This window comes from Rattus rattus, chromosome 2 (assembly GCF_011064425.1).
Source record: "Rattus rattus isolate New Zealand chromosome 2, Rrattus_CSIRO_v1, whole genome shotgun sequence".
Taxonomy (NCBI): Eukaryota; Metazoa; Chordata; class Mammalia; order Rodentia; family Muridae; genus Rattus; species Rattus rattus.
In genome coordinates this window covers 96405216-96474960 of record NC_046155.1, presented here as the reverse complement: position 1 = coordinate 96474960, position 69745 = coordinate 96405216, and the positions used below count along the sequence as shown (strand labels likewise).

General features: G+C 51.7%; 2 protein-coding genes across 3 annotated transcripts; both read left to right on the top strand.

Annotated features, from left to right (window-relative positions):
• Positions 1 to 13366: 13366 nt before the first annotated feature.
• Positions 13367 to 68274, top strand: Capn5 (calpain 5). Of its 2 annotated transcripts, none has more exons than XM_032892980.1 (13): positions 13367 to 13543; positions 28395 to 28589; positions 39304 to 39435; positions 54943 to 55151; positions 58446 to 58638; positions 59558 to 59751; positions 60183 to 60260; positions 62025 to 62220; positions 62900 to 63022; positions 65022 to 65218; positions 65916 to 66031; positions 66468 to 66604; positions 67640 to 68274. In XM_032892980.1, the coding sequence occupies exons 2-13, from the start codon at positions 28425 to 28427 to the stop codon at positions 67820 to 67822; spliced, it is 1923 nt and encodes a 640-aa protein (XP_032748871.1). In that variant the 5' UTR covers positions 13367 to 13543; positions 28395 to 28424; the 3' UTR covers positions 67823 to 68274. The 2 variants fall into 2 exon arrangements, with proteins under 2 accessions (XP_032748871.1, XP_032748869.1); XM_032892978.1 differs by lacking the exon at positions 13367 to 13543 and adding an exon at positions 28120 to 28229.
• Omp (olfactory marker protein) lies at positions 44755 to 47646 on the top strand. Its single transcript, XM_032892981.1, has one exon. It carries the CDS (start codon positions 45536 to 45538, stop codon positions 46025 to 46027), a length of 492 nt encoding a protein of 163 aa, XP_032748872.1. The 5' UTR covers positions 44755 to 45535; the 3' UTR covers positions 46028 to 47646.
• Positions 68275 to 69745: the final 1471 nt, after the last annotated feature.

Genomic DNA, 69745 nt, shown 5'->3' with positions numbered 1-69745 from the left:
CATGTTGTAAAGCCAGATCACTAGGTCTATTATAGCTCATCACGTCGTTCACATGTAACCTAATTTAGTCATGAGTTTAGATGGGGGCATGGACATCCTTGGAGGACCATTAGTGCTGTCTCCCATGGTGCCACACACACATATGTGTGGGATAAACAACAATAAATGGAGGAAATGAACACGTGGCACATGACAGACATGCTGTTTCCTCAACAGACGGTCCTGATACCAGCTCTGATCTCAAACAATTGAGCATTATTAATCCTGGATTTCCTGCTTTGGTGCCTTGTTCTCAGTTCCCTGGCAGAAGGTTGTCTCCATTTGGGGGTTGGTGGGGGCGGGGGAAGGTATTACAATTCTGGCATTCCGTGTTTAGGAATGTGAGAAAGGCAGCAGATCTAGGTCTGCCATGTGACTCTAGGGCCTGGCTGCTCATGTCAAGAACAGGAAAGGCCACTGGGTCTAGGGGAATCCGTTCCCCCTCCAGCCTCACCTGAAGTCACCTGGAAGATCAAGCACGTTGGATGCCGCCTCCTGGCTTATGTGCCGCCAGGGGGCGCCCCTGACCCATGGTTCGTCTCTCCTTGTTGGCGCTAGGCTGGCCGACTGAGCTAAGGTTTCAGGGTGTCCAATTCCAACTGGCATCCTGAAAGGCATGGAGCACCGGGCATCGTTAGACTAGCGGCTGGGGAGCTGGATCATACCTCGTGTCACCCGCCCTCATTCTGCACTCAGAACTCTCAGGGAGTGGCCACCCTTGGGTGCCCTGACTTTCTTTGAAAAGCCTAGCATACTCGGATATCCTAAGGACCTAAGGAGTTGGAAAAAGATGTTCCTGACTCACGGCGATAGATCCAAATATCCTATGTGAAATTGATAACCCCTAGAAGGGTGTGATACCTGCCAAATCCCACAGCCCTCTGGAAGCACAAGGTACCAAGTTCTGAGCCTGGGCTGAAACCACTGCAAGACCCGGTCGCAAAAGGAGAAAGCCTAGGTAGGCTTGCCTGGAACTCGTACTGAGTTGAGAAAGGCTTTGAAATACTAATTTTTTTTTCTGCCACCAGCTCCCAATTCCTAGGATTATAAACTGGCTCCACCATAACCAGCCCCCAAAATTATTTTTTAAAGTCTCAGAAGTTAGGACTGGGAAGATGGCTTAGCAGTAAAAGACACTTGCTGCCAAGCCTAATGACACGAGTTCATTTATCCAGACAGCAGATACACAGAAATAAAGGTGTGAGGGGGTTTTGGGTTTTGTTTTTGTCTCGTTTTGTCTTAGAAGGGACAGGAGTGGTGGCTCCATGCTTAAGAGGTCTTACTGCTCCTGCAGAAGACCAGGGTTCAGTTCCCAGAAACCACATGGTGTCTCAAAATCAATTCCTGTCCCTGGGATTCAATGCTGTCTTCTGGCTTTGGGGAATCACTAGGTACCCCTGTAGTCACGTGATCTCATGAACTCACCCGGGTACATAAACAGTTTTATTTATTTTTTTAATCCTCAGAAGTTTACAGCTAAATCAAATTAAGTTCCTCTTTTTAAAATATGTATTTATTCATTTTTTATTTAAGACATGATCTCACGAAGCCCAGGCTTGCCCACAATTGGCTGCATAGTTGAGAATGGCCCTGAATTCCTGTTCTCCTGCCCTGGAATTCCAAGTGCTGCTTTTCTAGGTCTTTCTATAAGGATGTCACCCTGGCCCCAGTCCTGGAATAAAGTTCTTACACGATCTAATCATACTTTTTTAAAAAAAATCAGTACATTACTTAATTTCATATAAAATTTAAACAAAAATTTAAACATGTTAAAATAAGTATAGCTTGTGCATATCAAAAATTTTCTCCACATATTCCGAAACATTCCTCCAGGGGGCAGAATACCTTCTCGAGAACTATTAGGCTGCACAGAGACCCCTCACAGATAGAAAACGGATTAAATTAGTTAAGAAAACACATCCGTTTCTAGATGCAAAATCAATGTAGTTTCTGTATCAAGACATCAAGGAAAGCTTGCTATTGCTTTGTGGATGTCGCTTTGTTTGGGTTTCATTTGTTTATTTCAGTGTTTTGAGACAGGATCTTGCCCTATTGCCTGTTGTTCCATGGAAGGGACATGGACATCCCTGACACCCACATGCCCAGGCTGGTCCCAAACTCATGCTTTGTAATCTCAGTACTTGAGCTGAGGCAGGAGGATTACCTAAGGTCTAGGCCAGCCTGAGTTACAGAGCAAGTCTCCAAAAACAAAACAAAACATTGTAAAACGTCAGTATAATAGAAACCAAATGTACTTCGGACTGAGTATGAGAAGACAGAAGCAGTAATACGTTTTAAGATGTCTTTAAATATGTAAATTAATGTCTAGAGACAGCATGTCGTCAAGTCACAGCTAACCCTCTGCTTCATTGGATTCTTGTCCCCAGAAACAGTAATTACCAACTGTTATGGTCTCCATGTGGCTAGGGTGAGGGCTGATGTCCAGGAAGAGAGGAGACTTTTTCAAGATCAAAGGGGTCTACAGAGCATCAGGGACTAAGTCCCCTGCCTCCTGCCTCCCCCTGAGCTCTGCCCAGTCCCTACCCCTGCTGGTAACTCACCCTCTGAGCAGAGAGCAGCAGAGGCCAGTGGCCAGCCTGCAGCTTCCAAGAGGAGACAGAGAGCAATTTGGTTGTCTGTTATCTTTAGAGTGTCTGAACTGCTACTGGACTGACCCTCCCTTTGCCCTATAGCACTTGAGGAACTGCAATCTCTCAGCATTAAATCAACATCCTAACAATGTCTTTCTAGAGTAAGGCCCTCTTCTCCCTGGGACAGTCATTTCAGACTAATGCTGGCTGCTATAGGCTGCCCCTCCCCCCCAAGCTTGTACCCCACCCACCTGTGAATAACCAACAGCTTCCCTCAGTGCAAGAGGGGTCTTTCCAGACTGACCTCAGTGCTCCCACGAACACAATGACATCAGACCTCAGTGCTCCCACGAACACAATGACATCAGACCTCAGTGCTCCCACGAACACAATGACATCAGACCTCAGTGCTCCCACGAACACAGATGACATCAGACCTCAGTGCTCCCACGAACACAGATGACATCAGACCTCAGTGCTCCCAGAACACAATGACATCAGACCTCAGTGCTCCCACGAACACAATGACATCAGACCTCAGTGCTCCCACGAACACAGATGATATCAGATCTCAGTGCTCCCACGAACACAACGACATCAGTTTTCAAAATGCCATCCTTGTTCTTCATTCTCGCCCTCCAGACTTGTAAGCAGAGGGAAGACTGAGTAGAGATTTACCCATTTACCTATGGTCCTTAATGCTGATGTAGGGGGCTAAGCTGAGCAGAAGGAAGGACAGGGGAGAGGGGGAACATGGTAAGCAGGGAGCCCCACCTATAGGAGGAAGAAGAGGAAGGTTCTAAGACAACAGAATTGGGAGGAACTTGGGACCTTGTTGGGATAGGTGGGAGGAAGTGCCCTTGGGTTTCCGGTAAGGTGAAATTAATTCCTCAAAGGTGGTTATGATGGTGGGGGGGGGAGACTCTGGAAGCTCCTGAGAGACATGGAAGTCCCTGACACACACATCTACCTCAAACACTCAGAGATGAGGACAGCTGTTGGGGTACTGGGGCTCCAATGAGCAGGACTCCTGATAACAGTTCACTTTTGTGTCCCAGGGACCCAGTGTTGTGAACTAGTAGTTTATCCAATGCCGTTGGCTTTCCAGGTGAAAAAAAGCATGGGACCTTCGGGTGACTCAAAAGCTTCCTCTCTGAGTAAGCCTTAGAATCCCTAACCTTAAGGAACACCAGGTCCACCTCTCCCTGGCAGCCATTAAGGCCCACGTGGACAGCCTCTGACCCCATAAGCCACTTACAAGTACTGAGCCGCTCACACAGAGAAGTGTCAGAGTCCAGGCTAGAGAGGCACTGTGACTCTTTTACCTGCCAAAGACAGGGACACGGATAGGGGTCCCCACTCCAGTGTGGACTATCTCAGTGCTTTGAAAAGCAGTGTGGGAGTTCTACAAAAGTTAAGCATCATTGCCAGGGTGTGGTGGCTCACACCTGCCATGCTAGCACTTGAGAGGCTGAGTCAGGAGACAGAGTTCAAGGTCAGATAGTGCTACCCAGGGAGAGTCTTTAAAAATAACAAAGGGGGCTGATGAGATGGCTCAGAGATTTCCAACACTGACTGTTCTTCCTGAGGTCCTGAGTTCAATTCTCAGCAACCACATGGTAGCTAGGGACTGTCTATAAAGAGATCCAATGCCCCTCTGGTGTGTAGTTGTACATCCAGACAGAGCATTCACATTTCAAAAACAAAACAAAAAAAAACAAACAAAAAAAACCAAACAACAACAAAAAAACTAAATAAAATCCAAGCAGATGTGGCAGTGCATAGCTGTAATGGCAACGCTGGAAGTGAAGCAGAAGGGTCAGAGTTCAATGCCTCCCTCAGCTACACAGAAAATTTAAAGTTGCAGTAGACGATATACATGAAACCCTGACTCAGCATATAAAGGGACTTGCTTCCAAACCTGATGACATGAGTTCAGTCCCCTGGCCCCGCATGGCGGAAGGAGAAAACCTACTCTTGCAAGTTGGCCTTTGACCTCAGGACTTGTCCCCCGCCATAAATAATTTTTAAAAATATTTTATTTATTTTTAAGTTTTATATGCACAAGTGTTTCATCTGCATATATGTTCGAGGACTACAAGCCTAAACGATTGTCTTTAAGTTAAATGTGTCAGAGGTTGGAGAGACAGCTCAGCAGTTAAAAGCACTGACTGCTCTTTGCAGAGGACCTGGGTTGAAGCTCCAGCACCTGCCTCAGAACCATCTATAACTCCGGTTTCAGGGATCCAACACTGTCTTCTGGCCTTAAAGGCACAAGGCATGTATGAGTTTCGCAGACATACATGTAGGCAAAACACCCATATGCATAAGATAATAAAAACAGATAAATAAAAATCATCATGAGAATCAGGCACGTGTAACACTGGGGCTGAGGTCCATTGTCACGTGAGAACATGTGCTTGTCACGCTTGAGATCCCAGTCCTGTTCTCAGCACCAAAACCACAAACGAAACCACACGGATTACCCTGGAATCATGATTCTACCCCCAGGCATTCCTGTGAGAGCAGAAAACTCGAGTCCTCCCCAAAACTCTTATGCAGATGTGCGTGTAACAGGGCCCCAGGCTTAGCACAGCTGACTCCGTGAGGGAAGAACCATTCAGGCTGCAAAACTCGGCACATAGCATCACCTGCCAAAACTAAATTCATCAAAGCCCCATAGTTCTGGGGAAAGTCTCTAAATGTCTTAACCTTGCTTTTTGGTTTCTGCAGTTCTGCTTCTGGCTAATTGTTCTTGTTGACTGAAGTATGTCAGTCCATGGTCTTTGTGCTTAAAAGCTCACCCTGAGAAAGGCCTGGTACTGTGTTGAGATCCCAAAGATCAGTGCAGTCTCTGGCTGGCCAATAAAGATGCTGTGTTGGCTTAAACCCATGTCCAAACAGTCTTCTCTGGTGAATTCCCCGCAACAGTGCACAGTGCCATTATTCACAGTAGCTAAAAAGTGTGGAGGGCCCAGGCACCCACCAAAAATGAACGGATAAGCAAAATCTGCATATCTGCACAATGGGCTATTATCCAACCATGAATGGAGATAAAGTCCTGATTCATGCTCTAACATGACAAAGAAGTCTAAGTGAAAGTCTGCAGAAAGAAAAGGCCTCATGTTGCATGATTCCATTGTGTGAAACGTCCATGGCAGGCGAGTCCAAGGAGACAGTGGAATGGCTGTAGCCGGGGCAACGCGGGGATGCTGGGGCATGACTAAGGGTGAGCACTAATGTTCTTTTGGAGTGAAGAATATGTTCTCAAGTTGACTTTCAGTGATGGCTGTCTAATTTAGATATTAAACCACTGGATTTTATACTTTAAAGAATTATCATTTAGGGTTGGCCCTTGTGCACACTAAGCTAATGTTCTCTAACACTGGTTTATACAGCCCCGCCCCAGTCTCTAAAGGGAGAATTTTATGATAGGTAAATTGTATCTCAGCGATACATTTTTTAAAAAAGGATTTAGCTAGAGGAATGTCACCCCCTCCTCTTCCCTGTTCCCCCACTCCATTCTCCCCTTCTTCCCACACCTCACCACATGCCTGGGAGGGAAACAAGCAACCTCTTTGTTCCTCAGCTATCTGTCAGACTTCCTCAGACAGGTGGGCCTCTTTATTCTAGGACTGCTTCCTGGCCTCCATGAAGAGCAGTGCTCTTAACACCTATTGATCTATCTACTATCTATCTATCTATCTGTCTGTCTGTCTACTGTCTATCTATCTATCTATCTATCTATCTATCTATCTATCTATCTATCATCTATCTATCATCTATCTGTCTGTCTTCTTCCTCTCTCTCTCTCTCTCTCTCTCTCTCTCTCTCTCTCTCTCTCTCTCTCTCTCTCTCTCGCCAGAGTGTCACTGTATAGCTCAGCTGGCCTTAAACTTGAGGTGGTTCTCCTACCTCATCTGGGAGGATAGGAAAGGCTCCAGCATACCTACTGTGATGGTTTGAATGAGACTAGACCTCATAGACAGACAGATTTGAAAAACTGGTCCTCATTGGTGGAGCTGTTTGGAAGGGTTAAAAGATGGAGGAGGAGGTTTGGTGCAGGAGTGTGTCACTGAGTTAGTGTTCTCTCTCTCTCTCGGATAATTAGGTAATTATGTAAGTTCCAGTACTGTGCTACCCACCATGATGGTCATAGAGTCTGTCTGGAACTATAAACTTCCAATAAACTCTGTAAGTTGGTTTTGGTCTTGGCTATGGTGCCTCCTCACAGCAGTAGAAAAGTAACTAAGACACCATGTTAGAAGGGCTAGAAGCCAAGGCCTGAGCATGCTAAGTAAGTGCTGTACCACTGAGCCTCATCTCCAGCCTCTGTTGCTTCCAATATGGCAAAATAGGATCAGTATTTCAGACAAGGATAGAACAAGGACAACCCAAAGGCCATTCTGTCCCCCATTCTGGTTGTGCATGCCATCTGCTTCTGGGAAGTACAACCTGACTTCTCATGTTCTGTGGAGTGCGCTAGCAGCTACTCCAAACCAGAATCTGGTTGTTTATTTTTGAGACAGCCTTACTGTGTAATCCAGTGTGACTGACTGTAAACTATGTGTGTGCCTGAGTATGTGTGTGTACACGTGTGCCTGTGTGTGTACATGTGTGCCTGTGTGTATGTGTACACGTGTGCCTCTGTCTGTGTGTGTGCCTGTGTGTGTACACATGTGCCTGTGTGTGTGTACACATGTGCCTGTGTGTACACATGTGCCTCTGTCTCTGTGTGTGTACACGTGTGCCTGTGTGTGTACACGTGTGCCTCTGTGTGTGTGTGTGTGTGTATGTATACGTGTACCTGTGTGTGTGTGTACACATGTGCCTCTGTGTGTGTGTGTGCATGTATGCGTGTGCGTGTGCATGTGGAAGGGAGAGGTCAAAGTTGCTGTATTCCTCAGTTGCTCTCTGCTCTGTTTTCTGAGGTGAGGTCCTTCACTGAGCCTGACGCTCCCCTCTTCAGCTCTGTTGGCCACTGAACTCTAGGGACTTGCTAGTCTCCGCTTCCCCGGTGGGGACTATAAGCAAAGGCCCTCACATGTGGCTTGTTTCCTTTCCTGGTGGGAATCAGATCAGATGTTCTCATTCTCATACAGCCAATGCTTTGCTGACAAAGCCGTCTCTCCATCCCGACTGATCTTTCAATCTTCCTGCCTCAGCCCAAGCAATGACGTCACAGGCATGCACCCTCTCACCCAGCCTAACTGTAAGGCCTGGATTCCTAACCGGACTCCTTGCATTTTTTTAATTTAATTTTTTTAATTGGTTTGTTTTTGTGGGTGGTGTTTCTAACATTTTAGTCTTTTCTATGCAATTTATTTTTGTTTCATGTGCATTGGTGTTTTTGCCTGCATGTATGTCTGTGGAAGGGTGTCAGAAACTGGAGTTGTAGACAGTGGTGAGCTGCCATGTGTGTGCTGGGAATTGAACCGGGGGCCTTTGGAAGAGCAGACAGTGCTCCTAGCTGTTAAACCAGCTCCTCCCCCCCCCCAGGCCCCTCTTCTGCATTCTGAATCCCTGGCCTGAAATAGCTTCATGGGATTGGTTAATGTGGCTCCCATTTTGTTTCACCTAAAGAGACCGGGCACTAAGAGTTGCTATGCTGGAACACTCCACGTGTAGAGGGCCTCTCTGCATGTTTTATTTTAGCGTATATAAACATATGTTGTATGATAAAAGCATGTCCATGCTGTGGCATGTGCATGGAGATCACAGTATAACCTTGGATGTCTGTCCTCATCTCCTACCCTGTTTGAGACAGTCTGTCTGTCACTTCTGCGGCAGGTTGATGGACTTGCTTCCGGGGTCCAAAATATTTGTGTAGGCTGCCTCTCTAGTTCTGCTACTGCAGCACACATAGCCTCTCTCTTGGGTTGGCTTCATTTCATGCCTGCAGCATTCCTTGGTGGATGCCCCATGTCCTGGTATCTCCAGTGTCCTGTGCTCTCCACTGCAATTTAGACTCATCATTTCCCGCTTAATGCTGAGCCCCTACTTGCAGAAAAACTGCCGTGCATTGCCCGAGCCCAGGGTGTGTGTGTTGGGGTTGCTTCTAGAACCTTGTGCAAACCTCCATGACTTCACTCTTTCTCCCATGCCTGAAAAACTAGTACCAATGAACAACATTGCCAAGTTCTGCTTTCAGCTCAGGATGTAGCTTTATCCCCCAGGACCAAAGCTGTAGTGGCTTCTGTATGTCTTGGAAAAAGTCTTTCTTAGACTGTTGCTTGTCTGTCTGTTTGGTCTTAGCAGAGAGCCCCTTCGTGATGGCTAATCATGGCTGTCCCCTTGACACACCTGGGAAGAGGGAGCATCCATTGAGGAAGCAATGCCATTAGATTTGCCTGTGGGTATCACTGTGGGGCGTTTCTTGACTGCTAAATTGATGGAGGAGAGCCTACCCTACTGTGGGTGGTAGTTCCGCTGGGCTGGTGGGCCTCTGTTATACAAGAAAGTCAGCTGAGCAGAAGCAGGGAGCACGCCAGCGAGCCATAGTCATCCATGGTCTCTGCTTCAGTCCCTACCACTAGGTTCCTGCCCTGGCTTCCGTCAGTGATGAATTACATCCTAGAAGTGTAAGATGAATTAAACCCTTTCCACTCCAAGCCGCCTTTGCTTATGACAGTTTTTATCAGAGCAACAAGGAGGCAAACTAAAACTCCCTTCCTTCTTCAGGGTTCTCAGTGCAGGTTCTCTCCTTGGAAGGGAGTTTGCATTTCCATATGATGGCTCTTCTGGTGGGCAAGGTCTTGCCTTTAGAGACTCTTCTTCTGTTTTATTTTTATTTATATGAGTACACTGTAGCTGTCCTCAGACACACCAGAAGAGGGTATCAGATCCCATTACAGATGGTTGTGAGCCACCACGTGCTGGGAATTGAACTCAGGACCTTTGGAGGAGCAGTCAGTGCTCTTAACCTCTGAGCCATCTCTCCAGCTCGAGACTCTTCTTTTCCAATCATCCCAAGGCACAGAGTTAGGTTCTCTCTTTGATGGGGACAATCTTCTCAACAGCTGCCCTTGCATCGGCCTTGCCTGAAACCTTAAGCTCGCTCCTGTCCACCACCAAACCACACTATGTTCCTATCTCTCTGCTCCACTGTTCCTCTTCTCACTGCAGACCTAGACAAGGGCAGTGAGCAGCATCTGTGACAGAGCCTGGTTATTATTATTTCCTGTCTTGGAAGTTGCCCTATTGAACAAATTAGTTCACTGGATATTTTTGTTTGTTTTGTTTTGTTTTAGTTTGGCTTACCTTGATGTCTGAAACGTGAGCAGGATATACCGAGATTTTAACTGGAATGTAATACAAATGGATTCTAGCCCAATTCCTGTTAAGAGTCTTAATCCCCTTCTGAAACCTTATGAACTGGGCGTCCATATTACCCTTGGCGTCTCATCCTCTAAACTCCGATCACAATGTCCCTTCGAGCTCTGCCTACACCTTTCTAGTATGTTCTCTACTCTCCCACATTGCTCTTGCAAAACAATTCCAAATGACTTGCTCAGGTTTATTACAACAAAGCACCACTGACAGCTGCTATTTAGAAAAGGGATTTTTTTTTTTTGACTGACAGTTTGAGAAAGGACATACAAGGTGGCTAGCCACACTGAGTCCACAGTTAAGAAGCACAGAGTGGACAGGGGCGGGGTTGTAAAATCTCAAAGCCTTAGAAGGTTCAAAGTCTGACCTACTTCCCCCTTTGAGGCATCACCTCCTGAAAGTTCTACAGCCTTTCCAAACAGCGCCATCTGCTGGAGACCAAGTGTTTAAACACATGAGCCTATGTGGGGATATTTCCACAATACCACCAATAGTCCCCAGCATTTAGTAGGCTGAGGTGGAGGAAACATGTAAACCTGGGAGTCCTCAGCTAGCCAAAATGATTAAAAACAAAGGAGGAGGAGGAGGAAGAGGAGGAGGAGGAGGAAGAGGAAGAGGAAGAGGAAGAGGAGGAAAGAGAGAGAGAGGGAGGGAGGAAGGAAGGAAGGAAGGAAGGAAGGAAGGAAGGAAGGAAGGAAGGAAGAAAGAGGAAACGATCATTATGAGTTTACCCGGGAAACAATGTAACACTATTATTACTCAGGAACAGTAATGACAGTGTTACTGACCTGTGCAGAGACAATTCCATTCCTGGGCACAGGGGCGTACAGCTCTGCAGAGCTAGGTTAGAATGGGTTGGGATATAAGAGATTCTGACAAGTAGGAGGGATAGGGCTATCCCTGGAAGGAATGAGTTCCCAGTTACAAGGGAATTTAAGTAGAGGTTGGACAGAAAGTCAAGGAGCCCACAGTGATGTCCTTTCTCTGAAAGCCAGGAGAGGAGAAGGAGAAGGAGAAGGAGAAGGAGAAGGAGAAGGAGAAGGAGAAGGAGAAGGAGAAGGAGAGGGGGAAGGGGAAGGGGAAGGAGAAGGAGGAGAAGGAAGAGAGGAAGAAGGAAAAGAAGAAGAAGAAAGAAAAAGAGAAAAAAAAAGAAAAGGAGAAGGAGAAAGAGAAGAAGGAGGAGAAGGAGGAGAAGAAGGAGAAGGAGAAGGAGAAGGAGAAGGAGAAGGAGAAGGAGAAGGAGAAGGAGAAGGAGAGATCCAACACAAGACTAGACAGAACCAGCATAGTTCGGTAGGTCTGGATCCTGGTTCTGCTATTTACTAATTTTGTGACCCGGGGCATCTCCCTGAGTTCAGGTCTGTCATTGGCTAAGTGGGGCTAATAACTGTGAGAATTTAATGGGAAAAGACCTACCATCAGGCTCTTTAATGGCACCATTAGATGACTAAGCTCATAAAAACCAATTGGCAGGGTCCTAAGGCCAACACATTGGCAAAGATGCATCACCCGCCCCTCAGAAAGCCTTGTTAGGCAGCCGGGCTCTTCCTGGCACGTCTTGATCTTCTGCTCCCCAAGGATCAGAAAACTGCTCCCTTCATCAAGTCCAGATGCCCTCGGCAGGTCGCCATCTCTCTAGGTTTCTTGCCACATCCGTCAGGAAGGTGGAAACTGCCAGAGATGGGCTCTGAGACAGGCCTCCCAGGCTAAGCCGGGCTCTAAGGCACCTGGGACTAATCGCCAGGTTACAGTGTGTCTCTGCTGCTGGAGACACTAATCTTTACAAAATGAGCAGGCCAGGCTGGATGACAGTGGCAGCTAGAGGCCCCCAGAAGGACTCCCAGGAGTCAAGCCAATCAGCCACCACAACTGCAGCTTGGGTGCTGCTATGGGGGTTCCGCAGTGCGGGTCTCACGTCTAAGGCCCACAGCTAAGGAGTCAAGGCAGAGCCCGTGAATGAAACCAACACATGATACCCCTCCCCTGGCTTCATACTCTGAGCTATAGAAGAGAGTCAGGGAATTCTCTGAATACTATGGTTTTGAAGAACACACTTTTCCAGACATGACCCCTGTTCTGTCTCTGAAGATATGAGAGGTGCTCTGCCAGAGGCAATGCTGCCTACTTCCTTGCTTGAGGATTTTGACTGAACCTTTTGACTTTTCTGCCCCCACAGTCACCATGTGCTTCTCCTGGAAAGCCCATTTTACAGACATGGAAACTGAGACCATGAAAGGATATAGAACTTGCCCAGTAACTGGTGGAGTGAACCTTGGATCCAGATCTGCTTTGTGGGTCAAGGGCCCTGGGCAGAGACATGTTGAGGCTGTGTGTGGTCACTGGAAGTGCTTTTCTGTGGGGATGGAACGAATATAAAAAACCCTGGGCTAGCCACAGACCAGGACTAAGGGAGATAGAGTGCGAAACCTAGTACAGTCTTGGAACATTGTGCTTGGAGGACAGCATCACGTTGAAAACTCTGCTCAGATGGAGCTACACTTGGGTGGCCAGAGACAGAGGTGAGGTAGAACGCAGGGTGACTGAAGTAATCATTAACAGAGACCAGGAAGCTCGAGAGATGAGTGGGCCTGAGTTTCTGACCTCTGAGGTGGGCCAGCAGCCAGCACGATGAGCAATCAGACAAGTGTTGTCTCTGTGGCCTTGGAGGGACCCAGCCTACTGTTGGCCAGCCTTGGTCATCCATAAATCCCTACAGTATTCCTCCAAACAGCCTGGCCTGCAGGATCCCAGTTCCCACTTTATAGAGTAAGAAACCAAGGCTAGTGTGTTCCAGAGCATTCTGAAGGCAGTCAAAAGAGAGTCAAAAATCTGGACCCTGCCGCTTCTTCAGTCTGCACTGGGAGCAGATAAATGCCCAGGACAGGACAGGACAGGACAGGACAGGACAGGATAGGACAGGACAGGGCAGGGCCAACTTTCCTTAACTGACTGGGACCCTCTGGGCACCTCACCAGGGCCTACATTACTCTTCTCCAGCTAAAATCTTGGGAATGGGTGTGAATATACAAACGGAAAGGGAGGGGTTCTCATCTCCTTGGGTCCTCCCATTCTCAGCTGCCCTGCCTTGGCCCTGTCTGATCCCGCCTGAGATGCATACCCCAAATCAGCCAACATTCTCTGCCAGGACTTGGTGGGGCACGCGGGTCCGCTAAGGCCAATGGCGAGCTAGGCAGCCAACATCCCGAGATGCTCTCCTATTGCGGACAACACTAGAATGGGGAGGAAGGAGCGCTGGGTCAGGGCCACCCTCCCAGTTCGGAGCCAGCACTATCCGGGCGGCCTCGGGGAGAACGGCCTCTCCAATTCGCATGCGCAACAACCCCCCCTTTCCCGCCCCGCCCCGCGAGACCACGCCTCTGGCCTCCAATGGGAGGAGGCTGCGAGGCGGGGCGGGACAGACCGAAGCCCCGGGGTCCAAGTTCCCGCCCCTGCCTGCGGGCTGCCGGGGCAGCGTTTCCCCGCAGAGTCCCAGGCTGTGGCGCGGGCAGATCCAACCTCCGCTCCAGTGCCCGCACCGTGCCCTGCATCTCAGGAGTCCGGCTCCAGCTGCGGCGACGCGGCAGGTAGGAGGCGCTGCGCGGAGGGAGGCGTGTGCGAGCGCACATTAGTGTGCGTTTGGGTGTGTGTGCAGGTGCAGCGCGGGCCAGTGCGTGCCTCGGAAGCACGAATCCGAGCAGGGGTTGTATGTCCCGCGGATTCAGGGCTGGGAGTTGGGCCCTGGCCTGCAGGCCTAGGAGGCTGAGCCCCACCCCCATCCCCCAAAGATCTGCCCTGGTCCCTGAGCTCATTCCCACTTCCACCTGCAACCCTGAGTGAAGGACCAACCTCACCTCTCTCTGGGTGTTCTGAGGCCGTGTTCCCAGTACAGATTCGCTGGGGTGTGCTTGACTTTCTAATCTTCCTTACAGGTCCCTTTTCCTGTCCTCACCTCTGTGCCCCTCAACCCATTAAACCTTCTAACCTTTCTAGATGTCCTCATCCCATGGCTTGGAGTAGGCATGAGGCCAAAGATCCAGATATATGACCCTTCCCCTCTTCTTGACCACAATCTCCTAGTTGAATGCAGGCCTCTCTCCTTGCCTTCAGGACTGGATGTGTGGTGCTGGGAGCAAGGCGGGTCTGGCAGAACCTGGCTTTTCCCAGAGAGTATTCAGGGTCCTAGCTCCAGCCCTCAGGATTGAGGGGGTGTAGGAAAGGTTTTCCTAGAGGGGCCCATGGGTGGAGTAGGACTGAAAGGCATTAACAGGTGCTCAATTTTCCCCTGGCAGTCTTCCCTGGTAAGAGTCAGCCCCAGACTTCACACAGATGAGCCCCAGCAGCAGAAAGGAAGGCAGCCTCCCTCTACGATGATCCAGCCAGAATTGGCACCCAGGACCCTAAGACACAAGCCCTGATCTCCTGCGTGCAGGAGCGTGGGACACTCAGCCAATGCCCAGGGTAGCTAAGTGTCCAGGGACATCTTCCTGGGATGCTCTGCCTTGTAAGGGGGGGGGGCGGGGGGGCAGAGGGGGCAGAGGCCTCCCAGGATCCTGGCTGTTCCTGGCTGTAGGCTTAGTGTTCTGGGTGGAGATGAAGAGGGGCAGAGGGAGGGGTCTGGTATGGTGGGCCCAACTGCTGCAGTTGCCCCAGGCTGGGTCAGAGCCGAAACCTGGGTGGAGCCTACCCTAAGAGGCTTCTCTTCCCACTGAGAGGATGGTGGGTCAACAGATGAGCTCCTGACTTGTGTGATGAGAATAAGGCAGAGCCAAGAACCAGGCAGGGGCCATGCTTGCCTGGGAGCTGACAGGGCACCTTAGCAAGGATTAGAAAAGTCCAACACAGTGAAGCAAGGACCAGAGAGTCCAAACTACGGAACAGTCAGACCAGGAAAGAGCATGGACAAAGACAGAGGTGTGAAGTTGAATGCCAGTCTGGAAGGTGGGTGCGTCTGACAAGGGCCATCTTTGGCTACCCTGGGGGAGCGGTGTTATAGAGGTTACAGCAGGGAAAGCCCCACCCCCCAGACCCCGTCTCTTCTCAGCACCCAGTGCAGGTGTGGCAAGACAGGAGAGGATCTGTTGGTGCTCCCAGAACAGGAGTGGGAGGTCTGGGGGAAGCTTCACAGGACTATTGCTGGGTAAGAGCAGCTGGCTGCCTCAGAAACGGTACCAGATAGGTGGCAGTTGAGCACTGGTGGCTTTCGGTGGGACATCTGTGGGCTTCTTAGAAGCCTGTGCTGTCTCTGTCTTATTCTACTCTAATTACCCTGAAAGCTCTTAGGATGGCTCTGAGATCTGGTTCCCCCAAAAGGAGCCCTTCCTTGTCCCCTCAGAGGGTACTAGGAGGCCACTCTTTACCACCCTCTTGCCTGAAGGGCCCATCTTCTTTGTCCTTAAGACTGGCTCCTTGTTTTCCTGCTTGCCTTGAAACAGAGAACTTTGCCTGTGACTCAGTTTCTCCTGGTGTGTGGAGTGAGGCTAAGTAATACCTTGTCACAGAGACTTAGGGAAGATGGTGGTGACATTAGATCTGGTCACTTAGGCCGTTTACTACAAGGTGTTTGGTAGCTAGTTGACAGCCATTACCACTGGTCCCTTCATTGAGTAAAGAGAGCTCCCTTCATTTTCAGACAAAAGGACTGGACAGCGGTGTTGTTGTTGTTGTTGTTGTTTTGTTTTGTGGTGTTTGCTTTTTGTTTTTGTTTTTCCTATTGAAGTGGGAGGCCTTCTTGGCTTTAATGAACAAGAAGACCTGCAAATTATTTCTAAGTTCCTGCTCGGTGTTCTCTGTCAGATTGGCCAAGTCTTTTAGCCACCAACATCATCCCCCTGTGCCCTGAGAGAAGCAGGGTAGGTCAGCTGAGGGATACCTTAGGTGTGTCTTGCAAAGGGCTCATGGGTATGAGTCCTGGCTGTCCCCAGTTACAGACAGCAGCCTGTTAGACCTTCTCCAAGTATCTCTGTAGGCTGGGCAGCTGCTGCCAGGCTCTGTAGCTGGTCTTGCTGATTGAGCCCTCCTCTCCCCTATCTCTCAGTGCCTGAGGGGCCCCTCCCAGCTCCCCAAGTCCTCCAGACATCTCCCTACCCTTTCAATTCTCGTTTTCCTCTAGTTCCCTGAGGTCCCCAGACTTGGCCTCCAACTCCCCCTTGGTAGCCTCTTCTGTCAGTAGTGAGGCCACCTTGCCTCAGACCAGGTGGAACTACCAGCCTCCTTTAGTTCCAAGGCTCTGTCTTTCTTTGTTCACTAAAGGCAAAAATGGGCCACATGCTTTTGGGGTACCAATCTGGACCTCCTGAAGCCCGTTCCTGAGCTTGGATATAAGGTTGTACAATGTGTTTTTGCTGCCCAGTGAGGGCTGAGCTGCCACACCCTGTTGTCATTGTTGGGACCGTGGTCGTTGGGACTCCAGGTTTCCCAGAGTTGTCTGTGAGAGCATCCTGTGACCTTATGTCTCAGTGGGGCACCTGGTCAGGTATAGAAGGTGTCAGTGGCCAGAACAGACCAGGGCCCATTCATGGACATCAAGGTGTCCATCACTGTCAGGTGTGCACAGGCGTGGGACAAAGGCTGGGGATCTGCTCATATGTCCGCTCCGGCCTAGTCAGCCATCCCTGTGCTATGGTACCCTCTCTCCCTCCCTGGATGACTTCTGCCAGTTAGGCTGAGGTAGGACTCCATGACTTCTCACTAGCAACTATAATGGGACTTCATGTTTCACTGGGGGGCAGTTCCTCCAAGAAGTAGGGAGCAGTCGGGCCCCGTCACTCACCCCTGTTCCTCAGAGATGTTTTTCCGTTATAATCGCAGAACCCAAGAGGCCAGAAAGTCAGGCTTAAGACAGTGTGGCTTCATTCTTCCCTGGTCCGGAATGTCAGAAGTCTGAGATGAGCCTTGTGGGACTGAAATGCAGGCTGGACCCTGTTCCTCGTCTCCTCCGGCTGGTGCGGGCTGCTGACATTCCTTGCACCTGAGTCACCCCAGTTTCTGGTCCATGGGCTCATTCCTTTTCCTCTTCTGCACTCTCTGCCTCCCTCTGGCTCTGTTTTTATTTATGTTACGTTTTATGTGTGCACAGGGGGCTTGTGCCTGGCTGGGCACGTGCTGTGGGTGGTGAGTGGAGGTCAGGGGCCATGGTTCTGACATTGTGCTTACTCCTTCTACCTGTGAGTGGTGGGCATGGAACTCGGGTCCTTAGATTTGGGTAACAAGCGCCATTACTGTTAGGACCCATCCCTATCCATCTTCAAGCTTCAAGTGCATGAGAGGCCCACAGGGGCTACGGATTCCTATGTGGATGCTTTCGCCAGTCATTATCAGGGAAGAAATAACTGTAGTGTTTTGGCAGAATCTCCCCCATCTCCCCAACCCCAACCCCACTCCTACACCACCAACTCCCTGGGGCTTACATTGGCTGGTTTTCCTAATCTAGGTCCTGGATATCTCTTAAGGTTATTCTCAGTGACTGAATGTGTCCTGTGCCTGCTTCCTTTCAGACAGGCCTGGGACTGTTTTGTTTCTGGCCCTGGTGCCCAGCCTGAGTCCATGGGAGCCAGAACCTAGTGATATCAGAAGAGGGGACTCTCACTGTGTCCCTGAGGTCACCCCAGGGACTAGATCTCATCCTGCTAGGACTGTGCTACGGCTTGAGGGTAGAGTGTAGCCCGTGCGAGTCGTGCATTCAGTACAGCTAGTGCAGGGCTGGTCCTGGGACCTTCACCAACACCTTTTAAGAGGCAGGTAAGCCAAGCCGGGTGTGGTGGCCTGTGACTTTAACTCTAGCACTTGGAGTGGGGACTGGGGCACAGAGGCAGGCAGTTTTTGAGGTCTATCTATCCGGTTCCATCCTAGGCCAGCTAAGGCTAAAAGATGAGACTGTTAAAGAAACAGTACAAAACAAAACAAAACAAAAAACAAACAATAACAGCAAAACAAGTGCCTGAGAGAATACTTAGGCCTGCTGGGTGGGAATGGGTGTGAGGTGAGGAGGCAGGCTGCCTTAGTTTGTAGAGCTGACCTGCCTGGCCCCTCCTGGTCCTTACTCCTTGTTTTAGCAGCGTGGCATTTTAGGCCAACTCCGGCTTGGTATTGCGAGCTTCAGTTTGTCTTCCTGGGCATGGGGCAGGGACTCTGCGTCCAAGTGCTACGGCACTCAGCTCCCAGCAGCGCACAGGGCCTGGAAGGGTCACCCACACACCACTCACCTTAACACCCGGTCTGTCAACCTAGGAGCCTGCAGTCTCCAAGGAGGGAGCCCAGTTGACCCCAGGGCGCCCTGGCTTGCAGGCCATGACTTACTTTTCATTCCCACAACCAACACTGTCACGTCAGGTACTTCTCTGAGTGCAGCCTGGTCCGAGTCTCCCTTCAGCTTCTCTACATCCTGGGCCTGGACTTCTGGGCTTGCTTGCTCCTACTTCTGTCTTCCCTTTCCTCCACACCCTGGCCTTCAGCCTGGCCTAACTGGTTTCTTCCTCCTAGCATGCTCCTTCTTGCCCCCACACCTTTCTGAGGTCCACACATTAGGCTCCTCACACACACCAGAGCAGGCCTAGGCCCTCCTGGGGTCTCTGTCTCTCCAGCTGACCTCTGGGGCACGGTTTTGTCTGACTCCTGTTGTCCAAGCACTGAGCAGGTACAGGGGCAGGACCCTGGGAACGAGGTGGTTTGCCAGGCAGAACTGGGCCCTGACATAGGACAGGTTCCTGCCTCTACCCTGAATGTTCTCTCCCCTTCCCTCTGGGCAGTGGAAGCAGCCCAGTCTGTTTCTACAGATGTACAGGAACTTGAGTTGAGAAAGGGCACCTCAGTTTCTCCATCTGAGGATTGGGTACCACTTCTCATTGGGTTTCGAACCCTCACCTCTGGAAGGAGGTGGAGTTAGGGCCACAGCCTGCCCATGCACATGGGGGAAACCTGGGGGTGACTGTCCTGATGACAAGCCCACCAGATTAGAAACCATGTGTCAAAGCATTCTCTACCCCGCCATCCATCCATCCATGGTAAGAACCTACAAGCCAGAGAGGGCGGAGGAGCTGGAGTCACATGACCAGATCAAGCCTTTTCATCAGATTGTCTGTCTTGGAGGGGGTGGGGCGGGGGGGTGAGTGAGAAGCACCCCTGTATCCTGAGCTGCCAGCATCCTGTCCCCACCTCACCCTGGTAGGACACACTCCTTTGCTGGGAACACACACTGCACGCCCCGTTCCCCGCCCTACTCCCCTGTCAGTGTCTCTCCACAGCATATGGTGCTAGGCTGTGAGGTTCGGAAGGGTGACCCTCTGTCCTGGTTTGCCCAGGCCGAGGGCTTTCCTGGAAAGTGAGTCTGAGAACTCAAAACAGTGGCAGAGCCTGTGCAGGAAGCCTCTCCTCACATTTTTGCCCACATGTTCAGCTTCCTCCTGTCACTACCCACAGTCCACAGGAACCCAGGGACCGAAATACCCCACCCCACCCCACCCCACCCCACTCCAGCATCCTCCTGCTTATAGAGGCCTCCCAAGCTCTTGCCTACTTATGACACCCTCAGCAGAACCTGAATCCCAAATGAGGAACAGCTGTGGGGTCAGGCCTGTGACTCAGGGCCACCCAGAGCCAAGAGCACTTTTCCCTCTCTCTGTGTGGAGGCTTCCAAGCCTCCTGGACCTCCATCCCTTAGGGCTAGCTCAGACTCAGTGTTCCATGTGCCTGTCCCTGCCCTCCAGCTCTAAGGGGTGAAGAAGGGGACCACCGGGCTGGGAGTGTGTCGGGAGCTCACTGTCGCTGGGTGGGGAGGGAATTGGACACCAACAGAAATGATAAGGGGAAGGGAGCAGAACAGGATTTCCCAGTGTGGGTGCCAGCCTGCCTGGCGTTGGTTGGGTGACTCATTTAGGCCTGGCTGCCTCAGCTCCACAGCCTGAAGTCTCTACAGCCAGAAGCCTGGAAGCCCGGTGGCCTGAGCCTGCTTTTCCTTCACACTTGCTTTCCTCGGCAGAGAGAGCTGGAGGGCTGGGGGCAGCCTGCAGACAAAGACCACAGGACGAAGAAATAGATACACTAAGAATCTGATTAAAGTGGTCTTGCCCCGCCCCTGCTCACAGTGCTGGGGATAGAACCTGGGACCTTATACACGCACTCTGGCCTCTCTGTCTAACATGGAGACACATCCCACACCTCATGCTTCATCTCAGAGAGTAACCGGCATTCTCTGTCTGCTGTAACCTGCCTCCTGCCTGAAAGCGCCAACCACAGTGTGTCGACCCCCACCCCAAGATCACTGACTACAGCATATCTGCCACCCTGGGCCCCTCTTTGCCTGGATTGCCTCGGGGGGTTAGCAGTTCTGAGTACACTGGATAGCAAAGATAGTACATGGTTTGGATCTGGAATGTTCCCCATGTGCTAAGGGTTTGGGTGTCAGAGCCGTTTGGAGGTGGGGTTGTCTTTATGTTACCAAGGATAGGCTTGTGAAGAGGACTGAGGAATCCAAATTGCTTTCACTTTGAAATCTTTCTGGACTTTGAGGTTCTGCCTCACCTAGGGGTCCCTAACAGTGCTTTCCAGCCCCACAAGAGGCCTGAATTTAAGGGTTCCCCGTCATGGGTTGAAATCACTCTGACTGTGAGTCATAGCAACTTTTCTCTCTAAAAGTCAGTTATCTCAGATGTTTATCACAGTAACAGAAAACGGCCTGATACAGTAGCCATTACAGGTGAGGTACACCGAATTTTAAAAATGCATTAATATTTGTTTTATTGTTGTTGTGTGGGAGTGGATGTATGGCACAGCAGGTGTGTGGAGGTCAGAGGGCAACTCTATGAAGTCAGTTCTCACCCCCTTCCTCTCTCCTTCCCTCCCTCTGTCCTTCCCTTTATGTGGGTTCAGGGAGTTGAACTCAGGCCAAAGGTCTTTACCCTGAGCTATCTCACCGGCCCTTGTTTTGTTTTGTTTTGTTTTGTTTTGTTTTGTTTTTGTTTTGTTTTGTTTTGTTTAAGACAGGGCTGGTCTTGAATTTCCTGCATAGTAGAGTCTGTCCTTGAACTCTGACTCCGCTTGTCTCTCTTTCCCTAGTGTTGTGTCTACAGGCACACACTTTGCGTATCTCTGGGAGTCACTCTACCTACTGCGCTACACCCCAGCCCCTGTCCACCGTTCACTATCCATCCGCCTGTTGGTGGATACTTGTTCCCATCTCTGAGTGAATTCTGCTGTGAGGATGGTCTCTTGGGTTGATTTCATATCTTCAGGATTGTGAGCCCACGGGTGGGATGGGATTGCTGGCCCAGGCTAGTCCTATTTTAGATTCTTTTATGAGTGGCTTTAGTATATAGCCAAGGCTGACTTAGAACTTGTGATCCTCCTGCCTAGGATTACAGGTGCACACACACTGCTGCTGTCTACATCCTCACCCAGTCTTTTAAGGACTCTACCAGGTGTGAAAGAGCATGTCTTCTGGTTTTAATTTGTTTTTCCTGATGGTTACTGATGTTGAACTGTTACTCATATATGCGATGGTCGTTCATATTTCTTTTCTGAGAAACATCTGTTTAGGTTTTTGCCTCTTTTCTAGCCGAGTGTCTGCTATGCAGCTACTGAGTCGAGCTCCTCATTACGTTAGAAATCAGTCTCCTATCAGAAGTAGGCTCTACGTGCTGTGAGCTGTTTTCGCTCCTTGGATCACTTTGTGTAGAAACTTTGTTGTCTGATGTCAGTCTGTTCGTCTACTTTTTGCCTTTGTCTTCTGCGCTTTTGAGATCATATCAAAAGAAGGAAGGAAGGAAGGAAGGAAGGAAGGAAGGAAGGAAGGAAGGAAGGAAAGAAAGAAAGAAAGAAAGAAAGAAAGAATAATATGCCCAGACCTGCATCATGCAGTTTCCCCATTTTCCTCTGGTGGTTTTACACTAAATAGTTTTCTAGTCTTTGATGCATTTAAGCTGGATTTTGCATAAGTGAAATTAGGGTCTAACTATATTCCGTTGCATGTGTGTTTCCCTGTTTCCACCCCCTTGACAGGAATCTTGACTGGGTGATGTTGAGACCTTTGCTGCAAATCAATGAACTTTAAACATGTATGTAGTCTTCTGACTCTTTTTTTTTTTTTTAATCTTTATTAACTTGAGTATTTCTTATTTACATTTAAATTGGGTTTCCGGGCCAACATCCCCCTAACCCCTCCTCCTCCCCTTCTATATGATTGTTCCCCTCCATATCCTCCCCCCATTACTGCCCTCCCCCCAACAATCACATTCACTGGGGGTTCAGTCTTACCAGGACCCAGGGCTTCCCCTTCCACTGGTGCTCTTACTAGGATATTCATTGCTACCTATGAGGTTAGAGTCCAGGGTCAGTCCATGTATAGTCTTTGGGTAGTGGCTTAGTCCCTGGAAGCTCTGGTTGGTTGGCATTGTTGTTCATATGGAGTGAACAAGCCCCTTCAAGCTCTCCCAGTTCTTTCTCTGATTCCTTCAACGGGGGACGTTCTCAGTTCAGTGGTTTGCTCTGGCATTCGCCTATGTATTTGCTGTATTCTGGCTGTGTCTCTCAGGAGTCTTCTGACTCTTTGTTCCTGGTCTCATCATGCCCAGTGCCACGGTGTGTGTGTGTGTGTGTGTGTGTGTGTGTGTGTGTGTGTGTGTGTGTGTGTGTGTGTGAGTTGGCTAGTTTATGTCAACCTGACCCAAGCTAGAGTCATCTGAAAGCAGGGTACCTCGACTGACAAAATGCCTCCGTAAGATGAGGATGTAAGGCATTTCTTAGTGATTGATGTGGGAGAGCCCAGCCCATGGTGGGTGGCGCCGTCCCTGAGCTGATGGTCCCGGATGCTATAAGAAAGCAGGCTGAGAAAGCCAGGAGGAGCAAGCCAGTAAGAAGCACCCCTCCATGGCCTCTGTATCAGCTCCTGCCCTGTTTAAGTTCCAGCCCTGACTTCCTTCAGTGATGTGGAAGTATAAGCCAGATAAATCCTTTCCACCCCAACTTGCTTTTGGCCGTGATGTCTTGTCAGAGCAGTAGCTTAAGCTGTTCAAGGCTCTTCTGTGGGTTCCTGTGAGTTTTAGGGTTCTGTTTTCTGTCTGTGAGGAAGTCTTTGGCATTGTGCTGAATGGGATAGCATAGTGCTGCCCCCACATTGTTTCTTCCAGGGCATAAACGTGGACTATGTAGCATTTATTGTATCCCTTTCCCCTCTGTTACAGTTCTACTGTGAAGGCTTTCACCTCCCTGCTTACATTTATTCTGAGGCAGTTTTACTTTGTTTTCTTTCTGTAGCTACTGTGAATGGGATTCGCTCTTTCTTTTTTGGGTAGTTTGTTGTTTGCCTAGAAGCACACCTGGGTTTTGTGTGCTACCCTCCTCGTCTATCTTCTTTACTATTTAATTCTGAGCATTACTTCTCGGATTTGATGCCGAGTGTTCTCCAGCGTTTTCCTCATACTTGACAAGAGGATTGTATGGCTTCCATCTGTCTTTGGAGACAGCATTTGACTCTATAGCTTGAGCTGGCCTCGTCACACTCAGCTCCACTGTTACTACTGAGTCATTCTTCTTTCCAGCCCCTGGGTCACACTGAGCGTCCTTTTCAGGTGCCAGGGACTTCTGTTCCTAGTCCTTTGTTAAGGCTTTTTTTTGTAACATATAAACACACATAGTAATTGATTCTGCTGCTGGAACGCCAGGTTTTGTGTCTGTGTTCCTCAGAAACCTCTGACCTAAAACTCTCTTGCTTTTTTCTTTTCATGTATGTGTATATGCGAGGGTATGTGCACGTGAGTGCGATGTTGGAAGAGGACAGAAGAACACATTAGATCCCTGGGAGCTGAAATTGTAGGTGGTTGTGAGCCCCCTTGTGGGTGCTGGGAACAGAACTCAGGTCCCCTGAGAGAGCAGAAGGTGCCCTTTACCTCTGAGCTCCTCTCTAGCTTGCCTGTAACTTTCCTTTCTGGCTTTGGTATCAGGGCAATTTGGCCGTGCTTTTCAATGTGATCTAATGAAATCATGTAGTCAAAGTCATGCTCCTGTTGTTGAACGCCATGCCTGTGCGCTCCATCCGTGGGGTTGTATAACACCGTGGGTTTGTTTTCTATTACTTGAAGATAACAAGAGCAAACCCTCTCACCCAGTCCTTTATTGATAGTCCTTGAATAGTTTCTGATTTCAACATGCCGGATTCTATTGTGCCAGTTCAGGTTTTGATGTCTGGGATTCTCGAACTTGGGCAGTAGCGGATCAGGAGTTCACGGGTTACAAATAAAGTCTTTGAAAAGAAGTCTGTGCTCAATACTCTTATGTCTCTCTGGGTCTTGGGACATGGTTGATACGGTCTCAGAGTGAGACTATAATAAACGACCTAGACAGCGAACATGTGTTGCTCCAATCAGCAGGGCCTCAGGCAGCTTTGCAGAGTCACTGCAGATGTCCACCCCTGCCAGGTGTCACCCCTGCCAGGTGTCACAGCTCCACCTGACGTGTCATTGTTTTGTTTTTGAGCATGGACTCTAGTGGGCTCACATATGCTAGCACATCACTGTGCTACTTAGCCTCGAACCCAGCCTGTGCTCTGGACACGTGTGAGCTAGCGTGCCATGGTGCTTCCCGCTCTAACCCTCCTAGTAGGATGCGCTGCTGTCTTGCTCTGGTCTTAACTTGTACTTTCTTGCTGATCCATGAAGCCCAGCACCTTTTCTTCTATTTGCTGGATGTTTGGGGCCACTCTTTCTCTTACTTTCTGCTGGTTTTGTTACTGCTGTTTATTTTAATTTTATTGTTAACTTATTTTACGTGTATGGGTGTTTGGTCTGCGTGTTTGTCTTGTGTACCAAGCATGTGTCTAGTGCCTGTGGAGGTTGGAAGAAGGAATTGGACCACCTGGAATTGGAGTTACAGATGATCGTGAGCCACTAAACCTGGGTCCTCTGCTAGAGCACCAAGTGCTCTTAAAGGCTGAGCCAGTTCTTCAGCTATGTTATGCTGATTGCAGGCAGCCCCAGGGGTGGAGTTCCACTGCTGTTTTCCTGGGGTTGGTTCTGGGTGTGGTGTGAGGTAGGGTCAAGATTGCTCTTCTTCCGTGTGGAGAGCAAGTGTCCTACCAATCATTGAAACAGTGGTTCTCTCCTCAGTGCACCAAGCCATGAGTCAGCTGCCTTTATACCTGTGGACTGTGTAGATTCTGTTCTGCTCCACTCCACTGATCTGTTTGTCTGCCCTGGCAGTGTCTCAGTGACCAGAACTTTAGGACCGGGCTGCTTGACTGGGTGTGGCTCCTCTAGCTGGGCCTCGGCTGTTCTTGGTGCTCTGTCTGCCCCTGCTATTGGACTCCTGCTCAGCCTGTCCTCTGGTTCTTTGTCCTGGCTCCGCTGTTTCTTCATCTAGAAGTTTCTCTTTCTGACAAAAGACCCTGTAGGCTGTGTGGCCTACGCAGGCCTCCAGCTAGTCCAGCCCTGGGGCCCTGTTACCCAGGCTCAGTCACAGTGCCTGAAGGGCAGGGCCCTAGTCAGCTCAGCCTGGGCAGTGGGGTGTGGGCCCCACAGCTGGCACACAGCCATCAGGAAGGTCAGGAAGCAAACGGATGCCTGGTCCAGTGGGCAGAGGTGGGTGGCTCCAGATGGCTCCAGTGCGAACTGAAACCTACTTCATTTAGAGCCCCATCCCCCTCCTCTATCTTGGTTTCTTTTTATGTCTGTGAGTGGTTTTTTGTTTGTTTTGTTTTGGTTCCCCCACCCCCACCCCCAGCATGTATGTTTGGGTGCCACGGGCATGCCTAGTGCCTGTGGAGGCCAGAAGAGAGCTTTGCATGCCCAGTTAGAATTGTGAACAGCCAGGTGGGTACTGGGACCTGAATCTGATTACTGAATCCCAGTGCCTCACTGTTGAATGGGGGTGGTGGTGGTGGTGGTGCAGCAAAAACACTTGATGTAGGCCCTATCCTCCGACGGTGGGCTGGGAAAACCGGCAAGGAGTGTCCAAGTGGGCGCTGGGCTCCTGGGGGCTCCAGATGGCCAAGGCAAGATTGTGAAGGGGAGGCTTATGCAAATGCCCTTAGCTCACAGTTTGAGGCCCCTACAAGAATGTGGGTCACAGGGTAAAGGATGCAGGGTGAGACTGGTGGGAAAGAGAAGCTTTGGAGAGCAGACAGCTGGGAGGCCCAGCCTGTCCTTAACATCCTGTCTCTGCATCCCCACTATCCACAAGGCTTTGTCCAGCTCTAACCCAGGTAAGGAAACTGATGGGCCTGAGTAGACAGGAGGCTGTGTGAATCTGGGTCTCCTGCCTTCCTGCTTGTATTTTGCCTTCTGAGAGAGTACCTGAAGTTATGGGGAGAGTCTGCAGAGTCTGTGACACCTTGGGTGTACCACATGGGGTCAGAGTGGGGGGCTGAGTAGCTAAAGGCCGGGTCCCAGATCCCAGAAGAACTCTAGGAGGCCAGGGTTGGCCTGCCTGGCAGGGATGAGGGGGATGACAGGTGTGCCCGAGCCTTGTTGGTGACCCACTCCCGTCTACCCATGCCCTCCTTGCCTGCCCACCTCTGCTCCCCGTCGCCCGGTGTCTTCCGGTTGCCCATCCCTTCTTCCAACAGATCCTCCCTGTGTTGTTGACCTCCCTGTGGCCTGGAGAGCAGCCAGAAGCCTCATTTGTTATCTTGGCTGTGTGTTGTCAAGCTGCCTTGTTTCCCCTCTCTGGGCTCTCTGGGATCTGAAATACTGGAATCACAGTGGCTGATTTCTGGCTCCCTGATTTAATTCTTGAGGCTTAAATTACTTCCCGAGGTCAGGCTGCTAAAGCCTGCTGGGCTGACGAACCTGTTTGGTGCCTAAGGGCCCTGAGGCTTTCCAGCCTCCCCTTTCTCTTTTCCCAGGGCTCTAAGGCTGAGGGAGGCCTAAGGCCAGCGGAGACTCCTCCTTGGGCAGAGGAGAGACCAGGGAAGTTAAGTGGTTGGCTCGAGTCACACAGCAGCCTCGAATGGTTACAGTGGCTACAGATACAGTACAAGGAGGCATTGCCCACCCTCAGCCAACAGGACAAGGACCCTCCTTGCTGTTTTTCTGTGTCCACTGAACATGTCACCTCTTCCTTCCTGTTTCTTCCCTTCCCTGAAGAATCCTCTGCCTTCCTTCCCTTTGGGCTGCGGCTCAGTTGAGGGTTGTGTGGGGAACTTGCCTGACATTCATTGCCTAGTCCTTGCTCCCAAGGCCAAGGTGGGCCACCTCAACCTGAGGCCTGGGTTCCAGTCCACTCCCTCTTCCGTGAGAACATGGGTAAGGTGCCTCACCTCACAGACCCTCAGCCCCATTCTAAGATGGCGACAGCATGCCCACCTGGTGTTGCTCTCAACAGTAGACACAAACAATGGCTCGCACACGGTGGGTGCCAGAGAGCTGGCGTCTATGTGGAATGACAGGAGACCTGACCCCTGGGCGCGCCTTCCTCCACCCTCTGCCCCTGGCTGATCATAATGGCATTATTCTCTCACTGAACCAGCCTTGTTTCCATCTTGGAGATGAACGAAAGGGGTTCAGAGAGGTGGAGGAGCTTTTCCATGGTCACACAGCAAATGAGTAGTTCGGCCAGAATCAGCGTCTACATGAAACTCTGCTATTAAACTTTGCCCAGAAGCCATTCTCAGAATTCTGCCTCAGTTTCTCTCACGGGCAGCCTGAACCTCAATAAAGCAACAAGTGTTGTCCCTGGTGAGCCCAGGATGTGTAGTAGATTTGGAGAGGTTGAAGATGGAATGTGAGAGACCAGACCCCTGTCAACACTCCTGATGGGTGGCTGTGTCCCCATCCCCACTCCTATTCCCTCCCCTCCCCCACCACACTGGTGTAGTGCCTGTCCCTTCAACTTAGTACAAAGTACAAAGTGTTGGGTGGTCTCCTGACCCTATGAGGAGTGAATGGTGCTAGGAGCCTGCCCCTTCCCTAAGTGTGAGGTGCACATAGTAGGCAGAGTGCTGGGGTGGGGACTGGGTGACAGCTCGGAGCAACCTGTGACAGGGTTTTCCCCCACTGGACAGGAATGAAACAGGAAGACACCTCTGAGATGCCCACAGCCGAGTCCTGTGGGTGCGATACCGGCCACAAGCTACTGGGGCTGGCCGCTTGTATGACTCAGTCCCAGAGCAGTAGGAAGGGCTGGCTAAACATATAGGGAGAGTGAGGTGGGAGTGGCCTGGGCCAGCCCTGGACATCAAGCACTGGTGGCCTGAGGGCCTGCTATATTGCCTTCCAGACACTAGAAAGGAGAGAACCTCAATTGCTGAGGCCCGTGCTTCGCTCTGTGTCCTTTGTCCTATAGCAGGTACTAGCTGTGTGACCTTGGGCAGGCCTCTAGCCCTCTCTGTGCCTCATTTCCTTTCCTTTAATATTGGAATGCTGCTGGGAGGGGAGTATGTCTGGTGGTCAGTGCTCAGCGGGAACTTATGGTGCCTATGGTTGACGGTCTTCTTGTTCTCCTCTCTTCTAGGGGCCTCCCCTAATTGGGGACGTGGTCACCATGTTCTCCTGCACAAAGGCCTATGAAGACCAGAATTACTCAGCTCTGAAGCGGGCCTGTCTGCGCAGGAAGGTGCTGTTCGAGGACCCCCACTTCCCTGCCACCGACGACTCACTCTACTATAAGGGTACCCCAGGGCCCACAGTCAGGTGGAAGCGGCCTAAGGTTAGTGTCTGGTCCCCCTGCCTGGGGAGAATGGGCCCTGCCCCATCCCATAGGCAGCCATTCATCTGCCTAGGCAGATGGCTCCGGCATGGAATACTCATGGTCTGTGGGCACTGCAGACCTCTGCTTTCCTTCCCAGGGTCATTTGGGATGTGTGTGCAGTGCTGTCAATGAACCCTGTGTGCACTTGTGTGATGTCTGAGGCAAGTTTACTTTGCTGATTTTAAAAGTCACTTCCTGTACAAGTGGAAGCACGTACTGTCATTGAAACGTCAGGACGGAACGGCCAAGGACCAATGTTCAGCCCGTACGCTCAGTGTTGGTGGCCTTTCCAACTCCCAGCCTGGTCTCGAGCCCAAGAGTCGCATGCTAAGCAGACATAGCTGTCTGGCGGCATGGCTTGGTTCTCAGTCCTGTGTGTGAGATGTCAGAGGAGGTCTGCAGGGTGGGTTTCCTGGAGCCTGGGTGAACGCAAGGGCACTAGAGGACACTGGTCCAGACCCATTCCAGACTTCACCACTATGCTGGTGACAAGGGGACAGTCACTGACAGAGGACCAGGCTCCTCCAGCCCATTGAGCAGATATCACGGCGTCTTCCCTGCCCTGTTCTCAGAGAAGGCACCGCTGTCTGCAGGGTGAGGCCAGTGGGGAAGCTGTAACCACATAGAGGCTCGGGTATCAGGCTCCCTCTGGCAGTGGCAAAGCAGGGGGGGCCTGGGGCACTCGAGGGAAGCACACCCCACTTCTGAACCTGGCTTGTTAGATCTGAGGGCTTGTGTGTCCCGCAAACCTCAGCACACAGCGGTCGGATTTGTGCTGTCCGGTCTCTCTAGTCCTTGGATGTTTGGAGAAAAATGAAATCCCACCTTCATGCTTCTTCCCAACAGCCAACTCTGGGCATTACTTGTCAGGGAAGGAAACTGAGGCTGAGAGAAGGGACCCCCACATCCAGGAGCCCTGCTCCTGGCCCCTCCCTGACACCAGATAGAGGGCCCTGGGTTCTTGGGGCTTTGGGGAGCTTCTGACCCTGGCTTCCTTCTCCGACCTAGTAACAAGATTATGGCTCTACCCTCCCATGCCTACTACCGTCTGCTTCATCAAGGTGAGGGGAAGGAGCCGGCTCCAAAGGGCCTTTGTGAGATCCTGGTTTCCAGGAGAGAGGGTGGACACCTGAGCCTCCTCCTGCCGCCTCCCTTAGCACACTTACCTGGCCCTGACCTCTTCCCAAGACTGTGGGCTGCAGTGTGGAATGGGCTCCACGAGGCTGAGTAGGGAAGGCTGGTGACTTGGCACGCCCCTGCGGTGTGACCCAGTGGAGTCACTGCCCTCTCAGAGCCCTTTCCCCTGCACTCAGGAATCTTACCTCCTCCTTCACCCTCCCTCCTTGGCATCTGCCCAGCTGCCTTTCTGGCTGCAGCTGAAGAGGCTAGGTCACAGCACGTGTGGTTGGCATAGCTGGGGACATCAGGGTGGGGTCCACAGGACAGTAGTCAGGTTTCAGTCTTGGTCAGGAGACGGAGTGTGTGGGGCAGAAAAGATCCCGTGGGGTTGATGTGATAGAGGGCTAAAGTGTGGGGGAAGGGCAAGGCCTGCCGGGGAGGAAGTGGGGTAGCCTGGGTCAGGAATAGGTTTTCCAGCCCCTAACCATTGGATTCACAGCTTATTGGCCAGAGGCCAGCGGTAAGATCGGCCTGAGGCAGCTGTGCTTCTGAATGGTTCTATTTCCTGGGTCTATGACAGACTGTAAGCAGAGCCAGAAAGTCATTGTCACTACAGCTCGTTCTGGTTCCGTCTGCAAATACTTTTCTCTTGGTCATTATGGTGACCTCTCTGTTCTTCAAGATTCTCCTTAGACAGTCTCTGAGCCCCCAAGCCACTCAGTGTCTTTATGTCTCATTCTCCCTGCCTGCAGTTTCCCAGGCCTCAGGCCCTCAGCCTTCCTGTTCCCAGTTTCTCAGTCCCTGCAAACTCCCTGCCTCCCTGCCTCCCTGCCTCCCTGCCTCCCTCCTCCCAGCCTCCCCTGCCTCCCTCCTCCCAGCCTCCCCTGCCTCCTGCCTCCTGCCTCCCCTGCCTCCCCTGCCTCCCTCCTCCCTGCCTCCCTGCCTCCCTGCCTCCCGGCCTCCCCCCCCCCTCCCTCCCCCCCCCCCCGCCCCCCTGCCTCCTCACTCCCCCCCTCCCCCCCTCCCCCCTCCCTCCCTTCCCCCCACCCCCACCACTCCCCCCCCTTCCTCCTCCCTGCCTCCCTCCTCCCAGCCTCCCTGCCTCCCTCCCTCCCAGCCTCCCTGCCTCCCTGCCTTCCTGCCTCCCTGCCTCCCTCCCTCCCAGCCTCCCCCTCCCAGCCTCCCTGCCTCCCTCCCTCCCAGCCTCACCCTTTCCCTTGCTCCCAAACCCTTAGCTTCTTAGTGCCCTGAGGCCTCAGCCCTCAGCCTTCCCATCTCTCAGCCTCCCAGCTTCCCCACCATCAGTCAGTCTCCCTTCCTCACTGGCTTCTTTTCTCCCCATGTATTATGAAGAGCCTGCGTTTTAAGCCAGCCAGACTTGGCTCCGGCCTGAGGTGCCTTCTTGAAGTGACGTGTGGTCTTGAGCAAAGTGTCCCCTTCTCAGGGCCACGGTTGCTCGTCTCTAAGTGGGGAGAATAATTCTTGTAGAGAATGGTTTCTTGTAAGTTGGGGTACTGGAGGTGTCAGCAGCAAGCTACCCTCATCCTTCTTGCCAGCCCCACGAGGGGGAGCCAGCCAGAGCTGGCCTGGTATCCTGTCATTCCCTCTGCGGGTGCCACCGGGTCTCACTCTCTTTAGTATCCATCTTGCTACCTTCTTTTCTGTTCAGGGAACATCTGCCCCTCTGTCACTGCTGGTTAGAGGAGGAGGCGATGAGAGGGGCTCTGGGGAGCGCGGGATGTGGGCAGAAGCCACTCTGGTTCTCAGGCTGGGGCTGCAGCTGTCTATCCCCCCTACCCCCAGGCTTCCCGATATCTGGACATCAGTTTGGGGTTTCTGGATAGAATGCATCGGGGCAGGTAGGAATCCTATGAACATTTGTCAATTGTGGAACTCCTAGCTTTTCTTGAGGCAGCCTGCTTCCCCACACCCACCATCCAAGGGATTTATGCTCATTTGGGGAAAGCTGCTACACTCCAGTGCTGGCCACTTGTCCTGCTATAGGAAGGCTTCTGCTCTACCTAAAACTGGGTGGCCCCCCAACCTGCTTAGAGCACCAGGGAAGGTCCTGGCATTCGAGGGGATGGAGGCTGGATTGCTGAAGGAGATGGGGGAGGAGAAGGGGCAGTGGCAAAGGAGGCACCATGCTCTTGTTTTTTCTGTTATGCCCCTGGCAAAGGTCCTGCAGTGGCCTTTCCTTCCGTGGTCTTAGGTTCAGGAATGGACCGAGGGAGAGAAGGACAGGCGTGTGCCCCACAGGTGCAGCTTTGTGCACGACAGCACAGCTCTTATGCCCAGCACCATCCTGGTTGAGTTCCTGGCTCTGTATCACTGAAAACCTGAATTTCCTGTTGAGCCAGGAGGGGCATGGCTCAGACCTGGTCAGATCTGGGCCAACTGGTCCAACCAGCTGAGGTGACTGCAGGTTCAGAAGAAGCCTGTGACCTGGAGATATATTGGTCAGAGGACCGGTACCCCAGTCGTGTGTGTGTGTGTGTGTGTGTGTGTGTGTGTGTGTGTGTGTGTGTGTGTGTGTGTGTGTGTGTGTTTCTGTCGAGGACTCACAGCAGGCAGTCGGGTCTAGGGCACTTTGTCATTCCTTCATGTCCTATTGGTAGCTTCTGTCTCCAACTTGCTTCCCTGTGCCAAACACCTCCCTTCCCAGGGAGCTCACGGGCAGGTAGAGGGCTGTCTTAGTTGGTGTTTTACTGCTGAAGAGACCAAGGCAACTCTTATAAGAACAACATTAATTGGGACTGGCTTACAGGTTCAGAGTTTCGGTCCAGTATTATCAAGGCAGAAGCATGGCAGCATCCAGGAACGCAGGGTGCTGGAGGAGCTGAGAGTTCTACATCTCCATCTGAAGGCTGCTAGTGGAAGACTGGCTTCCAGGCAGCTAGGCCGAGCCCACACCCACAGTGACACACCTACTCCAACAAGACCACACCCACTTTAACAGGGACTCAACTTCTAATAGTACCACTCCCTGGGCCAGGCATATACAAACCATCACAAGGACCTAACGGCAAAGTGGTGCCCAGTGTCTCAGGTCCAGCTCACATTTACCAAACAATCAGAACCAGGAGGAAGGAAAATAGATTTGGCCTTGCTTGCTGCTGTGTCACACTCCATAGGAAGATGAAACAAAGGCCAGGAAATCTGAATATGCAGATGAGGTAGTTGTCTGACAGGAAATCTGAATATGCAGATGAGGTAGTTGTCTGACTGGTGAGACTCTTCTTTCCTGGGAGCTGCCTTATCTCTAGGGACTTTCTCTTCTGTAGCCAGAGGGATTTCCTGGAATAAACACCTTTCAGAGCCACCATTAGCAAGCTGATGTGGGCAGGGCTGGAAGGTGCTGGAGTAGCCTGGCACCAAGGTAGGGTGTGTGTGTGTGTGTGTGTGTTGTATATATATAATAACTGTAGGGTGTGTGAGTGTGTGTGTGTGTGTGTAGTATATAACTGTAGGGTGTGTGAGTGTGTGTGTGATGTATATAACTGTAGGGAGTGTGAGCGTGTGTGAATGTGTGTGTGGTGTGTATAACTGTAGGGGGTGTGTGTGTGTGGGTGTGTGTATAAGTGTAGGGTGTGTTGTGTGTGTGTGGGTGTGTGTGTGTAGGTGTGTGTGTGTGAGTGTGTGTTTGTGTGTGTGTGGTGTGTGTGTAACTGTAGGGTGTGTGTGTGTGTGTGTGATGTGGGTAGTGTGTGTAGGGTGTGTGTGCGTGTGTGAATGTGTGTGTGGTGTGTATAACTGTAGGGGGTGTGTGTGTGTGGGTGTGTGTATAAGTGTAGGGTGTGTTGTATATAACTAGGGGGTGTGTGTTGTATATAACTGTAGGGTGTGTGTATAAGTGTAGGGTGTGTGTGTTTGTGTGTGTGTATAAGTGTAGGATGTGTATGTATAAGCATAATGTGTGTGTATGTGGTGTGTATAAAAGTGTAGGGTGTTATATGTGTATAGGGGTGTGCATATGTGTGTAGGGGGTATGTATATATATATATGTGTGTGTGTGTAGGATGTATGTACGTGTGTAGTGTGTGTAGTGTGTGTGTATACTGTGTGTGTAGTGTGTGTGTAGTGTGTGTGTGTAGTGTGTATAGTGTGCATGTAGTGTATGTGTATAGTGTGTGTGTATAGTGTGTGTGTAGTGTGTGTGTGTGTGTGTGTGTGTGTGTGTGTGGTGTGTAGTGTGTGTGTGTGTGTGTGTGTGTGTGTGTGTGTGTAGTGTGTGTGTGTGTGTGTGTGTGTGTGTATATGTGTGTGTGTGTGTGTGTGTGTGAGTGGGGGGCAGTTTTCTTCCTGGCTTTGGCTAAAGCCTGATTTCATTTTCAGGGCATTTGGGGGTCCTTGTTCTTCCTCGCTCCTGCCCACCAGCCTTCCCCGCATCGGCTCTGAAGATGCCACCTTCCTGACAGCCTCCCTGGTCTCATGGGTCTCACGCTGTCACAGCTCCATTCTCCTGGAGGCTCAGACCTCGCTTGCTCTTTCCAGTAGCCTGCCTGTAGTGGGGCTGTCCCTAGCCCACTGTGGTCAGCCAGTGACTCAGGAAAGGCAAACTCTGGCCCTGAGAAGCCTTGGCTTGCAGTGGTGGACAGGGCTTAGACATCTTGTCCTCCTCCGTCCTGTGGACACACGAGGAAGGGTGGTTTCGTCATTCCTAGGACCAGCACACCTAGACGCAGGCCGTAGAGCGGCCTGCTGGGTTCGAATCTTAGCTCATCCTGCTCCGTGGCCCTGCACAAGTTGCCTTGCTCCTCTGTCCCTTGTCCTTGTCTATGACAGAGCTGCTAGTAGAACCCCGTCTTCAGGCGGGGTCCTCCAGCCCCAGCAGGGGTCAGTCCTCAGAGCTGCTTTGGGATGTTTTCTCTGAGGTAACTCGAGGTAGCGGCTAGATCCCAGGTGCCATTAAGTGCTGGATGTGTTCCAGGTCAGAGCTGACAACCCTGAGGCTTCAGATGCAGGCAGAATGCTCAGGGCTGGAGGGAAGCTGATTCTGGAACTCTGTCTCCCCCAGCCTTCTTTCCAAGGCTGGGGTGGGCATGGCAGGAGGGTGTTCTGGGGCCCAGAGCCAGGCTGCTACAGCTGTGTAGTGGCAGGGAGAGCCCAGGCTGGGAGCCCAGCCAACCTGTTCTGCCCTATCTGCTCACTCTGTTGTGCTTGACCTTGGGTATCTCTGTCTCATCTGGAGCGGGTGTCCTGTCAGTCACAGATCACTGATTGGGAGGTCCTGAGGTAGATGAGCAAACACTTTGATGTCATCTCCTTCTGCAGCCCTAGAGGCAGCAGGTGCTCTAGCTGTGAAGCCCCTCCCCCATCCTTCCTTCTTTTTGCGGGGGTTGGGGGGTAAGGCGCTGCAGGTGCTGAGACACCACTCTCTCACACTGAGAAGCCAGGCGGGTGCAGTTGGTTGAAAGATAAGATTAGGGGGAAGCAGGACTGCTGGAGCTCAGCTTCCGGCTTGAGCTTCCTGAGAGTGGTCATGGGGACAAGAAGCAGGCTCCCTGGCTGGGTTTCCTGTGATCAGAGATAGCAGGACACAGCCCAGTGCCTTGGAGGAGCCACCATGCAGCTTGCCCTGGCTCTCCCATGGCCCCAGCTAGAGGTCCTCTCAGCTTCTGTCCTCGGGGAATTATTTATCCTGGCCCTCTATACAATTCTGGTTTTATTTTTGTTTTTGTTTTCTGGGCAGATGTGTCCCAACACCCTATGAGATTCCATTATCCCATTTTCCAGAATACCCCACCACTGCTGGAGGCCACACATAGCCCTGTAGGGCCAGCATTTAAGGACTTGGAGGTACAGCGAGGATGAGCCTGTGTTTGCATCTTCATAAAGGCCTGCAGGAATTCAAGTTCTGCCTTCCAGGCTCGCCTGCCCTCTGCTGGCTGCCTGTGAAAAGGCCTCAGCTGCTCTGTGTGACAGCAGAATCCAGAATCAAACCTAGTGACTCCAAATCCAGCAGAGGCTTCTAGCTCCCATTGTGTGCTGGAGACATTGGGTGTGGCTTTTCCTGGGGAGAGAGAGAGGGCACCGACAGACCAAAGGGCCCTGCCTTAGGCTACCCTGGGGGAACTGGTGAGTTTATGGGCTGCTTACAGGACCATGCGTGCCTTTGCCACCAAGAAGACCCATCCCAGTAAATTGTTTTGTAGTAGTGATGAGGACCTCAGGGTGGGAGCACAGAGGTGACTCACAGCTGTGCCTGGTCCTTGCCCTGCCTGTGGCTGGTTTCCCATCCCCCACCCTGCAAACGCAGGGTTCCATCGTGTGTCCAAATCTCTGAGACGCTTAGAGGCAAGTGTAATATGATGAAATCCTTTCACAGAGGTTGGCAGGATCTCTGAAGGTCTGCCGCATCCATTCCAAGAAAACACAAACGATTTGGGGGCTCATCAAGTAACAGAATATTGAAAATCAAAGCAAAACAAACAAAAACCTCCCGGGCTGTGTGGGGAGGCACCACTGCTTATCCGATTGTTCCTTTAAAAGAGCAAGGATGAGGGCCACCTCGGTGGCTCGGCTGATAACGCGGTGGATAGTTGATCTCTGAGACCCATGTGAGGATGGGAGGAAAAAGCTGACTACACAGGAAGCCAGCTTTCTGACTTCACTACAAAGCAGAAGTTGTTCCCTGGGTTCCAAGCATGTACCAGTGCACACATGCACATAACACATGCACACACAGGGATGATACTAGATTAATTAATTGGTTTTTTTAAAAGAACAATGTTGAAATCAGGGCTCTATTTTATTTTGGCTCTCTGTAACCCAGACTCATTTCCCATGAGCCATCTGGCTTTTATTTTTTATTATATATATATATTTATTTTATATATATTTTATATATATCTATATCTATATCTATATTCATATCTATCTCTATATATATCCCCTCATACCTGGCTACTGACAGGGCTTTAGGCTTAGTGATAGAGTTGAGATTTCTCAACTCCATAGTCTCTCATTTTCCCCAGCCACACATGGCTGTCTTTACAGTTAGTGCAGGGTGAGTCCCCACAGTACACCCACCCCTGCCTACCCTCTTACAGGAGAGACATGTATAAGCCAAATCTGCAGTGGGTGTTAATTACAGTCTACTCAGAACAAGTTTAATGTCAACATTTTTCAACTCCATGGTTCCATTTCCTGATTCATTCATTATTCCCACCCACCTCCACATTTTCAGCATTTGCCACATTTGCCAGGAATCGAGGTATCTGTGACTCCACCATCCAACAAAGCTCAGAAGTTCTGTGTATCAGTAGGGGAAGCGAAAGATCCACGGATGATTGAGGGGCCTCTGTGCCCTGCCTGGCCCTTACCTGCAGGGAATTCCCATGCCATTCCCCTTCCCCCGGGGCTCACCTGCGCCTCCCTGTCGTTCACCCCTCTGCTGAACAAGTGCTCAGGCTTGAAGCCTTCAGGAGTCCCAAACATGAATTTGGCTTCGGCTCGTTTTCTTCCTTTAGGCGGGCTGGTTTCCTCTGGATAGACAACTCAGCCTCCCCTGCTTGTCTTGTCACTCTTAGCCAGGGTCACGCAGTTGTCACCACAGCTCTCTAAGAACCCTCCCACATGTGCTGCTTTCGGAGATTGCGATATTAGTCTCTAACCAGTCCATCGGCTGTTTGGAGGAAGCCGGGTACCCATGTGGTGGGTCCCATACAACAAGGATACCGTCCCTTACCATGTAACACGGGCGTGCAAAGGAATGATGCTAAGTTCATTAATTTAATATTGTTTAATATAAAACTTTCAATGCTTAGTTTAGAATAATAACTTTTAAAATAAAATTAAGAATTAGAAATTAATTTAAAAGTTCAACTATTTTAACTTCTTAACTTTCTTATCACATGGAGGCCTATATACCCTGGGATTTTCCTGGGACAGTGCCTCAGACTGATTTTCCCTGGGCGTAGAAAGCTCTGCTTCAGTTATGTCTGAGGGCTCAGGCAACTGTCACTCAGTTAGGGGGCGTGTTACTCCAGAATTTTTTCCCCCACAGATGATCTGTCTGTGGTTCTGTCTATTTTCTGTTTAGCTACCACAGATTGTGTGACTTTTTCTGGGAGATATGAAGGAACTTCTGTTCACCCCTCATTGAGGAGGCATGGGCAGATCAAAGAAAGGGTTTTGTGCATGCCAAACTCAGAACCAGTGAGTTTAATGGAGTCACAGGGACAGGGGTAGTTCATAAGCAGCTACACCACCCGGATTCTCATCCCCAGTTACCTTAGGGAGCAGCAATTACATCATCAGGACTAGGGTAGGGAGCCTCAGGAAGATCCTGGGGTGACCTCTCAGGTTCTCTGATCTCAGGAGACGTGTGAGCCTCTCCCCTGGCCCCCTGCCCAAGGTAATACTCAGCTAGCTCTCGGGTCATCACATCTGCTGCTTCAATATGGAGATGATCTGTCAAGCCCAGAGAAAACAGCTCTATCACAGGCTCAACTTCTCATCTGTGAAATGGGCACAGTGTCAGTTCTCAGGGCCAGCAGGGTTGGATCATGGTGCCAGCACTATGTCGGAGTTATTAAGTTATATATATCTTGGTGTGCCCCTCCCCCACCTTCTCACCTCCTTAACTCAGCTCTCCGCTTTGGGGAGCTAGGCCCTGATGGAGAGGGGGCCTGGGTAGCTCTAGGAAGACTTAATCTGGGTAGGGAAGGGAACCCCACACCTAGCCCCGCAGCATCCTGGCCCACATAGGAGTATTAGACTCTGAGGGGTCTGTGACTGTGTGCCTTGTTGCTCTCCTAGGCCGGGCCCATGCTGGTATTTGCTCCCTTAGAGTTCCAGCCAGCATCCAGCTCCCAGCCAGACAGGGTGTCAGGCCTTGTGGGAGGCAGGGAGCTATAATTTCAGATTGTCTTTCAGTGCAGAAGCCAAAGCTGTACTCCTCCCACCCCGCAACACTCCCTCTGGGGCCTTCCAGGCCTGGAAACCCTGAAGAGCGGAGAGATGGGAAAACCAGACCAAGCTTCCAGGAACTGGGGGGTGGGAGGGCTGAGGACCGCCAGACATGACTCTGTCCAGCAGTTGCCCCAGACTGGTTCCAAGCATGTCCTGTGCCCCTACAGCCAGACGTGCTGCCCGTCTCCATGGAACATCCAAAGGATTTCTGCCCCACTCAGGCATCCTCGTGTCCTGTGCTGTCACAAGTCCCTGTTCTTCTCTGGGCTCTCACTCCTCATCCTTAGAATGCAGTCACAACCTGTCACTGCCCGAAGCTCTTCCTTTGGGCTCACCATGGGTCCTTTTGGGGGGTTGTCACTTGACTGCACTGTGGCTGGTCTCAGGGGCCAGGTGGCCAGACAGGGAGATCCACTCAAGGCAAGAAGATGGTGGCCCAGGGTCCAGCACTCTGAGGTCCTTCCTCAGCCACCACTCCCCAGCACACCATAATGGAAAGAGGTTTCAGAAAGCTGGATGTAGGGGTCAGTTGGCCTTACCCTTCCCGTCAGTGGGAGAGGGGGCCAGTGAGTCCTTTTCCTTCCCTGGAGGAGCGCCTGCGCCCTGGGTTTCTCACGTTGCCCCTCTGCCTCTGCAGGATATCTGCGACGATCCCCGGCTCTTCGTCGATGGCATCAGCTCGCATGACCTGCACCAGGGCCAGGTGGGCAACTGCTGGTTTGTGGCCGCCTGCTCATCGCTCGCCTCCCGGGAGTCACTCTGGCAAAAGGTGAGGCCCGGGGACAGGCGGGTCGGGGCCCATGGCTCTCACTGCCCGACAGCTGTGGCCTCAGTGAGGCACATGGCTTCCCGACAGCCTGCTGCTGGGATGGGCTGAGCATCGTAGTTGGTAGGGCTGGCCTCTCCTCAGTGCTCAGCCTGGGACCCCCAAGGTGATTCTGGTGTGTCTCTTCCCCACTACATCCGTGGAGCAGAGAACACTGTGAAATGCACACACGGCCTGTTGTATCTCGGTGTGGGGACACCACTCGGCGCTCAGTAACTGCTGAGTGACAGGGACTAAGTTGCTGTCTTTTTTTCTGGGCCTCAACTTTCCCAGTTCAGCATGGTGCAGTCTAGATAGCTCCGTGTTTCATGATTCCTGGGTTCATGATGTTGATGTTCTGGGCCAGGGGCAAAGGTTTGCGGCTTGAAGGAATGGGTCCTAGATCTGCCACTTGGACCTTTGTGGCAGTACTTGGCAGGACACCTTAAATACAATTCTTAAATACAGTTTTTAAAACAAACACCTTCCTGGGGAGGAGAGGCCATCTTCAGTTACATAGTGAATTCAAGACTAGTTCAGATGTATGAAACCCTGTCTGAAAGCTGAGGAGGAGAGAGAGGAGGAGGAGGAGGAGGGGGAGGGAGAGAAGGAGGGGGAAAGGGGAGGGGAGGAGAAGAGGAGGAGAAGAGGGGGAGGAGGAGGGAAGAAGGAGGAGGAGGAGAAGAGGAGGAGGAGGAGGAGGAGGAGGAGGAGGAGGGAAGGAGAAGGAGGAGGAGGAGGAGGAGGAGGTGGGACTGTTCTTATAGGACCCCTGGCAGTGTGGGTCTCAGTCAGTGATGACTACTCTGACCTGTATTACAGTAATTATTATTTGTATAATCTAAAAGTGCTCCAGGCAGGGGAGATGGCTCAGCAGGGAAAGGCCCTTGCTCTCAAGCCCGAGTTTGATCCATAGGACCCACGTGGTGACAGGATAGAGTGGACTCCCACAATTGTCCTCTGACCTCAGTATGTACCCCTGATACATAAGTAAATAAATAAAAAAGTTTAAAAATTTAAGAAGTGTTTCCATGAAACAGGGCACAGGAATTGGGTAAATATTTCCTTGTATTCTTAGGCATCCATTGGCCATCAGAGGGAGCTGTGTCCTTAGCCAAAGCCAAGACCTTGCATTCTGTTATCCTCTCCTGACCCTGGACATGTGGGCCCCTAGCCACCCAGTAGGTGTCTCTGTGAGGGTCACAGCGACTCCCGTCATAGGCCCGTGGTGCTCACTTATAGTCCAGTGCTATGGGAAGTCCATGCTGGACAGCCTCACAGACTAGAGAGAGTATATGTCTGTTGTGGGAATCAAAGGCAGAGCGAATTCAGACAGGAACTATTCTCTGGGTGGAGGGCGGCCCTCAAGGCCGCAGCCTCCAGCCCCTACTCTGAGCAAGGCCTGCGACTGGAGGGGCAAGAGGTCCTGTGTGCTGCTCTACCCTGCCTGTTTATCTGAGTCTCCCCTCTGGAGGCGAGCTCCCCAGGGGCATAGCTAGTCCAGTTCTGCCCCTTCCTACTGAGCCTGATGTGGTGAGCAGAGGGGGAACCCAGAGAGCTTGGGGAAGCAGAGGGCTGCCCCACCTTGAACCCAGTTCAGCCCTGTGGCTCCGAAGCTGACCTTGCTGCCCATTTCCCTGGGTGTCTGATAGACTGGAGCCTCCCCAGGGCTGGGGATGCGTTGTCAGGCCTCCCAGGCCCCGCCCCCTATTTATCTAGTGGAGGAGGTGGCCTGATGGTTGGCAGGCCTGCTTCTCCTCAGTATGGAACCTCAGCCTCCTTCAGGGCTAAGAGTCCAATCACAGTGGTCTCCAGGAGTGTGGCCCAGGGGAAGCTGAGCAAGGCTGGGTGCTCTAGGCTAATTATGTTCTACCTCCGGGTGCTGCTGTGGTGACAGCCTCTGGTTCCCGCAAGGAGGCCCCGGGGAGCTCATTACTGTGCTTTACATCCCCTACTGTCCCCACTGACTGGGCCCTGTTTGTTGTCACCTCTCTTGTTCTGTCCTGTTGCCCTGCAGAGCCTCCCTGCCCTCCTCTGTTTTTTTCCCTGGAAGGGCAGTAGGGAGTCGAACCCTGAACCCCCACCCCACCCCCTTAGCTGTACATTCCCAGTGCTGAACCTCAGATGCAGATGTGTCATGCCTGGAACACTCTTTCCTTCCTCTAGGAAGCTGCTCCTTTATTCCTAGACCTCAAGATGACCTGGGGCTGGTAGGCCTGGCATTCAAAGCCTTCCAGGCCAAGTCTGCTCTGGCTGCTAGTCACTGACCCTGGGCCTCAGTGTGAACCTGACTCCACCCTAGGGACACATCCTGGGTGTTTGGAAGTTCCCTTCTTGCACACTTTGGTTCTGTCCCACTCTTCCCTTATGCATTGTGTGTTCTGCAAGGTTCCCTCTCGTATGGGCTCCCAGGGCTTCAGTATGGTCTCCCTAAGGCAGAAAGCAGATTTGAGGTGACCAGGCCATGTGAACCCACAGTTAGGATGTGATTAAGTTAAATACTTGTCACCAGTGGCTTAGGCCAGATCCAAGGCTCTCCAGTGCCTGGTGCAGCCCCAAAGGGCGGGTGAGCCTGCCGCCCGCTCTCAGCTGCCTGGGACTGAGGGGAGCCAGCCGGGGTCCTGGCTGGAGGAAAAAGCAGAAGTGACCATGATGCAAAGCAAGAACATATATGTGCTGGGGGCAGGAGTGAGGCATGAGGTGGGCAGTCCATGTGCTGGGGGCAGGAGTGAGGCATGAGATCAACAGTCCTGAGTAGAGTTGGGAGAGCCAGGGGATATTGGGACCAAGCAATATTTTTTGTTTCCTGTTGAAATACTTCCCAGTTTTCAGGGATTACAGCAGGAGGATCTTAAGTTCAAGGCCTGCTTGACCACTCATTCAACCCTGTATCAGTACCAAGGAAAACAACAATGAGTTTCCCACGTCCCAGCTCAGGTCTCGGTTATGGATTGGGTCACCGAGAAGTGATGGACGGAGGGCTGAAGCGTATCCTGTGTGTGCAGGGTGTTCTAGGGACTGGAAGATGTGATGTGCACAAAAGGCCCAAGGGACCTTCACCGTCCAGAGGCAGCAGCATTAGGGGTCTCCTTATTTCCTTCTAGTCTTTGCTGGAGCTGAGGGGTTCTCATAAACATGTCTGCAGCCACAGATGCCGCTTTAGAGTGAGCGGCCTTTCTCTCCTGAGTTCTCACCGCCCTCCCACCTTGGGTGGCTTCTCACAGGGTCTGTCTGTGACTGACCTGTCATTCCTCCTCACTGCCCACAAGTGCCACATAGCTCTTTGCTGGCTCTTGCGACCCCTCCTGCCTGCTCTGTCCGTGAGTCCCCATCACAGCAGTCACATCCTCCACCCTAACTTCCTGCAAGATGTACCCCCTCTGCTTGGGAGGGGATCAGGCCTCCCTAGAGGTTTCATGGCCCTGGATCCTCATCAGGAGAGGCTGAGACCCTCTCCCTTCCCTCGGGATGTAGGGACCCTACTTCCTCCCCCTGCGAGTGGCTGTATAGATGCCAGCTCTCTTGGCCTTGGCGTCCGGTGTTGCTGTCCTTGCCAGCCCGCTGTGCTGGCTTGTGGCCAGACACAAAGTGCTTGCCACTTCTAAGTTCTCAGCCTTTCTGAGATAATTGTGTCTATAAGGTCTGCCCTCTGCCCTTGACCCCCATAGCTCTGGTCGTAGAACTTGGCATCTGCTCTATCCACGCTCACCTCAAACCACTCTGACGTACCCACAGCTTGTCTAGAACCCCTTTTCCTGACGTGCTTCAGAGACATCTCTGCTCACCTTCTAGGCCTCTGAGTCCCTTAATCTTTTGTCCTTGTCATTCATTCATTCATTCATTCATTCATTCATTCATTCATTCATTCAGCATTTCTGCTACCCATTCAGTTTTGTGAGCATCCCCTGAGCATGGCAAGGCCTGCTCTCATGGACTGTGATAAACAAGGCAGAGACCTGCTCTGTCAAGGGGTCTGTCCAGCAGGGGTCTCCTAGGCATAGAACAAGAGCTGGAGTCTACTTCAGTGGGAAAGTACACTGCCCTAGGCAGGGCTTCAACTTCCATGCCTAGCAGCTTCCTCACACACACCAGCCATCACAGCACACACTCATTTGCCCTTATTCACACTTACACACACACACACACACCACTCTTGTTCACACTCTCTCACACACACCACTCTCTCAAACACGTAAGCAATGATACAAATACAAGCCGGGCTGGCCATGTGGCTGGGTGGAAAAGGAGCTTGTTGCCTAACAGTCTGCCTTCATTCCTGGGCCCCTAGAGTGGATGGCGAGAACAGACTCCCTCAGATTGTCCCGCGGCCTCACATGTGCACACATGCTCATTTGCACACTTGCGCACACACAATAATGAAAAAAAATTAAGATCGGTTGTAGTGCTGGAAGGACAGAAGCTGTCCCTCTCCAGAGAGTAAGGACCTCAACACCGGCCCTCAGGCACGCTCCTGAAGGCCAGCTGGGGAGCGGGCAGCTTGACTTCATCTTCCACCATAACTGCTTTCTGGAATTGCTGCTCGTGGCCCCAGGGGCTCACCCCAGGGTTTGCGTTTTTTTTTATTTTTCTCAGCACTGGGAACTGAATCCAGAATCCTGTCCATGCTAGGTGAGCACTCTACACTGATACCTCTGAGCTCCTCCTTCATCCTAAAACCCCCACTGGGGAGGCTGAGGCAGGAGGATTCTGAGATTGAAACCAGTCTAGGCAACTTCCTGAGATCCTGTCTTGAAATAAAAGGAACTGATCTAGGGGGGTTGGTTCAGTTATCGAGGCCTTAAGTTCAATTCCTTGTACTGCAAAAACAAACAGAGTAAAACAGCCTGCTATGGTGACTCATACTTGTAAGCCCAGCATGAGGAAGGCTCAAGCAGAGGGGTTGCTGGGAGTTTGAAGCCAGACTGGATGGCTACACGGTGAGACCTTGTCTCAAAACAACACAACACAAAACAAAAGCAAACAAACAAAGCAGGCAAGCTGCCCTTCATGATTGTGGGGCCCTGTGCTGTTCATAACCCCAAAACCCCACTGTGCCCCATTGTGGCAATGGAATGTGCTTCTGGTCCCCTAGACCATTCCGATTGTTTCCAGCTACTACACCTCACCCCGCCGTGTGTGTGTGTGTGTGTGTGTGATCCTGAGACAGCAGCATCTCTGTCTCCCCCTCTCAGAGGCACTCACAGACTCCAGTTCCGCCATTTGTCCACATACACTGTCTGGGTTCCACCTCCCACCGACACTCGCCCGTATGTAGGTCTCCAGCATCTTCCCCAGCCTCACATCTCCCAGGGGAGGTGGAGGATCAGTTCAGGTGAAATACCTGGTAGGATTTTGGTGGCAGTGAGAGCCAGGCCCATAGCTATGTGGGGCAGTATGTGGTTGGATCAATCAAACCACAGCCTCTGGGAGCCGAGCCAACCATCTGTCTGGCAGATGATTGGGGATTTGAGAGCTGCAGGTTCAGATGGGAGGTGACAGCTGGGCTGGGTCCTGGTGATGATAAAGGAGAGGGAGAAACCCAGGGCATCTGACAGGACCTGGCAGGGACTGCGAGAGAATGAGGTGGGGAGGAAGCAACCATGGTAAGTCGGCTTGGCCGACTACAGAGAACTAATGTATGCTACTGGTGCTGCCCCTCCCTGCCCCCTCTTCCTGGGCAGTCTCCAGTTACCTCCATGTGTCTGTAACCCCAATCTCCCAACAGCCCTGTGGAGTATTCTGTTCTTCACAAACAAGCAAACCTCAAGCTTGCCACTAGCACTGTAGTCAAGGTGGTTGCCACAGCAGTTGATACCCATGCTCTGGTCCCCAAGGAGCCTGTCACCCTCCAGCCTGCCTACGGCACGGCTTTGCCACTTAGAAGGCAGTTGGACACACACTCATGTGTCCCCTGTTCTGAGAACTGGGTGGGGCCAGGAAGGCTGGAAAGGGAGGCGGGCCTTCAGGTGGCCTCTTCTCGTGGCACCCGAGGCTCCAGCCCACTTGATTCCCTGACGTCCGTGGTGGCAGTGGTGGCAGTGGCAACAGCTGTAGCACTTGGGCCATGGCAGAGGACGGGCCACAGAAGCAGCAGCTGGACATGCCGCTGGTTCTGGACCAGGACCTGACTAAGCAGATGCGGCTCCGAGTAGAGAGCCTGAAGCAGCGAGGGGAGAAGAAGCAGGATGGTGAGAAGCTGCTCCGGCCGGCTGAGTCTGTCTACCGCCTTGATTTCATCCAGCAGCAGAAGCTGCAGTTCGATCACTGGAACGTGGTTCTGGACAAGCCGGGCAAGGTCACCATCACGGGCACCTCGCAGAACTGGACACCGGACCTCACCAACCTCATGACACGCCAGCTGCTGGACCCTGCTGCCATCTTCTGGCGCAAGGAAGACTCCGATGCCATGGATTGGAATGAGGCAGACGCCCTGGAGTTTGGGGAGCGCCTTTCTGACCTGGCCAAGATCCGCAAGGTCATGTATTTCCTCATCACCTTTGGCGAGGGCGTGGAGCCCGCCAACCTAAAGGCCTCTGTGGTGTTTAACCAGCTCTGATGACAGCCGTGGCTGCCCTGCCCTCGGCCCCAACTCTCCCTTGGCTGGACCTCCTAGCTCATGTGTATTTTGGAAACATTCTTCTAGCTGCTCCTTCTGTGCTCATCTTGGCTAGAGGTCCCCTGAGTGCTGCACCCCCTCTTTGTCCCTGGTGTCAGTGCTACGGCTCACAGGGATGTCCCATGGCTTCATAGTCTAGAAGCTGGACGCTGCTACTCTAGCAGTAGAGGCCTTCTGGGTCCATGTGGCCTGATGGACGAGCCACCTGCCATCTCTGCTTTATTGTGGTGAAGAACAGGATTGAGAGAGAAAGACACTGACCAAGAAATGCCAACAGCCATGATTCCTCCCTTCGGGGACAAGAGGCTGAGACTGGACAGGAACACCTTCCAGGGATCCGGGGGAGAAGGCTTTTCCCTGCTGGCCAAAGCTGGACCCAGGAGGTGAATACCCAGCTGCACATCGGCAGCAGGAAGGTGCTTCTTCCAGTGTTGGCATCAGCCCGCGGTGACCTTAGGGCCTTCAAGACACTTGGCGGGATGACAGCAGGGCTTGATCTGACTGGTTTTCCAGGTCTGGCCCAGGTTTTTATGGAGTCACGAGAGAACGCGTAGAAACGGAAACAGCCCTAAGCTACCTATACTCATAAGTATATTGAGAAATAGCGTGACTGTATCTGTATGGATGTGTGCCTGAGAGCTATTCCTGGTCAGGCGTAAGGCTGACTCTAGTTTAATTGTTGAGCTGGGACTGGTTTGTGGGTGGATGTGACCGTTCTAAGCCTTTCTTGCTGCAGTGCTTTTTGAACTGGGGGACTGAGGCTCAAATGGTGAAGCAGAGAACTGCATTAGAGGGGTCCAGGGCTTTGAGCTAGAAACACTTCCATTAGGAAGGCTGGCATTTGCTGATCACCGGTCATGGTGTTGTATCCTGCTGTCACCTCCCTGGGCATTTCCTAGCTGTTCTCCTGGAGTGCAGGCGCATGGGTAAGGCTTGGGGGCAGTTATGATGCCTGACATCTGATGTGTGCTGGAGCTCTCCGGCTATGATGCCTAGCACTGGCCTCGGAGGCTGTCCAGGACAGCCCACTCAGCGAACTGACAGAAAAACTATGGCACAGTTATCAGCAGATTCAACCCTACCCCAAGTCTCATTGTGCCTCACCCTGCACGTCCTGAGAGCCTCTCATTGAGGAGAAGCCTCACCTGACACCTAGCATCAGCCAGGGGCACCCCAGCAGAGCCCTCGACTCTGTCTCAAGGCTGCCTCCATTGGGGATACCAAGATCTGAAGGTAGGAGTTGTCCCAGTGGGTGGGTTGTTAGAAGGGCAAGCCCCAGCTCAGGTTCAGGATTCTGGAGGCAGGAGATAGGCTGTGGTACCTACCGGTCTCTTCTACTGGTACCTCTGCACTGGCCAGTGCTTCTGCACTTTGCTGACTCTAGGGAGCCGTACCTAGACAGACCTACCTTTCTGCTTCTCTTTCAGCCCCTCCCTACAGCTTTAGAGACTCCCTTCACACTGCCTGACCCCCAACTCTGTCTCACTCCATCTGCCCTGTGGGGACAGTTGTGTCTCTGCTGTGCCTGTCACACAATAAAGACTGTGTGCCCTCCCCTCTGTGGTGTGGTGTGTGCGTCTCCATGGTGGGGTTTGTTTATCTTGCTGCAAGCCCATAGCATCAGAAGCCTTCTCTCGTGGGCCCCGTGGTTCTGAGGAACTCCACCCTGCCAGCCTTAAGGTTGAGCAGTGAGCTCTCTCTCATCAGTTTCACCCGTCATAGGTCTCCTGGCTGTCATGCAGGTCCCTGTCCAGCATTTAGGTAGGGTGTGAAAGAGCACGCTGAGGCTATGCTTGGGGCAGAGGAGGGTAGTGCATGGGACTGATACTAATTTAGCCTGGTTTTGGTCACTGCCTGGCTGTGTCCTCTAGAAGCCCTTGACCTTCTCCTGGGCTGGCCTTCCAAATAAGAGTCTCTGGTTCTATGCCTTGTCTCAGAAACTTTCTCCTCTGATCTTGGCATTGGGATAGCTGACAGTGACATCACCTTAGCACCCCACTGATCTTTCATGGTTCAGCCCTCACCGTCTCCCGTATTTGTATTCCCCATCTTTGGATAGGGACACCTGAGGTCCAGTGGAGGAGGCCTTCATCCTGGGGTGTGGAGGGGTGGACTGGAAGTCGAACTCTCAGCTCTTGGACCTTTACTCTCACAACTGTGACCTCCTGTGATAGGCTTGGGAAAGATGCTCTCCCACCTCTTCTGAGGACCTAGGTGTATTAGGATGACTTCCTACAGAGAAAGAGGTAGCAATGAGGTTACACATTAGAACTGGAACCCAGAGGGCTCCATGGTTGGCTTGCAAATGTTCCTAGCTTCCGTGCACTCTAAGTGGGGTCTCCCTCAGCTTTTGTTACCTTGCCCCTTACTCATCAGAGACACACCCCCCATGCTGCCTCCCCGTGGCCCAGAGGCCGTGTTCTTACATGACCCTCCCCAATGCCTCCTCCATTTCATCAAGCCAGCTTTGAAGCTGCTGGCCTCTGAGAGAGGCAATGTTGAGAAGAGTCCAGCTTCCAGGGGCCATGACTGCAGTGGTCTGGTCCTATCCCCAGAAAGCATCCAATGGAAACTGCTGGGAATCGCAGAGCGAGGAGTCCTGCTGTTCTGGACCCTGTGTCTGCCAGAAAGCCAGTGTCTCTGTAGCTGTGGGGCTCTCTTTGGCCAGCCATTGACCTGCTCTGCACTGACTGGCTGTATCCTACCTGGTAGTCAGCACCGCTCCTCTTACAGGTTGCCAGTAAGGTCAAATGAAGATTGTCAGTAAAGCTAACACCCTGGAAAGTGGCTTGTTCTCCAGTGGTCTGTTGTCCCTGTTGGAAGGTCTACTCACTGAACAGAAACTTAAGGTTCAGAGAGGTGAAGGGGGTTGCCTGAGACTGCACAGCAGGTCGATGCTCGTGGAGGCTGGTGTTGTGAGGGCGTGAGTTCTCCCCATTATAATTAGGCTCAGATGTCCCAGCTGAAGGGATTGCTGACCATCACACTAGAGATGGAGAAGACCAGTATTCCCTGCCTCATGAGCAGGCGTCACTGTGGCCCACCCTGGGCTCTGGACGCACTGTTCCAGGGGCACAGAGATGGTACGTCACTTCCTGTCTCTCCATTCACTGTATCTGAATGTGAAATCAGAAGCTAAGACTCGAGGAGTCCCACAGCAGGGGCTACTAAGTTCAGGACTCAAAAAGGCTTGGGCTTGGGGGTTGGGGATTTAGCTCAGCGGGTTGACCACTTACCTTAAGGCCCTGGTTCCTCTGGAAAAAAAAAAGAAAAAGAAAAAAAAAAAAAAAAAAAAAAACTTGGGCCTCAGGCAACAACACAGAATGCCCCTAGCATCCCCCACCCTGCCGTATCAACAGGGTTGCTCGGAAATGCCCTAAGCTAGCCCTGGGGCTCTAAGGCAGAGGTCTGAAAAGCTCCTGCTGTCCCCCGTTCATCACACTCGCTTTCACATTGCTCACACCACACACAGGTCCTGGGCTCTTGACCCCCAAGGCCGGTGTACACAGGGTTGGGTGCTGTCCAACGGGGATTCCAGTCAGGCACCTGAGCCTGGGAGCGTTCCAGGAAACTCAACAGCAGAGGATGCTGTGGGACACCCTCTCTCTGCTGAGTGGTTTCCGTTCAAGGCCTGTGAGGAGCTCTCCATCCCATAGCCTTTCAGCTTAAGATTCTGAACACATCTGTCTGTCTGTCTACCTGCTGCCTGCCAGCCTGCGTGTCTTTCTCTCTGTCTGTCTCTCTCATACACACACAGAGAGAGAGATACAGAGAGACAGAGACAGAGAGAGACAGAAAGATACACATATAGAAACGTCAGACAGATGGACAGAGACAGAAACAGATTCAGAAACAAACACACACACACACACACACACACACACACACACACACACAGAGGGGGGGGGTAGTGTTGGAGATTCTTGCTGACTCTGGGAGGGAGGTTGCCCAGGAGCTGTCTGCCCCCTTGTCCCTAGGTTCTCAGACTGATGTGTCAGCAGATTCCATAACCCTGGACAGTGTGTGAGGGTCCCCATGGCATTCTGTTACCATCCTTGTAGCAGGCCTGGAGTTGAGGGTAGGAGAGTTAGGGGCCTCATTCTGACCAGCGTTAGCATTTTCTAGTGAGCTTTGGTCTGGGCCAGGCCTATGTTAGGTGCTAGGGACCCGAGGAGGAACCTCATTGAGAGGGCTGTAGGGAGGAGACTAGTGCTGGGGACCAAGAGGGTTGACAGCTGCCTGGTCAGCTCCTCAGGGATAAAGGAAGGGGCAGCGCAGACAACCAGGACACCCCACGAGGCATCATGAAGAGTTCTGCAGTCATGGTAGGGTTTGTTTGTTGTTTCGTTTGGTCTTGTGACTTTTCAAGACAGAGTTTCTCTGTGAAACAGAGCCCTGGCTGTCTTGGACTTGTTTTGTAGACCAGGCTGACCTCAAATTTACAGAGATTTGTCTGCCTCTGCCTCCGGAGCGCCAGGATTAAAGGCATGTACCAGCATGCCTGGCTAGTCATAGTAGATTTCTCTGGAGCCTGGAAGGAGATGCTGGGGCATGAGGTGAACAGTGTCTCCCACTTCCCTCCTCAGGGTTCCCACTGGCAGGTCAGGCACTGGAGTCTCTGGTGACATGTAGAGACCACGGAACATCCCCCACAGCAGCCACTTTCAGTCCCCCTGGATCTCAACGCCTCTCCCCTCCCCACCATCACTTCATCCACAGACACTGACAGGTACAGTTCTAAAAGAGAGGGACTCATTAGGGCTGGAGAGAAGCTCCAAGAGTGACTGTTGATTTCCCAGGGGACCCGAGTTTGATTCCTAGTACACGCATTGTGACTCACAACCATCTGAACCTCCTAGCCTCTACAGGAGCCAGGCATGACGTAGTACACAGATATACATACAGACAACATACCTTATATGTTAATATAATATATTACAACTTTTAACTTACAATTAACTTTTAATATAATATGTATGCCTATATATACATACACACACACACACACACACATATATATTTACTATAATACTAATAGGCAACTAAAATATTTTAAAGTAGTCCAAGATGTTTGGAACCCCAAATTCCAGACTTCAGGATTTTTTGGTATTTATATATACTTTTCTCACTGAGCATTCCTAATCTGAAAACCCCAAATCCACAGCTCCAAACTCAAAAATCTTCAGATTTGGGAGCTTCAGTTTCAGATTAGAGGCGCCTAGCTTGAGTGACTTAATACACAGCAAGCGCTCTAGTTTCAAGGACACGCAGGGTTGGCAGTCTGCTTATGTGGGATCCAAACTCCACAATAACCAGGCAGAGTCGCCCTTTCTTTTGTTCATCTTCCCTGCAGTTTATTTATTGAGGGTCATTCGTTGTGGATTGTGTTGGCTGTCCCCTCATGGGGCTGTGAGTGACATGCGCTGGCTTTTGCATTCTGTAACCTGCATCTGTCCCAGTGACTCGATAAGATTTAGAGTTTTGTTGTTTGTTTTGCTTTTGTTTGTGTTGTTTTTTTTTTGTTGTTTGTGTGTGTGTGTTTTTGTTTGTGTTTTTTTGTGTGTGTGTGTGTGTGTGTGTGTGTGTGTGTGTGTGTGTGTGTGTGTGTGCGTGTGTGTCTGTGTGTGTGTCTGTGTGTGTGTGTGTGTGTGTGTGTGTGTGTGTGTGTGTGTGTGTGTGTGTGATGTGACGTAACCACTGAATGAACCTTTATTAGGTTTTGTTCTCTTTTCAGACAGGGTCTCATTTATGCAGCCGTCCTAGAACTGACTGTGCTGCCCTGTAGGATTTCTGTTCACCCTTCTTCCACCTCCTGAGTGCTGGGATTCCAGGCATGAGATGCGACACCAGTTTGGTGCTGGAGAGCCAGCCCAGGTGTCCTACACCTTAGGCAAGCACTGCTCCAGTGAGCTACATTCCTAGCCCTTAAGAGTTCTTTGAAACAGGGTCTAGCCCAGGCAAGCTGAAATTTGGTCTCAAGTTCCCCAACCTCTGCCCCACAACCCAACGCTAGGGTTTTATGCATACAACCACTAATGCATCCGTGGTTTCACAATAAAAGCTGCCCAATATCACCTTTCCTTCCTCACTTATTACCTGGGAATGTTTTTCCAGGCAGAGACCCCTTCCCTTGCTGTTTGGTTGCCCTCTGGTATGGTGTACAGAAAAAGCAGGGGCTGTGTCTCATTCTGTAAATCCCCATCTCAGGAAGTAAGCCTATCCACTGCTCCCCTCCAGTAGTGACTGCTGGGCGTCACTCTGACCTGGTGGGCTTGAACATGCTCACTGCGTTCAGTGCATTGCCATTCCCCGCCCCAAAGCTCAGGCGGGTTCTGTTCACGCAGCTTCCTCAGTCTTTTGGCTTGGCTCGGCGGCCTCCTTGACTTGTGGCAGAGCCAGATGTGGCACATGGATAGATGTGTCTGGACCCTCTCCTCCCACACCGTCGCCCGGCAGGCAGCAGAGGGGCTGAGGGTGAAAAGCTACCATGGAGCCCACCTCACACTAATTCTAATGGCTTAGATGCAGGAAGGCAAATTGAGGCCTCCAGAGATCCTGACTCTGCCCTGGAGCCCCATTAGCTTCTTCTTGGGCCACAGTGGGCTCAGTGCCAAAACCCTGAGTTTGACTAATGATCCTTCAGGTCCCAGAATCCCTCCCCATGCCCTTCGAGGGTTCCTCCTCCTCCCTTCCCTGCAGTCCAGAGCACCCAGTGTAGAGTGTCTGGGGAGGAGGCAGCAAGGCAGTGGGCCAGGCCCGTGGTGTGGCTCTCTGCCATTGGTATGGTTCTGTCTCCTTGGGCAGCTTCTCTGGACTCCAGTTTCCTCATCTGTGCAGTAGGATGACCCACCTTGTATAGGCCCCACTTTTTACCCAGTGCTCTATCTTCAAGGCAAACTGGGAAGTCAGGGCAAGGGGCCAGAGCAGAGGCCAACCTGGGAGCTTTTATTTCAGAAGGCCACAGAGTTGGCTGGAGTCCGAGGTAAGGAGAGGAAAGGAGGCAGCCAGTAATACTGGACCATGCCTGGGTACTGACCTGGGCCCAGGTTGCTAAGTCTATATTAGAACTCTGCTTGTGGGAGCCTCTGCCATGCACTTCCCAGGGCATCCTCCTGCATAGCTGTGAGGTGGGGACACTACAGGAAACAGCTGGCTTGTGCCTGTCACCTCACAGAGCTCCTCACAGAGTGGTGGTAGTACCTCTCCCCGGAGTTGGCATCTTCATATTTTAGCTTCCAGAGTCTCACCAGAGACTATTCTCTTTTGCTTACGTCCCTGTTGATAGTGTAAGCGTATAAACAACATATCCCTAAAGAGCGTGTGGGGGGAGGGTGTGGGGGGAACGGAGGCTCCGGCCAGCACAGCCTCTCAGTTAAGGCTGCAGCTCTTCGCCAATCCCGCCTGCATACCTGGGCACTGATCCACAGTGACTTTCTTCTAGAAGGAACTGCCTGTGCTCCATGTGGAGCTCAGCTGTGCTTAGGTCATAGCCAACAGAGTTAGCCAGTCACCCCGGCATGGAGAGCTGAGGCGTTCCCCCTTCTCTGCCTGATTCTTGGGGTTCAGATGACCTCTATTTGTCCTCGTGTCTTTGGGAAGACACTTGTGCCAACTCCTGGAGCGTATGCTCAGAGCTGAGGTAGCTCCAGGGTGCTCCATTTTCTCCCCTCCATCCAACATGTCCTCCCTTGTCTTCCTCTACCACCAGCCTTGGGCTTCTTGAGGGCTTGTATTATGCCTGGGTCATTTTGGTCCTCAATGTCTCACGTGGCTCTGGGCCCACACAGTAGTTCATAAACTGCAGAGTAACTCATCTGTAAATGCACAGGCCTGGGTTTGAATCCTAGTCTCAAACCCAGATCTACCCGCCTCCAAAGCACACGTTTTTATTGTTGTTTTCATGACTCTGTGAGCTCTGGATAAGCGACTTGTCCTCTCAGAGCCTTAATCATCTGTTAAGCTGAGATGGGTATTAGCAATCTCCCCATGGAGCTACTGTGAAGATACATTGAGCTAATTTGTGTCAGGCCCTGGCCAGTTGCGAGGAGCTTCGTAAATACTAGATGCTAGAGTCCTAATGCATGTCTGCCAGTTTATTCGTTCAGTCAACAAATGCATGATACACACGCCCCTGTGCTTGGTGGAAGGGAGCAAGTAAATAGCCTTGCCCGCAGAGAGCTGACCCTGCAGAGGTAGCAGCAGACCTCGGGTGAAGGGCCACATAGGCACTTGAGATTGTAGAGAAATGCTTGGCCCAGAGGCTGAGGGGTTGGGGTCCTTGTCTGGTCTAGAGTTAGGGAGGGCTCCCTGGACAGTGAAGTGGCCACTGATGGAGGAAAGTGAGGAATGGGTCAGGGAACTGGACATGGGAACCGTGAGAGAGTAGAGAAATGAGGCTGGGTGGGGAATCACGGTGGGGGAGTGGCGCCATTTTGTTTGCCACTGCACGAGGACCAGAGTAACTGTGGGTTACAGTGTCTTGGAACCAGAGATGGTGAGGGGTGGTGCTGGTGGGAAGCCAGAGGAAGGCAGGAACTGGGAAGAGCTGCTTAGGTGGAGAGGGAGACAGAAGAATCTGTCATGGCTGCTGGATTCCATCAGGGCTGACCTGGATGGCTGGGGTGGATGGAACAGATGTGAGGGAGGGGGGCCTGTGGGATCTTGCACCACCGTGGCTAGAAAGGGCCTGGCAGACGTGACACCCAAGTCCCAAGACCAGAGTGTTCACCAAGTCCCACAGTGTGCATGCAGTGCTGGGATGGACTCCGGCACTCCCGTCCTGTTTCTCTGGCCACATGTTCCCCTCTTTTCTCAGAAGCCAGATGTCTCTCAATGCCTCCATTCTCCCCACCTAGGTAATCCCAGACTGGAAGGAGCAGGAATGGAACCCCGAGAAGCCCGACAGCTATGCTGGCATCTTCCATTTCAACTTCTGGCGCTTTGGGGAGTGGGTGGACGTGGTCGTCGATGACCGGCTGCCCACAGTCAACAACCAACTCATTTACTGCCACTCCAACTCGAAAAATGAGTTCTGGTGTGCCCTGGTGGAGAAGGCCTATGCCAAGTAGGTGTGGCTATGGCCAGGCGGGGTGGCCAGGTGGGTTGACCAGGTGCAACTGTCTGAGTAGGATGCCCAGACTGAGTGGCCAGGCCAGCTGGGCTGCTGATGGGCCCCGTGGGCCTTTAGGAAAGGCTCCCATGACGAGAGGTGAGGGGCTGGTGCCTAGCACACAGCAAAGTCAAAGTCTAGGCCCAAGAACCTTGCCAACTCGCTCTGTTATCAGTGCGGTGGAGACCTGGGAGAAGGCAGGCGCCCTGCCACAGTTGGGCAGACTGACACTCATGTACGGCAGTGGATCTCACCCTCAAGCCCACACTGCTGAACTCCCTGGGAGCCTTTCCTGCGATGTGGCCCCTGACATCTGGTCTGGATGGTGCAGCATGGGCCAGATGCCCGTCTTCCTCTTGTAGGGCCTGGCACAGAATGAACACCAGCCAAGCTGGAGCACCAGTTCCAGCACTGAGGTGTGGAACATTTGGGGACAGGAATGCCAGCTGGTTCCAGCCAGCTTGGAAGGAACCTCTCCCTGGGTCCCCTTCCGTGCGAGGTCTTTAGAGGTTGTACATGAAGGGGTCGGAGGTGGCAGGGAGCGTGAGAGGAATCACAAGAGTGTGAGTTTAAGAGCCTGTGTGGAAGAGAGAAAAAGAATTGGAAAGACATATGCAGGGAAAGACACCTGCAGATTTGACCCTGAGAAAGCAGAGCTGGTCCCTTGGTGGCCATTGTGTTTCTACTACCTCCAGTGGGGCCGCGGCGTCAGACCTCCTGCTGGCTAGGCACCACTGTCACTCAGCTACGATTCCAGCTCTTGATTTTGTTCTTAGTTTTATTGATCACACACACACACACACACACACACACACACACACACACACAACACAGCACAACACAAAAACACACAAACACAGAGTACTTCTCTCTAAGCTCCCTTCATTGTCCAGTAACTGCTGCCCTCAATGCTGTCACCATTGCCCACATCCAAAATCTTTGCACATCCCTCTCTAGCAGAAATTCTTCCCCATTAAGCAATAACTCCCTTTCCCCTCCTGTGGCCTGGTGAACTCCTGTTCTTCTTGCCTGTTTCTACCTATTCTGGGTACCACATATGCAGGGGCTCCTATGATTGTTTGTTCCTCTGTGTCTGGCTGCTTTTGCTCAGTGTGATCATGTCAAGGTCTGGTCACATGACAGCCTATTCCCACTTCTGTTCACTAATGAGCAATGCTGAAACACTGCGGCTCCAAGTCTGACTTCCTCGGCCTGCAGATGGACTCCTGGGCAGCATCCGCCTCTGGGCTGCTGTAAATAGTGCTGCTGAGATTGTGGGTGTGCAAGGCTCCACTGTCACCCGTTCCCAGGATATCCTAGCAGGGGAACTGCTGGGTCATGTGACAGTTCAGAATGTGACTTTTTGAGGACATCTTCACAGTGGCTGCACCATTTTATGCTTGCTTTTGAATTTATTGTTTATTTATTTTTAATTTTTTATTTCCTCTTTCGTGTGTGTGTGTGTGTGCTCATGTATGTGTTGTGTACTTATGTGTGTTTTTATGTGTGTGGGCAAACTTGTATACTTGTGTGTGGGTGTGTGTGCATGAGTATGTTTATATGTGTGTCTGTGTGTGTCTGTATATGTGTGTATGTGTGTATGTATATGTGTATGTGTGTATGTGTATGTGCACATGTGTATGAATGTATATGTGGGTATGTGTATGTGCACATGTGTATGAATGTGTATGTGTGTGAGTATGGGTATATGCATGTGTGTATGTATATGTAGTACATATGTATGTGTATGTGTATATGCATGTGTGTATGAATGTATATGTGTGTGAGTATGGATATATGCATGTGTGTGTATATATATGTAGTGCATATGTATGTGTGTGCATGTGGAGTCATGAGACTGAGGTTGGACACATTCTGGCTTGCTCTTTCGCTTTACTCACTGAAGCAGGGGTGCTCAATCAAACCCAGAGCTCACTGATAGAGCCAGTCTTGTTCGATAGCTTGCTCTCAGCATCCCTTCTCTGCCAGCCAAGACTGGACTTACAGGCGGCCCCTACATCCATTTGCATTTTCTTGGGTTCTGAGTTTGAACTCTAGCCCTTGGGCTTACCCAGCAATTGCTTTAACCACTGAGCTGCCTCCCCTGTTGTAGATGAGTGTGTTCCTTTTAGAGCAAATTCAGTTGGCATAGAAACAGTGAAGGCCGTTCCCTGCTTTAGGCCATTGTTAGTATCTGTACCTCAGGTACTTCTTTTATTCTCTGTACCCTGTTCCTTGTAACAAGGACAGGTCTTTCAGTATCATTCTAGTTGTCAGACTGGGTCTCATATAGGCTTTCCCCAAGCTCACTATGTAGCAGAAGCTGGTCTTGAACTCACGATCAAAAGTACTGAGGTTCCAGGCATGTGCTACCCTGCCAGCTTCTTTTAACATCTCTGGTGCATTTTTGTTCATCATCATCCTTACAAAGCAGGCACTGTGTTTGTGGGTGTGTCTTTTCAATGCATACTGATGGTAATGTACTGTATATCTGCTAGCCATGTTCACAGTCACAGTGTCACACATAATAGATGACTGACATGTTTTCAAAGTTTCTTAAAGAAACCAAACACGGATCGTCCAATTCCACATACACTTCATCACGTCTGGTTAGTAGCTACTTTAAGGAGTTATTGCTAACCCCTCAAAACATAATTGGGATCTAGCTGTAGTGCTTTTTGCAAGCATAACAAACAGGCATTTCCCCTACTCCAAAGATTCTTTTCTAGTACTTTCTAGAATGTTCCAGGGCATAAATTCAGCATTTGTTTTTAAAATAAATTTTTTAGAGTTATACATTTTTGTCCTTACAAATCATGTCACTTGTCCAGAATTATGTCAAAAGATAAATGAACTTTAACACTTTTAAGAAGAACTGATAGATATTTGAACAGGGCTCTTAAAGCCTAGGGAATGAGTCCTACAGTGGTGTTCAGTGGAACAGAGGGGGCCTGGGAGGTGTTTGCTTGCTTTTTGTTTGTTTTGTTTTTGTTTAGTTGTTGGTTTGGTTTAGTTTGGTTTGGTTTTGACTCTGTGTAACCTCCAAGTGCTGGAATTAAAAGTGTGTACCAGCACCAGCCGACTGAGGGCCTGGGAGTTAAGACCTGGTCTCTAATGTTGGCTGTACTGTGGCTTGCTCTGAGACTGTAGAGTCTGACTGATTTCTGAGCTTCAGACAGCTCCTGTGTGAGTTCAGAGATTCGGACTGCCCGGGAGCGTGAACTGGGAATCCCTTTCCTGATATTCCAGGCTGGCAGGCTGTTACCAGGCCCTGGATGGAGGCAACACAGCCGATGCACTGGTGGATTTCACAGGCGGTGTTTCGGAACCCATCGACCTGACCGAGGGGGACTTGGCCACAGATGAGGCTAAGAGAAGCCAGCTCTTTGAACGTGTGTTGAAGGTGCACAGCAGAGGCGGGCTCATCAGTGCCTCCATCAAGGTAGGGCTGCAGGGAAGACTGCAAGGCTTGCATGGGAGGGAGTGGGACTGAGCTTGGGCCCCAGCCAGCACATGATAATGACCCTTGGCTTTCTGGGGGATGCAGTAGTTGGAGAGTATAGCTTCCCTTCCCCAGAGCTGACCAGCAATGCAAATCCACCTCCAACCCTTGCACCATGCAATGCCCCTACACCATTCACACCCCACTCAGACCCCCCTGGGCTCCTGAGTCCCTGCCTTTGAGGTACCTTGTCAAGGTATAAAGTGTCAAAAGTTAAGGGGAGGCTGGTAGAGGACAGGGAGTCCCGACTTCCTTTAGGTGATCTAGAGCTGCTCTTAGGAGTGTCCTCTGCTCAGTCACTGCTGGGAGAAAGGTGAGTTCATTGAACCCAAGATAAGCAAGCTGTCTGTGGAGTCTGGTCAGCTGACTCTCTAGAAACTTAGATTTATGGCATCTGCTAAGTTCCATGGTATAAACACTCCCATCAAAGTCAATTTCCTATTGCTTAGGTTTTCACAAACATCTCTTAACATTTCTGAGTATTACCACCAGGCATGGTGCTGCACATCTGTAATCTCAGTACTTGGGACTTGCTAGGCAGAGGCAGGAGGATCGCGCCAAGTTCAAAGCCAGCTAAGTATACATAAAGAATTGTAGGTCAACCAGGCCTGTGTATTGAGACTTGAAAAAGCTCTAAGTACATAGCAATCAGCTGCAGTGGGCCAAGTTGGCACCACGATACTCTGAGCAGGTGGGGGGCTTCTGTGTGTGGACCTCTGGGGTTCTGACCCTTTAGCAAGAGCTTTCTGTGAAGCTGCAGTTGCCATCCCTCCCTGAAGGGCCGATGTGGCTCCTTAGCCTAGCTCCAGTGCCTTAGTTTAGATTCCAGTGTGTCCCTCCTGTCCTGTTTGTTCTGCAGGCTATGACAGCAGCTGACATGGAGACCCGCCTGGCCTGTGGTCTGGTGAAGGGCCATGCTTATGCTGTCACCGATGTGCGCAAGGTGCGCCTGGGCCATGGCCTGTTGGCCTTCTTCAAGTCAGAGAAGCTGGACATGATCCGTCTGAGGAACCCCTGGGGCGAGCGGGAGTGGACCGGGCCCTGGAGTGACACGTGAGGCCCACCAGGGTTGGGGATGGGTACAGGCACAGAAGCAAGGACAAGAGGTGACACTGGACTGGGAGACACTGGGAGAGATGCTCTGAGGAAAAAATAGGAGACTTACTTTCCAGTGTAAGCATGTGTCTGGGGGGTTGGGGGACAGTGGCCTAGAGAAGGGTGACATGGTTTGTACTTGGACAATGGTCCCAAGAGGTCACAGCACCTCACTAACTTTATTTCCTTACTTTGTAGCCCTGGCATAAAAAAGATCACAGTCTCTAGTGGGAGAAAACAGAGGCTTCTTAGAGCTGGGCTGGACATGACCTCCAAGTTCTCTGCCCACACTGCTCTGCGGGTGGCTTGGCCCAGAGCTCTCCCATGGGGAAGTGGTCCTGCCAGGCCACTCCTCTTATACTGTTCCCTCCCCAATACTCACATCCCAGGTCAGAGGAATGGCAGAAAGTGAGCAAGAGTGAGAGGGAGAAAATGGGCGTGACCGTACAGGACGATGGTGAATTCTGGTGAGTGTCCTCCTGTCTTGAGTTTGGGCTGGGGGGACCTTCCTGGGACCTGGCAGGAGCATGGGCCAGCGAGTCAGGGCCACGCCATCATCAGCTCGTTATGTAGCCTTGGAAAAATCACACTACCTCTCTAACCTGTGCCTCCTGTGCATTGTATGGAGATGGGTCCTTTTACCCCATCTCCTCTCTGCACACCTGAGGGACACCAGGACTGTTCAGTCACCCAGACTGAGTCTTAGCTGGCAAGCCTCAGAGCCAGCTGTCAGTCACCTCAGAGCATCATCCTCTTCATCCAACCCTCTGCATCCATGCCCTGCCTTTGCTGGCTTGTGTCCACCCTTCATCCACCCCCAGTGTCCATCCCCTTATGTCCATCTCTCTATAGCTATTCCGTACAACTCTCCCTTTCATTCCTCCACACCCTATGGTCCACCATTCCCTACCTCCGTGTGCCAAACCAGTTCCCTAAATCCGTCCCTCTGAATACATCACCCTGTACCCATTCCCTCGCATCCGGTTTCTCCACCATCCTGTTGTGTGTACCACCTACACCTGCTCACCCCCTTGCTTCTTCCGTCCATTCTCAATACATTCCTTCATCTGTTTCTGTGCCTATTCAGTCTATAAACCCATTCGTTTCCCATATCCAGCCTCTCATCCAGCCCCTCATCCAGCCCCTCATCCAGCCCCCTGTACCTGTTCATTATCCCGTATCCATCTCTCGTCCCCTCCCCGTACCTGTTCATTCTCCTGTATTTATCCCTTGCTTTGTATACATTCCCCTACCTGCATCCCTTGCACCCACACATTCCCTGACATCCCTTCCCGAGTCCTTTCTGCAGCATTCTATTCGGACTCTGTTGTGTGCCCTATTCTCCTTCACAGCCATTACAGGTGGGCGCGGTATAAGGTGCCCGATGTGAGGTACATGCCATGCAGACCCGCAGGCCAACCAGGATCAGATGACAGTGACATTAATACCCTAATGGAGCCCCCTTGGGCTGGGTTGGAGGAGGCCGGCCAGGCCCTCCAGTCAGTGCTGCTGTGGACAGAGTTCACTTTGTGCAGTCTGGCTCAGGAGTCAGTTGAGTTAAAAAATGGCAGCAGTGCTCCTGTATGGCAAAAGCCGCTTTTCAAGGCATTTCTCAACATATTCAAACCATGTACTTCCTCTGGCACTACCCACACTCCTGGAGGTGTTGTTGGCAACATCCTGGTCACTGCCTCACGCTTACCAGGGCAGGAGGGCGGGCGTTGTCTACCAGTTGAGTCTGGCCTTACAGCAGCCATGGAAGTCAATGGGTAGAAACAGACTGTACATGATGTACACGCCAGGGCTGATGAGAAGACACTTTCCATCAGTCCTGACAACTTCAGTTCCTGGGCCCCGCATGGTGGGAGGAGAGAACCAACAGGCTGTCCTCTGACCTCCGAGTGCATGCTGTGCCCACCTGTGCCCCACCCCCAACAACAAGTGTTCAAAACTGCAATGAAATGTTAAGATATGCACACTGGTTACTAACCCTGTGAACAGCTGCCACAGCCAACCCACTGGACGCACGCACGCACGCACGCACGCGCTCTTGTTTTGCTCAATGCCCTGCCATGCCCGTGAGGCAGGCAACCATCAGCAGGTTCATCCCATTTTACAAACGAGGAACCTGAGGCCCGAGGGAGATTTTGGGTCTTAATGGCTTTGTGCCCTGCTTGCTTGCATTCAGAGCATGCTGGGGCGCACCGAGCTCATTCCCTTCCTGCACGTAGGATGACCTTTGAGGACATGTGCCGATACTTCACCGACATCATTAAGTGCCGCCTGATTAACACGTCCTACCTGAGCATCCACAAGACGTGGGAGGAGGCCCGGCTGCGTGGTGCCTGGACGAGGCACGAGGACCCCCAGCAGAACCGCAGCGGAGGCTGCATCAACCACAAGGACACTTTCTTCCAGAACCCACAGGTGGGCACTCGCAAGGACCCCACCCCGTGTCATCCTGGTCAGCCATGAGACCTCTTCATTGCCCTGCCACGGCTCCCGAGTGACTCAGGGATGTCCTTGGCTGTCCTTTGGCAGTCATTATGGCTGTCTGTGCAGGGGGGGGGACCTGGTGGAAACTGTGTGAGGGCAGGAAGTCGCTGTCTTACTGTCTGCACTGCATATGGTCACAATGGGGAAACTGTCTCTCGAGCACTCAGAGCTGCCTTGTCCCGACTCTCAGACACAGTGAGAGGCCGAGTAGCAGTCGGTCAGACCCCCTTGTTTTCACAGTAGCACAGTTTGGCTATGCCCAGGAAGCGTGGCCAAGCTGTGCTGGGAACTCTGCCCAGCAGCTTCCTCCGCTGCAGTCCATCTACTTGATCCTTAGACTCAGTGTGTCCTTACTGAGCACCAACTGTATGCCAGCCTCTGAGGTGAACACTTACCATCTCATTGAGCTCTCCCAGTCTTCAGTCAAGGTGGCCACTGTATGAGTTAGTGGGCTCATCTCCCAGAGTAGGGACTGACTTGGAGAGCAGATGGGATGGCCTAAGTTCATGCATCCGACACGGCTGGGGCTTCGCTCTGGAGTATAGGCTCTCGAGGTCCAGGAGGCTGACCTGGGTCTCACCGTGGATCTTTTTCATGGCTACACCTTCAGTACATATTTGAAGTCAAGAAGCCAGAAGATGAAGTGCTGATCTGCATCCAGCAGCGGCCCAAACGCTCGACTCGCCGAGAGGGCAAAGGGGAGAATCTGGCCATCGGCTTCGACATCTATAAGGTGAGATCTGCAGGCCCACACCACTTGCGGTCAGGGATACTGGCTATTGGTGTTGGCTCTGTGAGCTCTTGTGTGACTGATAGACTCACTGCCCCTCCCCCAGGGCTAGGCCTCTCATCTCCTGTAGACTTGTGTTGGAAGCCTTTATACACAGAAGTAGGCAACCTTGCACAGAGACAGGCAGACTCACCTCTGATCACTCCCCCTGGCTTGGAAGTTGATACCCATGTGGGGAGAGACAGTTGGCATGACAGATCCCCCGATACGTGTCAGATCTTCAGAACTTACTGAACCCACATGGATGTGAGACATTGGTGCATGCCTGCTCCCTAGCATTCAGTGTTTATGAGAAAACTATTTGCTCACTCCCCTGTGCTGGCTTATTCATAATGTGTTGACACGCTATGACACTTGGTATCATGTCATGCAGTGCTTTTCCGGGAACTGTCTAGGACGTCCTGGCAGTGGTGATGTCATTTCATGGCTTTGGGCTGGAAGTTGGACAAGTCATGATGAGTAGGCTTCCAAAACCATGAAGATGAGACACCCACTGGATGACCCAAACTGCAGGTAGCACCCTACAGGTAGCCATAACGAAGGCGGCTACTGAACATTGTACATACAGATGTGCTGGCCAAACAAGGCGACTCGTGCCCCTCCTGTCCAGTGAGTTGAGATGGTGCAGGATTTCAACACATCCGAAACTGAAAATACATAGTTGTCTCTGGAGTTTTCCTTTTGCTTGTTTCAGAGCATGGTTGACTGTTGGCAACTGAAATCATGTGAATTGGAACTGTGGCTAAGCAGGGTTGGCAGTGGGAATGACTGTGTTTGGTACCTCCAGGGCTAGGCTGGGTTTAGTGGCCCATGCTTATAATCCCAGCATTTAGGAAGCTGTGACAGGAGAATCAGGAACTGCAGGACATTCTCAATTACAAAGCGAGTTCAAGTCTGGGCTGTAGGAGACCTTGTCTCCTATAAAGCAAAACAAAACAAGAGAAGGGCTCATCAGGTAAAGGGGCTTGCTGCCAAAGCCTCATGATGTGAGTTCTATCCCTGGAACACACGTGAAGGTGGAAGGAGAGAATTAACTCCACAACAGTGTCCTGTGTGCTATGGCATGCATGCCCCCCATCACACACGCACGCGCGCGCGCGCGCACACACACACACACACACACACACACACACACACACACACACACACTAAATAGTTTGTAAAAATTCGTAGGGTCATTGGGATCACAAGGGGATTTCTCACCCACCTCCACTTTTAAATTATTATTTTTGAAGTAAAAGTCATAGACCACCTAAGTGAGCAGCCTAAAGTATATGACCTAGTGACATCACTATCTTTTCATCTTTGTGAGGAGACGGTCCACTCCAGTAGGTCATTGCCACCCAATACAATAGATCCTTCTGTGGGGGTCTCTGCAAGACACCACAGCCAGCAGAGCGTTGATCCGTGTGAGGCGAGAGGGAGCTTCAGTTCAATATGACTCAGTAGCTGGTGTTGGTCCAAGCTTTGAGAGTCGGACACTGGGTGGCTCGTTTTAGGCCTATTTAAGCACAGCACAATTTGGAAAAAACGTTTTCTGGTGATAAATCAATCCTGTGTGCACAATAGAGCTTAAGACATGGCTGCATGGGGCGTCTTCATAAGGATAGGTTCTATAGAGTGAGTGCATGGGACATCTTAAGGCTGTGGGGAGGATCTGCTGTGGTCTCAGTCATACAGGTCACCAGTTTATCAACCACCTCCACTCCCAGCCGTCATCCTGTGTGTTTAACATCCCTGGTTCCCCGGTGCTCATCTGTGAGCACAGGGACCTCTGTGCTTTTGACACCCTAACCAAACACTAACCTAATCTTGTCCTCATAGATTTGCAAGTTCCGGGTATTTTCTGTCGATGTATCCTACTGATCCTTTCGTGGTAGCCACTGCGAGATGGGATAGACTCTGATGCGGGCCGTTTGCGCCATCTCCTGTCTCCACACAGGTGGAAGAGAACCGCCAGTACCGGATGCACAGCCTGCAGCATAAGGCCGCCAGCTCCATCTACATCAATTCACGGAGTGTTTTCCTGCGGACAGAGCTGCCTGAGGGCCGCTACGTCATCATCCCTACCACCTTTGAGCCAGGCCACACTGGCGAGTTCCTGCTCCGCGTCTTCACAGACGTTCCCTCCAACTGCCGGTGTGTGTTTGGGGGCTAGGGCTAGTGACCATACAACCCATGCTGGCCTGGAGGAATCTGTGGCCCTGGCCTGAATGTGTCTGCTCAGGGCATGGCGCCTGGGCACCAGCAACCTCAGGGACGGGCGTCCATTGCTTCTCTCTTCCCCTGCTTGCCTGCCCAACTTGTCTTGGTTCTGACTAGGAACAGGGACTCATATGTGCATTTAACAGTTTATAAAAAGGCTTTCACTTGTCTCGTTTACCATCTCACACCCAAAATGCGAGACCTAACCACTCCATTTTATAGATAAACGGGAGGCCTAATCACTCCATTTTTATGGATAGAGATCAACTCTAGAAAGAGGGACTGGCGCCGTGCCGTCAGTGGTAGTGTGGACCAAGCCACCCCTCAACTGGATTTCAACACAGGTCTTACCATTACTACCACCTGTCCCGTGGAGACTGGCTTTAGGGGGCAGTAGGCTAAACCATTTTGAGGCTGAGAAATAATATCTATAATACCCAACAGGGGATGTGTCATACGGGAAGTGCTAAGTACTTTGCCGCCCTGAGACGAGATGGAACAGGGAGTCTGGAAGCCTATGGTAGTGGGTGGTTGAGTTTGCCGTGAGGTTTGATTAGCTCCTTGTTTTGAACCCCATCTTCACATCTGCCTTTTTGCCACCCATTCATCCCCTTACCCTGCCCTGTTTCAGGGAGCTACGCCTGGATGAGCCCCCTCGTACCTGCTGGAGCTCCCTGTGTGGCTACCCTCAGCAGGTGACCCAGGTCCATGTCCTGGGAGCTGCTGGCCTCAAGGACTCTTCCACAGGTGAGCTCACCTGGGCATTACCTTAGGTCCTCTCTCCTTCAGTGCCCACCCCAACCTCCTGAGACCACAGCACCCGCAAACCCAGCCATCCAGTGGGTGATGTGAGGTAAACCTCCTGCTTCCCTGGAGCCCGCATGTGTTGGGGACATCAGATAGATACTGGGGGTTCAGATGCAGCTTCTCTAGACTGAGGAGGTGTTGAGGTAAGAAACCCGGGTACAGGGAACAGTCGGCAAGAACTTCCGGCCAGAGGCCACCCTGTACTCTTCCCTCTACCTGGCCCTAGAAGGTAGGGCACTAGGAAGGTGGATCAGGCTCCTGTCTTCCCTTCCCCTCTGTGACAAAGACCAGGCTGGCATGGCACCTCCCAGACATCTGTCCCATTAGGCTCTGTACCAGCCCCATCCTCACCCCAGCACCCCAATCCTCTCTCCAGGAGCAAACTCATATGTGATCATCAAGTGTGAGGGTGAAAAGGTTCGCTCAGCTGTGCAGAGAGGGACCTCGACGCCAGAGTACAATGTGAAAGGCATCTTCTATCGCAAGAAACTGTCTCAGCCCATCACTGTGCAGGTGAGATCCGCTCACAAACATATTCTGCCCCTCCCCTAGCCTCCTCTCCGAGGGGTAGGGCCCAGGGCAGCCTCCATTGTCTTGTCCCACCTCTCGCTCCTCCGTAGGTGACTGACAATTAGTCAGTCTGAGTCTTGAGTGCCAGCAAGGTTGGTCTCCCCGCTGAGGCCAGTGGTCCTCTTTGCTGACCTGGCCCAGAGCCTTGGTCACTCTTCTTCAGAGCGTCCACCAGTGGATCCACTTGAGAAGGTGACTCTGAAATCATGTGTGCCATGTGGCTGTTCCTAAGAACCCTGGGGAACCAATCTGAATGCCAGTGACCTTGGACACGGCTCCCTTCTCAGTCCAACATGGCTGGAGCATGGTGACTCTGAGCTCATTATCCAAGAACCCTCTCCTGTGTCCCCCGGGCCCAGAGCCACCTCTCTCTGGGCAAGAAACCATCTGTAAACAAATGTGTAGCACCCTGGGGAGCTACTAGATTTTCCAAGTTTTCTTAACACTGGGTCCCACTGGGTTAGATCACAGACTTGTAGACATGGAGTCTAGAAGGACCATTAGGGGCAGGAATTCAACACAAATGTTAAAATGAGGTGCTGAGTGTGGCGGCTCATGCCTCAATCCCAGCACTCAGGAGACAGAGGCAGACAGACTCTGTGAGTTTTGAGGCTAGCCTGATCTATGCAGACCAGGCTAGCAAGGGCTACATAGTGAAACCGGTCTCAAAAAAGAAAAGAAAAATGGGACTGGGTGGGGGTGGGGGCATAACTATGTCAAGTTCAAGGTTACCCCCCACCCCCAGTTCAAGTTTGCTGGATCTAGTAGTGACAGATTGAGCTTTCTGAGTGGTAACTTTTATGGGGGGCCTGAGGCTCTGGGAGAGGGCACCCCATCAGTCCAGGCCATGGGCTCTTCCCTGACTGGGCTTGCACTGAGTGAAGAGACTTGTAGCTCCGTTGCCCTCACTCCCTACCTGTCATAGGCAATATTCCTGGTCCCAGGTTTACCCCGCCTTCACCCTCTCTCTCCTTTCAGGTCTGGAATCACCGAGTCCTGAAGGATGAATTCCTGGGCCAGGTGCACCTGAAGACTGCCCCGGATGACCTGCAGGACCTGCACAGCCTCCATCTCCAGGACCGCAGTGGCCGGCAGCCCAGCGACTTGCCAGGCATCGTCGCTGTGCGTGTCCTCTGCAGTGCCTCTCTCATGGCTGTCTGATGCCAGCCAGCCTGCCCGGCCCCACTAGTCCTCAGCACTACTCGCATGTCCCCACCTGGCCTGGGACCAGCCTGGGAACCAGACACTGGGCCCTTTGCCCGCTCTTCCACTGACCCACTGTGTGACCGAGGAGAGCCCTGCCCCTCTCTGAGCCTCAGTGTTTGGAGGGCCCCGAAGAATTCCCCTCTCGTGGGGGAGTTTTCTTGCCTAAGATTTAAAGCGGCTCCTTCTACCCAATGGGCACTGCCGTCAAGGGGCTATCTGTTGAAAATGTTTCCCCTGGCCCTGCTATCTGCAGACGAGTGCCAAGACGTCAATTGTTTACACACAAGCTGCCATGTCCCAGGTCCCTTCCCTCTCCTCGTTTGCTGTGGGGGAGGTTGCTTCCCTCCCCAGATCTTTGCTGCGTAGCTTAGAGTGACCTTAAACTTCTGATCCCCCTGCCTCCACCTCCTCAGTGCCATACCACTACACCAGTGTGTGTGATACTGGGTGTGGAACCCAGGGCTTTGTGCATGCTAGGCGAGTGCTTACCAACTGAGCTGCACACCCAATCCCACTACACATCATTTTAAAACCATCTTGAAAGAACCCTTACAGGCATACGCAGGACGCCCCACCTCCACCCATTTAATTGCTCTATCGACTTGCCCTGTTAGCCGCCCCGGGCTTGCTGATTCTCAGGTCTTCTTGGAGATAGATACCTTCCTGAGACCAGGCTCTGACTTCACTCTCAGCCCCTGAAGAGCTATGGTCATGCTGGTGACTTCCCAACCTCTACTTGTGATGTTGGACCAAGTGGCCTGGGCCAGGCAGGCTGATGTAAGGCTGTGGGAGACCCAAGGGGGACACATGGTGCCTCTGCTGAAGGACCCTGGGGTTTTCTTGGGAGAAAAGACTGTAGGATGGATGTACCAGGCCTTCAGGGCTAGTTCATCTGTTGGGTGTCACAGACAGGGACCAGAGGGCTTTCCACCAGCATACCCCAAAGAGCTAAGGAGGCCACCACACTCTTACTGTCCGTACAGACTAAAATGTTACTCTCAGTCCTCAGCATTTGATAGTCTTAGCATTTAAAAAAAATCTCGGTGTAAAGGGAGGTCGGCCCCCACATTTGTTCTTTTCAAACTCGTTTTGTTGGGCTTCTGCTTTTATCTTGACATTGAGCATAAGAGGGCACGGTCACAGTGGGACCTTCTCAGAGGAGTCTCAGAGAATGATGGAGGCGAGATGTTCCTTCCTGGCTGCCGTCTGCGTTCCTGAGGAACTCTTGTTTGGTACTGGTGCTGTGGCTCACAGGTCCCCTCTGTGCCCTCCTCCAGCTTCCAGACCAGGCCTAGTAGATATATATATAAAAAAAAAAAAAGTACAGTTGGGTCATCAGCAGCAATTCCTTTCAGAACTGTTATATTCTGTCTCTGGTCCCTCCTACGTGGTCCTATTCCTGGCTGGAGGTGCTGGATTCTGACTGCCATCTTGCTCCATGGTGGCTCTTCTGGCCTGGGACCATTGTCCACAGTAAGGGCTAGGAGCTGAACTGAAAGGATGAGAGGATTCCTCCTGCACAGTCAGGGCTTCCCTTCAATGACCTGGGCCTGGGATTGTGCATCCCACCAGGAGCAAGTCACTTCAACCTCCCGTGCCTCGATTCCTCCCTCTTGTAGCATGGGGCTGGCCACTCCTGTTGTGAGGACTCTTAAAAGAATAAGAGCAAGGCCACACCACTTCCACTGTGTGTCTCTCTATTGTATACTCTGCACGGTCACATGATCCCTCCACTTCTCAATGGCTGTCGCAAACGAAGACTGCAGTCAGGAAGCGGGGATGAGCACCTGCCTCACGATCTTGGCTCTCAGGGCCTGGCGTGTGGGTCTCAGCTCAGCCATATCCCTCTGAGGCACAGGGCAAACGAGGACCAAGTAG

Bases quoted from the DNA above. Each gene is read 5' to 3' on its own strand.
- Capn5 (XM_032892980.1), top strand. From the start codon at position 28,425: ATGTTCTCCTGCACAAAGGCCTATGAAGACCAGAATTACTCAGCTCTG. The intron at 55,152-58,445 runs GTAGGTGTGGCT...CTGATATTCCAG, and splicing joins GTGGAGAAGGCCTATGCCAA to GCTGGCAGGCTGTTACCAGG. The intron at 62,221-62,899 runs GTGGGCACTCGC...CTACACCTTCAG, and splicing joins CTTTCTTCCAGAACCCACAG to TACATATTTGAAGTCAAGAA.
- Omp (XM_032892981.1), top strand. From the start codon at position 45,536: ATGGCAGAGGACGGGCCACAGAAGCAGCAGCTGGACATGCCGCTGGTT.